General features: G+C 42.2%; 2 protein-coding genes and 1 long non-coding RNA gene across 6 annotated transcripts; 2 read left to right on the forward strand and 1 right to left on the reverse strand.

The window, feature by feature from the left end:
* Nucleotides 1–9735: 9735 nt before the first annotated feature.
* On the reverse strand, nucleotides 9736–12892 carry LOC120725485. Its single transcript, XR_005694118.1, has 4 exons — nucleotides 11914–12892; nucleotides 10203–10273; nucleotides 10047–10084; nucleotides 9736–9964 (listed from the first exon to the last, which is right to left on the reverse strand). It is a non-coding gene; the product is annotated as an uncharacterized LOC120725485 (long non-coding RNA).
* Nucleotides 12893–34852: 21960 nt separating this feature from the next.
* Nucleotides 34853–36366, forward strand: LOC120725427 (C-reactive protein-like). The gene is made up of 3 exons (XM_040018322.1): nucleotides 34853–34946; nucleotides 35074–35217; nucleotides 35591–36366. The coding sequence occupies exons 2-3, from the start codon at nucleotides 35154–35156 to the stop codon at nucleotides 36223–36225; spliced, it is 699 nt and encodes a 232-aa protein (XP_039874256.1). The 5' UTR covers nucleotides 34853–34946; nucleotides 35074–35153; the 3' UTR covers nucleotides 36226–36366.
* A 5187-nt stretch (nucleotides 36367–41553) lies between these two features.
* On the forward strand, nucleotides 41554–60692 carry LOC120725209 (NLR family CARD domain-containing protein 3-like). 4 transcript variants are annotated; one of them, XM_040017969.1, is made up of 12 exons: nucleotides 41554–42049; nucleotides 43443–43533; nucleotides 43666–43800; nucleotides 43925–43954; nucleotides 50081–50173; nucleotides 54040–54118; nucleotides 54290–54518; nucleotides 54727–56530; nucleotides 56601–56774; nucleotides 56905–57060; nucleotides 57595–57641; nucleotides 59416–60692. In XM_040017969.1, the coding sequence occupies exons 2-12, from the start codon at nucleotides 43457–43459 to the stop codon at nucleotides 60021–60023; spliced, it is 3432 nt and encodes a 1143-aa protein (XP_039873903.1). In that variant the 5' UTR covers nucleotides 41554–42049; nucleotides 43443–43456; the 3' UTR covers nucleotides 60024–60692. The 4 variants fall into 4 exon arrangements, with proteins under 4 accessions (XP_039873903.1, XP_039873902.1, XP_039873904.1 ...); XM_040017968.1 differs by having other exon boundaries at nucleotides 41555–42036; XM_040017970.1 differs by lacking the exon at nucleotides 50081–50173 and having other exon boundaries at nucleotides 41555–42036.
* The last annotated feature ends 2820 nt before the right edge of the window (nucleotides 60693–63512 follow it).

The raw sequence follows: 63512 nt of genomic DNA on the forward strand, positions 1-63512 counted from the left end.
CCTTCTCACCGTCTCTTCTCCCCTTTGGTTTTCTTTCTCTCCCTCTCTTTCTTTCATTCTTTCTCCCTGTCCTATCCCCCAATCATGTCTGTCCCATTTGTAGCAACTGAAAATAAAATAAATTCATAATTATAATAATGGTCAATCAAATGGACCAATATGGCAAAGCCATGATGATCCACTTGGTAAAATAAATCCGCTTGGCATCTTTCTTGGCCTTAAGACAACAATTCTGATGGCTAAAGATCCAAACGGGACACAAAAAAAAAAAAAAAAAAAGAATTCCAAAGTTGTCATCTTAAACTCAATTCAAATTTTAAGATTCAAAGCAATTTTACCTGTGGCTCCAGTCATTTTTCTCCACGCAACTCACTTTATTCCTCCTACGAATCTAGCTATTGGCCCATTCTCTCCATTTCACTTTAACTTCTCCTACCCTATCCTATACTTGGCTACAGAAAGTGGCAAGCCAGGAGGGTTTGCAGAGTTGTTAGCCCGCCTAAAATTTAATAAAACCTTTAAGAGTGCCCGGAGCTTCAAAATGACTTTTGTTTTTCAACGACTGGTACTTTTACGTGTGCTAACAATGGAAGTTGTGAAAACAGAGAATGTTAAAGTTCAAAATGCTGCTTTGGTCAGTGGTTTAACTAACACAATCATTGATAAAGAAATAATTGAGTTTGTAAAAGCTTTCGGTCCTGTCAGTAGGCAGATTAAGCTACCAACTGGTGGTCAGATTATTGTGGAGTTTCAACATGAGGCTACTGCTAAGGAACTAGAGAAAAGATATCCGGTTGTTAAGTCTGACGTCATTAGCCATGTCTGGACCCAAACTCCGCTGCAGGTCCCTAAGTCAAATGATCACTGCAGCATTACTGAGAGTTAAAAACTGTCTCAATTCTTTCATCTGTAATAAAATGATCAGTGTTGCTGCTCTACCAGGTGTAGCAATTAAATGTAACATTCAGGCATCCAGGAAAACGGAATTTATGACATTTAACAGAGTTAGAAGTTAGCAGGGAGTTAGCTCGCTAGCTTCCATCCAGCATAACATAAACAGTAAAGCTGGAGGACGAACGCTAACGAACTTTCCACTCAATAAAAGTTAATGTGAGGGTTCCCAAAGGTTAGGGGCAAATGCAATCGCATGGCAGGATGCTGTAAACGGACCAAACGTCAGTCAGGAGACCCACCGAGATAATCCCGCCACAAAACGAGGTTAGTCATTAATATACTGCTGCTTGGGCTGCGCTGTAGTTACATCGTAAGGGTTTAAAAACCGAGCTTTAAAATAATTAGCGGTAATAAAAACCAAGAGAAGCCGACAGTGATCATTGACTGATTTTAGGGGCTTGTTGAGATTAAATAGAACAAGATACAAAGCATTAAAACATGTTAAAAATACAACAGCCTTATTAAATGCAGAATACGTTGGGCCCGGAAGCAGGATTAATCACGTCATCACTGAAAGACCGGATTTGCCTTACGACAGACCTTGCACTGTGAAACCAGAAGTTGTCTATCACATTCAAGACCTAGCCAGTGCATATAGAATTGAAACCAACGCACCAGCTACTGTAACCTTTCAGAGCTTAAGGATGTAGCAGCGCGAAGCAACCGATCTTTTAAAGACCTTTTCATGGATGAACTAGCTAAAATTGGGGAGTCATTGGGAGGAGATGTCCACAAAGCTGAGCCTTCCACTGAACAAGAGCCAGTGCCCCACAGTGATGAGGCCCTACCTTCTCCCCCTTTAACACCCAATAGCAACCATGTAAGTGCCTTGAACTATATTCATCCACCTGCAGAGGCCAAATAAAACAAACCCCTCAGATTCCCACCAACCTTTTAAGCACACCTGAAGTGCAACGAGTTATTGTAGAGCACATTGTTAAAAGCCTCATTTTGTGGAGCTACTTCTCCAACTACTAGTGATGGGAATTCCGGCTGTTTTTAGAGAACCGGCTCTTTTGGTTTGGCTCACTAAAAACAGCCAGCTCTTTCGGCTCCCAACCAGCTCTTCAGGTTGTTTTGTTGCTTTAATCAATTTATTATCAACAACAATATAAAACTATGCACAAAAGGAATTACTAAGGTAAAAAAACATGGTTTTGTTTATATATGTTTATATATAAGTATATACGGTGGCCCCTAGAGACAAAGCCGAAAGAGAAAGAAAGCCAATTACAACAACAAGAGACAATATTGTCACATTAGAAAGGTATAGTAATCATCCACAATTATTTTTGGTTGTGGATGATAAATTTAGATTTAGAAAGTTTATTCATGCAGTGAATCCTATGTATGCAATTCCAAGCAGGAAAACACTCTCCCAAAAAATCATCCTAGGCCTATATGACAGAGAATGTGTATCTTCTTTTTGTTTTGCATATTTTAATTTATATATTATTGTGTTGTGGTTTGCAGTGTTTTGTGTTGTTTTACTTTAAATTTGTTTAAAAGGAAAAAGCTGAAAATTTAAATAGTTAAAAGTTGAAATGTAAATAGTTGTTTTTTGTATTTTATGATTCATTTATTACATTTTATGTGGTGTGAATAAATAAAAGTATATTTACGGTGGCCCCTAGAGACAAAACACATACAAACTCCGAAGCATGTACAAACTGCAAAACACGTACAAACTCCGAAGCAGGGCACTGAGCACCTGATGGGTTTGAACTTTTCTTGTCCATCTTCCATTGGTTTTCATTTTGCACTCCAGTATGAACACAAATCCCCCAATTCGAGGATCGCCACAATATAACCTAATAGACCTACACCTTAGTTCACAGATTCACTTTGTCTAAGGTGTATTTCTGGGATTTCACACAACCCAGGATTCAAATCATGAATATATAATGGGATTGGATTTACATCATTATGAATGAAATGTGCTCTATCTGGAAGCAGCCGGCCCCCCTCCCCTGTCGACAGGTTGTGTGTGAGATCATCAAACTGTAAATTATTAATTTTAAATTGTTATTGATCCCTTTACCCCTAGTCCTAAAATGTGTATTTATTTTCTTACTCTTCTTATATTTGTTGTTCGTTTACTTTCACTGCTGTAAGCGGAGCCTTGTCTCGTCTCTCTATATACTGGACTGTATATAGCGGAGATGACAATAAAGTTTACTTTGACTTCAGCAGCAAGCACCGAGGGCTCTCGCGCTCACTTTTCGCGTGAATTTTGAAAAAACATCGGTGCAAATTATAAGTCTGTATCATAATGGCTCGTGTTTTCGTGTTTGTTGGGTTTTTTTTTTTATTGTTTTATTTTGCGAGTTGGTTATTAGATGCTGCTCCAGCCAGCCAGAGAATCCCCCACCGTCCCGCCCTCTCCTCCCTGCGCCGCAAGCAGCAGGCACACCTCGCAAACGGAGGGCGCCCTCACTCCCAGCAAATGGGCGATAGAAAACCGATCGGTGCCTATGACATTCCCATTATGCGCTGGCTGATGTCGGGGCAGCATGAGTACGAGCAATTTTTTTTGTTTGTTTTTTTGCCGATGCCCGTGAATCCGCCCCCCACCACATGCTCTCATGGTAGGAACGATTATGAGCATGAAATGGATAACAATTCTCCTGACCTCCAGAAGCAAATTGCTGACCTCAGGTCTCAAATCGCACAGCTCAGACCTGACAAAACAGAGAAAAGATCAAAGAAACCTCAAAAGGAAGCAAAAAAGAACACAAGTACCAAAACTCATGAAAAGCCGGAACAGATACCACAAATTGCTGCAGTGTAAGCCAAACCCAAACCTGGATACGGTTTCAAGTGTGGGGAAGATGGTCATATGGCTTACAACTGTAGTAATGAGGCCAACCCAGCATTAGTAGCCGCTAAAAGGAATGCCCTCAGACAAAAGCAGTGAAAATGGGAAATATCCAGACCAGTCGATGAGTCCTTTAATTTAAACAAGAAGGAGCCCCTGTTGCAGGACAGATGGGTGCTAAATCTGAACCAAGTCCCACCAAGGAAAAGACAATGAAAGCCCAGTGTGAAACAGCTAACGTTCACTCAGTGCCTAAACTCCCCAAAAGACTTGTGGGTAGAAAATGCACAGCCAGAATGGTTATCAATGGCGTTGAATGTAGTTGCTTGCTCGACTCAGGGTCTTAAGTAACCACTATTGCCCAATCCTTCTATCAAGAACACTTACCTGATCATCCTATAAAACCCATCAGTGATCTCCTAGAGGTTGAAGGTGCGAATGGTCAGACAGTACTTGGGATACATTGGGACGGGAATCATGTTCCCCAAAGATCTCGATCAGTCAGAACTTGAACTATCTACTCTCGCCTTAGTTGTCCCTGACATTTGTTCAAACTCAGACACAACTCTACTAATTGGCACAAATACACTTGACCCCTTATATGAGCATCTTTGTGAGAGCACCTTACCTGACTTTAAAGTAATCCCTTATGGGTACCAACAAGTGCTAAAGACATTAGCACTGAGAAAAAGACAAACTGACAGTGGCAAGATTGGCTTGGTAAAACTTTGAAGTAGAACCCAAGAAGTCCTTCCTGCAAATCAAAAGCTACTACTGGAAGGTTTTATGCATGCTAGCCACGCTAAGCCTGAACAGTGCGCAATTATTGCATAGCTCTCTACCTGGTGGTGTGTTTGTAGATTGTTGCCTTATATCTCTGCCAAAGCATGGTCCTTATAAAGTCCCTGTGTTGCTGAGAAACGGGACTAACCATGACATTACATTGCCCACTAACTGTGTAATTGCTGAGTTAGTTGCCCCTGACTGTGTCATGGCATGTCCTGAGCCTGAGAAAGGTGACCAAAAGGTGTCTGCTACGTGTAACTCTCAGCAGCAGACCTCAAACTCAAGACCCCTTCTCAGTTTCGACAGTGGTGAATCACCACTATCTGAAGAGTGGAAAGACAAGCTAACTGAAAAGCTAAACACTTTCTCCGATGTTTTCTCACACAATGATCTTGATTTTGGACACGCCACACATATAAAACATCACATCAACTTAAAAGACGAAACCCCCTCCAAACAGAGACCTCGCCCAATTCGTCCCCATGATTACGAGGCAGTTAAAAAGCATTTACAAGCCCTCTTAGATGCAGGCATAATCAGAGAATCTGAATCTCTATTCTCATCACCGATAGTGGTGGTCCGCAAAAAAATGGTGATCTGCGTTTATGCATTGATTTTAGGAAGCTTAACTTGCAGACCATCCGCGATAACACATGCCCTGCCAAACTTAAAGGAGTCATTTTCTGGTCTTGCGGGATCTCAGTGGTTCTCTGTGATGGACCTAAAGTCAGGGTACTATCAAATCGAGATGTGTGAAAAGGATAAGCCAAAGACAGCCTTCGTGTGCCCCTTTGGGTTCTATGAATTTAATCGTATGGCCCTGAGCACTTTCCGAAGGCTTATGAAAAAGTGTATGAAAGACATCAATCTGAAAGAAGTGTTAGTCTTTTTGGATGATTTGATAGTCTTTTCCAGTTCCCTTGAAGATCATGAGACCCGACTCATTCATGTTCTTGAGCGACTCAGAGAGTACGGGCTGAAACTCTCGCCCGACAAATGTCGTTTCTTCCAAACATACCCTAGCCCTAACCCCGAAAAAACTGAAGCACTCAAAACTTGGCCGAGACCCCAAACCTTAAAAGAACTCTGATCGTTTTTAGGTTTTACCGGTTATTACAGGAGATTTGTCAAAGATTACTCAAAAATTGTCAAGCCCCTCACCTCCCTCACAGCTGGCTATCCTCCGAGACGAAAACATTGTAAAAACCCACCCAGTGATCCACATTATCTGAATCCCAAAGAGCCCTTTGGTGATCGTTGGGGACCAGAGTGCCAGAAATCGTTTCAAACTATTATTGAAAAACTCACCACCTCACCAGTCCTTGGGTATGCTGATGCAAAGCTACCTTACCTGGTACACACAGATGCCAGTACAACCGGACTTGGGGCAGCTCTTTATCAAGTGCAGAATGGAACCACACAGGTTATAGCCTATGCAAGTCGTGGTCTATCCCGTAGTGAAGCTAAGTACTCCGCTCCTAGCTTTAAAGTGGACCATAACTGACAAGTTTCATGACTATTTATATGGGAACACATTCACAGTCATCACCGACAATAACCCATTGACTTACCTTCTGACCACAGCAAAGCTTGATGCCACGAGTTATCGTTGGTTGGCTGCATTGTCCACCTATAACTTTGACATTAAGTACAGAGCTGGGAGAAAAAAATCTTGATGCAGCTGGACTAGCTAGGAAACCACATGACAAACCTGAAGACGATCCAGTTTTTATTGAGGAATGTCAACGCATTGATAAGTTCAGATCCCATCTCTTGTCCTCAGTCAAAGATGTCGAGCTCCAACTTCAATCTGATACCGTGATGGCAGCCTGTCAAAGACACATGGCCATGGATCAGACTGAACCCTCTTGTTCAGTTGCCATTCCAGACATGCTTCAAGAAGAAGGCAATGATAACAATCTCCTAGCCTTACCCAGATACACCCATGTTAGATACCTAACAACCAGTTAGTCCTTCCTGATTCCTTACGCCCTACAGTTATGCTTAATCTTCATGACAACATGGGGCATTTAGGGGTCGAACGCACACTGGAACTCATTCGGTCACGTTTCTACTGGCCAAAAATGGCAATTGATGTTGAAAAGAAAGTGAAAGCTTGCGAGAGATGTGTCCGTAGAAAAGCCCTGCCAGATAAGGCTGCTCCTCTGGTAAATATTAAAACTTCCAGGCCCATGGAGCTAGTCTGCATGGACTTCCTCTCAATAGAACCCGACAGTAAAAATACTAAAGATGTCCTAGTGATCACGGATCATTTTACAAAGTATGCTGTGTCCATTCCAACCAAAGACCAGAAAGCCATCACCGTTGCAAAGAACTTATGGGAGAACTTCCTAGTTTATTATGGCTTTCCAGAGCGACTTCATAGCGATCAAGGGAGAGACTTTGAATTGCGTACAATCAAAGAACTGTGCTCTCTGCTCGGTATCCGCAAAGTCCGAACAAGTCCTTATGATCCTCGTGGCAACCCTGTTGAGCGACACAATTGCACGTTACTCAGTATGCTTGGTACCTTGAAAGACACCGAGAAACATCACTGGCGTGACTTCGTAAAACCACTTACTCACGCTTATAACTGTACAAAAAATGATGTGACAGGCTATTCGCCTTATGAGTTAATGTTTGGTAGACAGCCTCGCTTGCCCATTGATATTGCCTTTGGCTTGCCACAACCAAACAAGCCACAGTTGACTCACTCTCAATACGTCAAGCAGTTGAAAAGCTACCTCGAACAGAGCTACGAAATAGCCATCAAAAACTCCCAGAAAGTAGCAGACAAAAACAAGAAACGGTTTGACAAAATCATCCGTGAATCCACACTACATGTGGGAGACCGAGTCTTGGTTCGAAATCTCCGCCTGAGAGAGAAGCACAAATTAGCGGACAAATGGGAGCAAACAGTGTATATTGTTACCAAACAAATGGAAAACTTACCAGTATATACACTGTAAAACCTGACAAGTTAAGTTAACTCAAATGATTTGGGGAAACCGATTGCACCAATTGATTCAAGTTTTATAACTTAAACAGTTTGGGGTTATTTAAGTACTTTATTAGAGTCCCAAGAACCCAAAGCAAATATGATAATGTAACTCAAATGCATTATGTTTATTTACTCATTGTATTTAGTATGTTTTAACTTAAACCATTAAATTTCTTGTACTAAGATGCTGCATTTATTCAAACTTATTTAAAGTGTTACATGCTCATATTCAAATTAAGTTCAATTAACTTAAATAGTTGTATTTAAACAACTTAATCCAATTGGGGAAACCGATTGCACCAAATGGTTCAAGTACTATTAACACAAAACCAAGCTATTATTCTTTCCATTCAGTCTTTATTAACTTTAACCGCAGAGAAAATACAGAATGAATACAACCATACTTTCAGTCATAAACTATGACTGCTAAAGCCATTATCAAATAACAAATAATTAGGCATTTTAAAACTTGCGCTTTTAGGGAATTTTGAATGTTTTTTGTAGCATTTTGAAAATCGATTAAATGTACAAAACACAAATTTAGTAATGTAGACCTGATACATAGGTGTACATCATAAAAAACAATAGTCTAGAGGCAATTAGAGCCATAACAATCACAATTTTAAGTAACATTTAGTATAACAATGAAATCACATGCACTACAGCAATGCAACTATAGAAAACAGCTGAACTAAGGATGTCACTAACAAAAAGTATTCTCAAAGGTATTTGTGGCTTCGCAACAGTTTTGCCCAGACCTCGAATCAAGTGAACTGGCACTCATCACTCAATTAAAAAATAAAGCATGAAAGTATACTGTACATATTGACTAATTATCAGTTATCTCGCAAAAGATTTCCATGTAACTAAAATATATTCTTAGAAATAAGCTTAAGATTACACACTATGTGAAGATTTTTTTTCAATCACAAACAAAATGTCAAATATGGATTGTCTCCTTATTCTTAGCTTTCTCCACATTGCCTTTTAGAAATCTAATTACCCTGAACAAATAAAACTATTGAAGCCATTCACAGATAACTGAAATAGCACGAATATACTGACCAGTGAAAAACAAACATCATCTACACAAGCTCATTTTTTAGTCTCTGCAATTTTGGTTTTAGTTGCTTTCTCTCATCGTCTAGCTTCAGCAACACTACTTGAATGAACTCAAAAAAGCCAGTATACTTCCTAGGATAGCTCAGATGCAGAGCATAGATTAGCCCAAACAAAGACACCAGGGCATCAGTCCATGAGTGATGAGTCATAACAACCTGATCTTCAATTTCTATGAACACTTGGCGTGGTGAGAAAGGAACTCCTCCAGGCACCTCCTCTTCATCGACATCAGCAACCAGAGCAATTGTGGCTTCATAGAACTCAATTTCACCCTAAGATATAATACACAGTGCACAATTATTCATCTGTAATATCTCTGTTAAAAGCATAAATACAAATGGTCAGGCACCTTTCTTCAGTTTTTCAAATTCTATATATCATAACATGTTTTAAATTGACAGTGAAGGTTCATTTTTCATTCATCCAGGTAGTCAAATCAAGGATGAAAGAAGTTTATAAGTCATTCAACTTCACGTCTTCAACTTTCAACCCAAGTCCAGATGACTTATAAACTCCTTTCAACCTTTTTTAAATTCAAATGTGCAAATTATTGTAATACCAAAGTACCTTGCATGTTTTGAAAATCTCTGAAGAATCCTCCTTGAGGTACATTGGTAGGCCGGCCAGAACTGCTGTTCTAGTTGCATAGATGCCGTTTGTCGTTTGTGTCCTAAAAAATAAATAAATAAATAAATATATATATATAAGGGCTCAGAGAAGAGCTCGAGAGGATGTGGAGGGTGAAGGTAACGGTGGTCCCCGTGGTAATCGGAGCACTAGGTGCGGTGACTCCCAAGCTAGGCGAGTGGCTCCAGCAGTTCCCGGGAACAACATCGGAGATCTCTGTCCAGTAGAGCGCAGTCCTGGGAACAGCTAAGATACTGCGCAGGACCCTCAAGCTCCCAGGCCTCTGGTAGAGGACCCGAGCTTGAAGGATAAACCGCCCGCAGGGGCGTGCTGGGTGTTTTTATATATATATATATATATATACACACACACACACACACACACACACACACATATATATATATACATATATATATACATATATATATATATATATAAACATAACAATGGCAACTGCCAAGCAAGCAGAATAATAATTAGTATTTTTTAAATACCTGTTTTCCATATGCCAACAAAAGCTGCTCCATCCTTTCACCGACCCGTCCAGTTTTCCTCTTTTTGTAAAGTCCAGTCAGTTCAGGAGCATAATCATCCAGCGCAGCATAAAACACATGTGGCAGATTCTGATTGGTGATCCGATGAAATTCAAAGTAGAGCTGAAGAGAATTCCAAAAATATTATAAGCAAAACACAGCATACTATATGAGCAGCCAATGTTATATACATAGTTGTACTTACCTGTGTCTCATGAAAGAGTGCTGGCCATGGTCCCTCGCCTGGCAAAATTTGAGGTTATTGGATGAGGGCGATTAACTTTGTCAGAATGTTGGTATGGAAAGCGCAGAATTGCTCTGTTTAAGTCTTCTAAGTTAAAATATCTCTTAGAAATCAAACCTTTAAACAATGTGCCAACTCCACTGAAATGACACCTTCAAACAGGTCGTGTAGGAAGTCAGGTGGGAAGCCTGTGACAGGATGAAAGAAAGAGAGATGGTTAGAAGGAACACAGGTGTTTTTAACACCATAGTTTTCCTTAATGTCATCATTCTGAAGCTCTTGCACAATAATTATCATGAGCATCTTTTGTTCTCATTACATAATTCCCTGTAACAGCATTTTCTGTTTGCATTTCTGTTTGGGTGGCATGACAAAACCTACAGAAATATGTAGACCTGAAACTCTCATTAAAACCAGCAAGTCCATGGGCAGAAGGTTGTCTGCCACAACAGAGTAGACAGTGCCTTTAAGACATTCACCAAGAGTCTCAATGTAGGCACCTACTTCTTCAAGAGTTTTCAGATCATTTAAGAGTGGTGACAACATTTCCTTACACCCAAACTGGCGTACATCATTGGAATTGCACAGCAGAGCAAGCTGAGTGCAGTGTAGAGCAGAACGAGATTTAACTGGAAAGTTTTCCAGTGTCCAATAAACTGCAAAGACTTTATGTATTTTCTTTGAGGTACCAAGTGGGTTTGTGATCAAAATCATCCACATAAAGTATCATTGACAATTTCTGTCCCTCTTGTGACAGTAGAACATTTTCCTGGTAGTAGGATCCATCACAAAATGACATGAAATGTCCAGGAATCTGTGTGGGTGCTTGTTTAATTTCTTCAAGCACATCATTTTTTTTCAACAACAATTGCAAAGATGTGAGAATAGGCACATACATATAAGTGTGCTTTGACGATTCAATTAAATACTCCACAGGTTTGACATATGGAAAATTTTCTTCATAATATGATTTCCTCCTCTTTGCTGTAGATAGTGGTCCTTCAGATGTGACACATTTATGTAAAACATTACTATCAGAAACTGCCTGACAAATCTCATCCACCAGTTTGTCCGTATATGTACAGTTGTGCTTTTTCAGTATATCTACAACTGATTTTCTAACCAAAGGTTGTGATAACAAAAACAACTGATCAATATGCTCAATAATCTCCTGTGTTGCTCTCTGGGACACATGGAGAAGGGTCTGCATTTTCAAGAAAAATCCAGCCAGATTGTATTGCAACTGCTCTTCTAAACCCTCAATTCCACTGATTTCACTGGTGGATGCCACTTGATTGTCATCTGATGACTCTATTGAATCAAGCTGCATGTCATCTTTTTGTTCTACATTTATAACACTTTGCACAATGCCTTCATCGTAACTTGTTGAATTTTGGTGGTCTCTGCATTTGTGGGCATTGAAGGTTGAGTAGACATTGGTTTTAAAATTGCAGTTCTTGGAAGGACATGGAACAGTTTCTTTTCGTTTTAAATGCCCCCTCAGATGGATAAACATTTGGCTTTCAATAAATGGCTGCTTAAAATTACACATAGAGCAACAAAATCCATAATTATTCAAATCTAGATAAGAACCGTCTTTTCATTGCGTGGGAGTGTGCATTGTTGACATGTGTATCTTTAATGAATTAAATGTATTAAATGCACACATGCATGTGTTGTAGAGACAGGGTAAGGGTGAAATTGTGGAGTACTGACCATGGTTGAGCCGATAATGCTTCAACAACATGACTTTTATGGCAGTAGAAAAACTAGACAAACTACACAACTTGCAATTCCACATTTTGATACCAAATCGTTTTAAAATCACCTTTACTGGTTGTCTTTAGTGCAGTGCTGGATGATCTCTCGGCATGCTACTGCTCCTTCAATCGTCAGATTGTAATAACACAAAAGCCATGAGGATAGAAAGCTAGCAGAACAGTTTTTACTTTTAGACTTTTACTTCACTTAAAAACAGTCAATCTGAATAACACAAGCTTGGAAAACAGTAAGATTTATTCTTGCACTACAGTTCATTTTCAATTCAGGTTGGTCAACTACTCTATACGTCATAAAATAATAAAGCAATTTTACACAAGTGAAGTACACAATAGGCTAACCCTTGGAAAGTACAGAGTCAGAAACGTTTAGGTTTGGTGCAGTGCAGCTTTGAAAAGGTAAATTATTTCACGACTAAAATGCCACTAACCATCATATTCAAAGTTTGTGAAGGCGAACTTGTCCGTTAAACTCTTAAAATTAACACTAAATAAATTTTCTACTATTTTCACTGTGTCAAAAGTAGGCTACATTTGAACTTGATAAAGGTCAGAGTCAGAAAAGCCTAAACACTGATTTTACCAAAGGTTTTGTGGCATGCAGTTTGCAAAAATTAGACTACTTACCAACTATTGATTGAAACAAGCCACCAACCGTTAATTTTTTAAATTGTGAAGGCAGACTCCATACAGCGCTAGGCGGGAATTGTGTGCTGGCAAGCTAAGTTACGAGCTACTACAACAAAGTAGTCTGATAAATTACAACGAAGTACAACTAAAACAAAGCAGTCTGTTAAATGTACGTTTTGTATGCTAGAAGTAAGCATTAACAAAAAAACATAAAAATAACTTTATCTTGTACTTTTCACTCTCTTGACGAGGCTCCTGTCTCATGGCCGACAAGTCCAGGCAAAACACTGGGGGCGGGGCTGTGGATGATGACTAATACAAATGAATTAGCACAACTTAAACAGTTTAAAGCAACAGTACTTAAAACGTTACAAAAACATAATGTGTACTTATTACAACAAAGTTATTATATCATATGTATACTTTTTGGTCTACCTAACACACTTCATGAAAGTTACTTTAACTATTTTTCAGAACTGAGTAAGAACAACTTACTTCTTTTAGTAAGATGCACTGTTGGGTTTTACAGTGTACTGTAAAACCGGTTAAGTTAAGTTAAGTTAAGATACCTTTATTAGTCCCACGAGTGGGAAATTTCATGTTAAGGCTGCCGACCAATTGCACGCAATGGCAGTGCCATCTTACCCTCTGACCATACATACATTACACAAAAACATCACATGGGGAAGACAGGTCAGAGAGGTATAACAATGGAAAATGCACAACATGAGGAAAGATAAGGAGAAAAAAAATAACTCCCCCCAGACTGAGCTCCAACAGGGAGATCAGTTTGAGAACAGAAAAAAACACCTCTGCACATAGCACATGAAAAAACTCTTAATACAACAAAGAAACACATGACAAGCAACAGGGATGGGTAAAGGGTGAGAGACAGCCAGTGTAGACAGTGCATCCGGGCCTGCAGCATATGCGCTGGTCTCCTTGATCCACCGTCAGCATCGGAACGGAATAAGCGTCGAAGGCGTTTGGAGGGGGAGGGGGGATGAGGTATATCTGCAAGTTTATATATATGTCTGTGTGTGTGTGTGTCCAGAGTTCAACTGAGACAGTGTCCTTCGCCCTGCCAAGCTAAGTAAACAGTCTTCTAGCCAACCAAGATGGCCTTGCGTAGGATAGGAAGAACAGTCAAAGCACAGTCTGTGAACATGACACAAGCCTACAAAACAACACACCAAGTGAGTCTGAAACAGACACTCGAAAAGACAAAAATGTTTTGTCGACCAGTTTGTCAGATTCACCGTTGTCAGAGAACTCAACTCATCAACCTTCACCTGAAAGACAAGTTGAAAACGATGATGAACCTGAAACCTTGCAAACAGAAACACAGATCAGAAGATCTGAAAGAATTCGCCAACCATCCCAAAGACTCACTTATCCTCAGCTAGGTAGCCCACTAGTAACAGTGGTTAAATCACTCTTTCAAGGACTGAACAAAGCTTTCATCGACTCCCTTGCTCATGATGTTGCCTATTTCACTAGAGCCGTGCATGAGATTTAAGAGGGGAGGATGTAACCAAGTGAGTTTTACAACACTCAGTAATGCACTACAACATTGTTATTGTTAATTGTGATTCACCATTAATCTGTTCATCACTGTGTTGAGCTAAAGTAAATCCATAATAAAAGATAAATAATATAAATATAAGAATAAAACCCCAAAGAGTAAATTTAAGACCCCTACTGGTTAAGAAGGAACAGGCCCCGCCTTCCCCTGCTCTGTACCGTCACATGTGCTCAGACACAGAGAGAGACGGATGTGCTCGACACCATTGCTGATTTTCACCGCTGAGCTAATTGCTGGAAAACAACTATAAACTTGATAAATTGAGCAAATATCCATACTGGAGATCTACAAGGACCTTGGAGAAACGGACCTGATTTGTTGTGAACATTTTGGACTTTGGAACAATCCACCACCGTGGGTCAGAAGCTGTTAAGCTAACCTTGAAGCTAAAAAGCTAACAAGAAGTTAACGGGGAATATAATAGCCCAATATCAATGTTGTAGATCTGCACGGATGCGGATGAAGCGGACAAGATCCTCTCTGAGAGTTGAACATTACAAGCGTGCTGGTGAGTTAAACTGGGAATGGGCGAATCAGGCTAATTGAAAAACTAACTAGCCTAATGCTCATAGCTGTAGCTGGAGTCGACGTTTTAACTGTGGGAGAACACACAGGGTTTCTCACAGAGTTCAGCTACTCTGAGCACTCAGCTTGTGTGCTGATGATGTTTTAGTATTACATGTTGAATATTAAATGCACTAAAATAAGATGATGGGATAAGTTAATTTTGATCTTAAAGTTAATGAATCTATTTTATTTGATATATGATGACATTTGATGCTTGAGCGGCACTGTATTGATGTCTCTGCATATTCTTATTGTGCCAATGCCTTACCACACACTGTAAAACTACAGCCTGTGGGCTTTTGTATATTTTTTTGGTGATTTTATTTTTTACATTGAATTAACATATTGCTTCATTGCTATGCAGTGCAAAGCAATGCTCCTGTAATTCAGTTAAAGGGGCAGTACTGTCAAAAAAATAATCTACCATAGTTAATGGTTTATTTATGTTTTCTGATAGAAATGTGCAACTTAATGATGAAATAAGCTGATTGTGATTTAACCCTTTAAGACCTACCATAGAACCAAGTCCGCCAGAGCTTATATTATATTTTTACATGCTGTGGAGCCATTTTTGGGAGCATTTCAAGTTGCTATACATCAATACAACCATTATAGCCCAGATTTTAATAATATGTATTCATTAAGTGCATAGTAATTACATATATTGCAAAAAAGTGCAATAAACTACAAAAAAATTGAAAATCGTTTTTGCTTTTTTAACATATATTTCTAGTTAGAGAAATTTAAGAGGCTTATCCCTCAAAACTGTAAATACAAAAAAGTTGCACAAAATAGTTTCCCACCACAGGAAATTTATTTTGAGTGTCTTCATAGTTTTATTTTTGAAATACACCAATTTTTATACACTGCAGGAAAAACGAAAATAAATATTATACTGCAAATTTGCAAAAAAGCAGCATATGCATCAAAATAAACTATTTCCAGCAGTGCAATATGAGTCCTAAGCATCCCAGAAACGACACAGAAAGTCATAAAGTCAAAGATAACTTTTAAAAAGACGAGTATAGGCCCTGAGGCCCTGATAGTAAAAAAGACTACATTTCCGCGAAAATGACGTCACTTCCGGTTTCGGGCAGGTAATGGCGGAAATGCAAAAGTTCGCGCTGATGTCTATTCCAACGTAGGAAGTGTTATGAACAGCTGATCGGATCGGTAAAGCGTGTTTCTGGAATATTATGTTTTTGTTCCTGCAAGCGCTTTTTATGCAGTTTTTGCAAAGCTATATGTGGAAGGAAACCGTGACCTAGGACAAGCTGATGGCATAAGATGTAAGTACAACTCCTCCGGTTTCATATGCAAAAAAAATTTTTGCGCTAGCTTACGTGGTTGCAGTGCTACCGGGATTTAAAAATAGTTACGCAAAACAGAGCGTGCCCGCTCCGATAGGCACTAAAGGGTTAAAGATTACATCCATGGTTAAGATGCACTGTAAAAACTATGATTAGAAATGAGACTTAATGTTTTGTGCTTGTCCTTGTTATAGCAACTGCATTATTTACATATGGCCATATATACCACTATAGAGTGTGAACTGAATTAGTAATAGCCCTGTTGTTTACAGGCTAGTTTTTTTTGTGGGATCGTGAGACCTGGATTTCTTCCTGATAAGGAAGATGGCGAGCCTTTCCCTTTGAACCGAACCATAGCCATTCCGAGTTGGCGCAGAAGGGCAGGTTTCTCTTCTCTCACGAGCAATTGCAACAATGCGGTAGGATGAAATCGCACTAATCACAGATTTTTGACCTTTTGGATTTGACGTGACTGAACACTGACTATTAAGCCAGCAAGACTGACATATCTGAGCTCAGATCGGATTCTGGGGTGTTATTATTGCTATTATTGTATTTTATTTTTATGTTTTCATTCCTGTTTATGAAGGGCTGTTTAATTGTTGCTACATAGTTCAATAAAATTCAAAGCAACTTTACCTGTGGCTCCAGTCATTTTTCTCCATGCAACTCACTTTATTCCTTGTACGAATCTAGCTATTGGCCCATTCTCTCCATTTTACTTTAACTTCAAAACTAACTTCAACTTCAAATTAGGCTAATTCAAATTCAGTTTTAAAGAGCATTTATTCAAGTTAGAAACTCAGATTCAATGCAAGCAATTCAAATTTGAATTTAACTTATTCAAATTCCATTTCCGATGGCACAAAGTTCTGCCCATAGAGGGCCTCAGTTCCTGCCTACGTCGTTAATAAAACCAGCCTCTCAGTCTGTAGTTTGATCTGAGGTTCAACAAATATTTTTCTGCTTTGCTTTTGATTCCCAGATGAATTCTGAGGATCATGTGACATAGCAGCTTCTTTTTAATTTCAGTTTGGGGATTTACTTTTGTGTCAGAATGTTTTAAATTATAATTTGGAGGTTTTATCAGGGGAAAGACTTTTGACTCAGAGCACGGCAGAAGCCTTGTGTAACTGCAGAGCTGCATGCAGAGCAAGTGACACCTGAACCAATGAGCACAAAGGAAACAGAGGCTCGAGGCGGTGCTCAGTCGTGATGTCACAGAGTCACTAAGCCTTGAGCTGTGATAGGTTGCCCAAGGTCGCAGGCTAATACGAGCTCACAGACGCACAGCAACGTCAGATCACTCACACGTTACAGCTTTTATCAGAGAATCAACTTCCTGACAGACCTGTCAAAGAGAATTGAACAAACATTCACACTCTGCACCACAAACAGCTCGAATCTGCATTTAAAGGGGACATGAAACACTGAACTGTCATGGCTAGACGGTCCTCACCGATCGTCTTGCCAATTTGTTGTGGTGTTTGTGTGTACTGTGTCGTGTTCTCCTCTCCATCCTGTGCATGTGTTTTTCTGCTGGAACATGTACTTCCGGAAGCCGTGGCACGGAACGGCAGTTGACCGGAGGGGAGTGTCCTGAGCTAGAATCATCGCACCTGTGCGGAATTACCTTGCCAGCGCAGACCTATTTAACGGGGCGGTTGAGTCACAACCAACGCTGGAACGTTGAACTAAACCGGGTAGCGTAGTCGTGATTAGCATACCCGGTTTGTGAAGGAGAAGGACGTTTTCGTTATTGTGCGTGTGTTTTTTCTCATCTGCCTCCAGGGTTCAGGGATTGGAGGAGGAGCCGGCACCAGGAGTTGTTGTGGATTATTACTGCACTGTCACCGTGAGGAGAGGTCACCGTATCACTGCACTGCCCTTTTTGGATTATACACTCGAACTGTTAACTCACCTTTTCACTGTAAATAAATCCACTGTCATTCTGCAAGGAGTCTCGCACTTGAGTCCTTTAATCCAATTCATCATGACATGAACACATAAAAGCTCATTTACCCCAGCATCACAGACACTCACACAGACGTAACTCAGTCTGTGACGCTGGCTTTAAGAAACAAGAGCTTAAAGTTAAAGTTTAAAACCATGTTTAGCACCATCTTCTGTCAGTACGAAGCGTGACGTCATGTGGTTGGCTAACAGACTCAGATTAGTTTATATTAGCTAAGCTAGCTCAGAGTTAAATAAACAGAGTAAGGGGATCACTATAGTGCTGCGGCAGTGAGTTTATGTTAAAGCAGGATATACTGTCAACTTTACTGTCTGTGTCTGTAGCAGGAATCTTAGCTTACACAGCACAGTCTGAGACAGGACAGCTGTCTCAGACCGGTGGGAGGACCCAGAAGAGAATGCCCAGTCTAAACCACAGCATCTCCCCATCAACAGCCAATCACAAATATTTCATGTTGTCATGGATCTGATACAGGAGTGCCAAACTTACGGTGTGTTCACACCGAACGCGATGGACGTGAATAAAACGCCCCAAACGCCCCTAATTTGATGCGTGCACATTCGCGTCTCAACGCGTGTCCAAGAAAAATCCATCGCGCGTCAAAATATGATATTTTGACGCGCGTGAACCGGAAATGTGGGAGGAATGTGGGAGGAAGTTGTGCCAGACCGGTATCTTTGCAAGATGGCAGCTGTCGAGCTAGCGCTTGAAGAGAGAGTCTCCCTTCTCTATGTACAGTGGAGAGCAGAGCAGCGGCGTAAAAGACGTCCTCGCTGTACCTGGGTCCATCAGGTCCTCCAGAGGCATGAGCAGTTTGGTGAGTTTCACCATTTGCTCCAGGAGCTGCGCCTGGATGACGGCCGATTCCAGCGCTATCACCTTCGGCCAGTTTGAGGACCTGCTTTCCCTCGTCGGTCCCAGCATCGCCCGCCTAGACACCAATTACAGGCGCTCAGTCCCACCTGCAGAGCGCCTGTCCGTCTGCCTGAGGTTAGTAAAAGTATTTAATACGGTAGTCCTTTATTGATACCTGTGCTAATATGCTAAACCATCCAGTTATACACTGCTAACATGGATGTGCTATGCTAACAGTGAATGCTGTCGGTGTTTACTGAAAGCAAACTGTGGTATGGAGACTGTTTATAATATTTCTAGTGATACTCAGAAGGTCTCATCAAGTCCCGATTTAATTCGATTTATGCTGTTATCAGTGTTTGCAATGATAGCATGGCTGTGGTGTCACATCAATGTATGCGCTCAGTGTTTGCTGATATCAAACTGTAGCATTAGGACCACTGAGTTAACCTTTGTAGTGACACTCACTCCTTTTAATTTAGAACTGGTTTAATTCTGGGATAGTTGAATATTTGTATATAATCCCTGCAGCTGTCAGACTCTATAGCAGGGGTCACCAGCCTTTATTAAAACAGAGTTAGATAAAACTGAACAGTTTGGTTCATCTTTAGTTACATGGTTCTATCTTGATAAGCTATGTCTTATCACAGATTAATTTTTCAAAAATATTAATGATTTAAGCAAGGAAAGGGCTACATGTCAACATACAACTCTTTATTTCTATTAATGTCTTACTTCATTCCTACCTGATTGACATGTTTAGGAATTATGAGTGATTGGCACACTGTAGTGGCAAAAGTTGCTACCAATCAAATTATGATATGTTAAAGTTAAAACAAAACACAACTGTTTTAGATATTACCTAATATACATTTTGTAATTATCCTTATAATTACAAAATGTTTTATGTAAGATTTAAGTTTTGTAATTTAAATCTGACATCACAAAAGTATTTTGGAATTTGAATAATGTATTTTGTAACTGCAGTACACATAATACTGATTTTGAACAATTTTGTCCAGGTTCCTTGTCACCGGGGACTCCTTCACGACCAAGCATTCAGTTACAGAGTCGGTGTGTCCACGGTGAGCCAGATCACCCCCAAGGCAGCGACGTCCATCTGGGACTGTCTAGTGGACAACTTCATGGCTGTGCCTTCACCTGGAGACTGGCGGTCCATCACAGAGGGATTCCAGGAGCGCTGGAACTTTCCTCTGTGCTGTGCAGCTCTGGATGGGAAGCACATCCAGACAAAGGCACCGCATATATCATATAGGAGACACACACATTGATATACACTAAATATTTATTTCATTTCTTTTTTGTGGTGCCCAAATTGATGCACCTGCTTGATTTTGTTTAAACAATTATTGCACACTTTCTGTAAATCCAGTAAACTTCTTTTCACTTCTCAAATATCACTGTGTGTGTCTCCTGTATGATATTTAACTGACATTTTTTATTGTAACAACCAACGATTTATACAGGAAAATAATGTCTATTAACAAGGTTGCCCAAACTTTTGCATCCCACTGTATTAGTATATTTTGTCATTAGTATAATATGAAATAAATTCTACATGTGTCAAGTCGTGTGCCAACATTTGCTGTGTAGTAGAACTGAGACATTAGTCATTATAAAAATTTATTTGAAATAATATTAGAATTCTCAAACAGAAAAACATTAAACATGAATATATAAATAAAATATAAGAATTTACAGAGAGACAGGAATAAAAAGGACCAGCTGCTCTCCAGAGCAGGAACATGGCTGAGGAGGAAATGCTCCATTGGAGACTGGTGTGGCCTCTTCAGGGACACCAGGATGGCCAGCTCCACCGCCGATGGACCGTCCTGGGACCCGTCCCTCATCTGCCTCGGAGCCGTCCTCCCCTGTGGGCCTGTAAAACAGCACAAAACACAAAGAAATGAGAAGGCTGCTACTAGATTTTAATTTCAACATCGAAAAAAACAAAAACAGGATATAATCAGATTGGTTGTAGATATTTAGTAAAGGTGATCACAAGGCAATCCCACCGACTAAAAAGGTATCAGTGCTTGCTGTACATATCTGTGGGTGCAGCAGCAGGAGCTCAGGGACTGGGGATGCTCTGCTGCAGAATCAGTTGGTTCTATCAATACAGTATTAAATGTTAACAGGTTGAATATAATAATCGTAGAGTAGACAGTGGTCCCTCATTTATTGCAGCAGGGGTTCTCAGAATAACTAGCCCCTGGTCACGCACTTTATACACTGTTTTCCCCACACACATGAACATTGGTCACAGTTCTCACAATTGATTCTCAAAGTGCAAACCTTTGTAGATTGCAAAACGTAAAAGTATTATTATGCCGCGGTTTGTCTTCATCTGCCTGCCACTTTCGTGCGCCTTTTTCCCTCGCGGTGCAGGTGTCTATTTCCGAATGAGGGTCATAGTTATGGGTGTTTTTGTGCTGTTTTTTCTATTGGACGTGATGGTTATCAAAACCAAACATGATAAATTTGGCAAGCGCAGGAGACACGGCACGGAGCAGATTTGTCAATCAGGCTGCAGAATGCAATGCTGTACTGTGCAATAAAAAATCAGCGAAAAAGCAAAGCAGTGACGGATGAACAGCGGGACCACTGTGTGCTGTTTATTAATAAACAATAAAATATATTCCTAAATGACAACATGCATAAAAGCATAACGGTATTTGTACATCAGTGGGAAAATAGCGGTGGCTTGCTAGCTTTTGTGCGGCTTCCCCGGGTCAGTAAAAACTTTCAAAAGAGAAATGAATGAACATACCAGGTTGCCCGATCTCTTCACATATCTTCCTCCAAGCTCGGTCCTTTTTATTCCTGTCTCGGTACAGAAAGCAGCTGGTGTCGTACAGCTCCGAGTTGTTTGCTACCGCATTGATTAGCCTTCCCCTCCATTGAAGTATGAAAGGCTTTGGCTGGACCTGCCCCTTTGACCTAGGTAACAGCCACGTCACCAGGCTCCTGATTGGTTGTCGTGGCGCGATTTGACGCTGGAGTTCAGATTTTTCCAACTCGAGCGGTAGACGCGAAACGCGAGTATGCACAAAATGCAACCCAAAAACTGACGCGCGTGGTTTTATTCGCGCGTCAAACGCGCCAGACGCGCTACACTGACGCGCGTTTCACGCGTTTTGGCGTTTTCGCGACGCAAATCTGCTTCCGAATTTTCGCGGGACCCGCAATCGCGCGTCATCGCGCCTTTCCATTGACTTTACATGTAAAGCTGACGCTCTATTCGCGTCCATCGCGTTTCGGTGTGAACACACCGTTAGAGGAGCTGTGGGCCACTGCTGGCACCGCCGTGTCATTGGAGGGCTACTTTAGTGTTCAAGTAGTACAAAATAAACAAACAAGAAAACACCCACAAATATTTCCTACAATGTAGTGTTTGTTTGTTTTGTTTTTTTAATTTCAAATATTGTACAACAAGACAATTTTTTTTTCACTCTTAGCTAACTGAAGCCTTTCATTGAACTACCAAATAAACACACTGGTCCTCTCTTTCTCTACATGGCAGCACTTCTATCATTTTGTGCGTATTTAACAAAATAAAAATGCAGACATTAATTTTTGACTCTCTCACTGAACTAACACAGCCAGTCCCTCAGCAAGTTTGTATGTAGACCCCTGGTCTAATATATACTTTGAATTATGAATCGTACTTCACTTCTCTGTGTGTGTGCACACTCCCTGACACAGTCCACAGCTGTGTGAGCCAAATCTTTACCTGCCTGATAGTACAATAGTGTCAACTACACTGTCTCCTGAACTCCACATTAGCCGTAATGTTCTCGTTAGTAAAGCACTCTAGGACTGTTTGGAGGAGAGCCTGTTTGAGTCAGGTGACAGGTGGTTACCAGGAAGGAAGTGATTTTTCCTCCTCTGGCCGAGAGCAACGAGCGGTGCATGATGTGATCAGTGCTATTTTATCCAATAAAATAATCTTTCTGTTCCCAAACACATCATGTTATGTTTACAACATAACAGTTTACAAGCCAAAGTGTTTGGACTCAAACAGGCTCTGCTAGTAAAGTGCTTTACTAACCCCAAAGATTACAGCTAACAGCCCCCTACTGCTTAGCCTTCATATGTGTAGTGTTTCATGTCCTGTTTGAGGCTCTGCTGCAGGAAGCTCTCTGTGTGCGAGTGCTGGAGCAGGACAGACGTGTTCTCCAGCAGCTCATGGACTTTTCAATGAACCAGGGCTTTTCCTGCAGGCTGAGGTTAAGCTGCCCCTTGCCCACAGTCACACCCAAACTTCCTCTTGTTCTTCCTGTTTGTGAAATTATCTGTCACAATAATATGATAAACTTTTCAGATTGGAGTGGTAAAGGAATCAAATATTTAGAACATATACTAGAAGGAACAGAATTTATTTCATTTGATGGACTAGTTACACAATATGGGATCAACAAGAAAAGATTTTTGGAATATCAACAAATTAAATCCATAGTAAAAAAGAAATTTAAACCGGGTCAAGTTGAACTACAAACACCACCAAGTGTGGTTCAATTTCTTACTCTTAAAGCCCCTAAATTACTATCCAAAATATACAGAATGTTTTATAAAACAGATGAATCAATATCACTTCCTAATGCAAAATGGGAAGCGGATTTATCAGTTAACTTAGACCTAAACTTCTGGTCTCAGACTTGCTTAAAAACCTTTCATCTAATCAGAAATCCCAGTCTTCAATTAATTCAATACAAAATATGTGGGACGTGGGTTACTGACCTGGTAGCCTGGCTGCCCCTGGGTGGGTCCGGGATGGGCGTGAGGTTCTGGGGGCGCTCCGTCTCTGGGCTGGGGCCCTGGCCGGGCCTCGGGGGCTTGGGTCCTGGTTGGTGTGTTGCCGGGGTTGTGGGCGGATGGGTGCATGGGGGCCCAGCCCTGGCGCAGGGTGCCGCCGGTGCATCGAGCCACCTGGGGGGCTCTTCAACTGGTGAGGGAGGTTGTCACATCTTGCAGGAGCTTTCCTCTCTTCAGGAACTCTCTCTGCAGGAGGGGGAGATACAGGAGAGGTGGAGGAAGATCTCAGCCTGGGCGTCTATTGTCTTATGTAGTCTGGAAGATGAGTGGATGGTGGGGTGGGTGCAGTTTTCTCTGTGGTGGGGTTGGGTGGACTGTCCCGGGCTCTGTGGGGCCGGGCGGCGCTGCTGCACTGGGCCCCGGTCTGGATGGGCCTGGGCCCCCTTTCCCTGGCGGGTCGCGGAGTATGGTGGTGCCTACTGGGGTCAGCGGGGGAGCTGGCCCCAGGGAGGGGTCACTTGCCCCTCCCTTCCTTCCCTCCCCATCTCCAGCTGCCTCCCTCTTCCCGCTCCACCACAACCACCCACACATGCAGGGCCTTGGAGTAGGGGTGTGTCACCAGGGTGCAGAGGAGGCTACCCGCCCCCCCTTCTGGCTGCCTCTGCCTCAATTTTATCCCACAACTTAGACATTCACATTACTCACACTCTCATTACACATACATATAGGATCTTGGGGGTGGGCACGCTACACGGATTCCAAAAGACCATCAGGGTGTACACCTCACCCCTGGCGTCGTTGCCCACCTCTCAATTTTAAATACACGTAGACATTGAGGGCTAGCAGGAGGGACTATGCGCTTACCTGCTGCTCTCTGGCAGGTAGCTCCATGCCCTCCTGGGTTTTAAATGCACCTTAGAGCACACATGCATCAACACTACAATGAGCGGGTGGAGGGAGATTTGGAGTCTTCTCTCACCCCCATTCTCTGCGGCCTGCTGGAGCGGGGGGGCTAGAAGGAGGAGTTGGCTGTCCGACTGCGGTCTGGAGTGTGGGGCCTCCCTGCTGCTGCGGAGTCGGGGCGGTCTGCCCACCGCAGGGAAAAGGGTAACACCACCTGGGTCTGGGTGCAGTTCCCCCCTCCAGGGGCAAGGGTACCTAGACCCGGTTCGTAGAGTACGCTTGGGGAGTGTGATCGTGTGTACAACGTCTCTTTATGTTTGTCTCCACGTTGGTTGAGTGTGGAGTAAGTGCATATGAGAGCATGAGGGTGGGAATGGATGTTTGTATCTGTGTGTGCCTGTATGTCTGTGTCTATATGTCAGGTTGGGTATCAGACGCCACCTCTCTGGGGACATCTCAGGCCCTCCAAGGTTTGGAGGCCTATCTCCCCCCACCACCACTTCCCCTGCCAGTGGCGGACTCCCTCAGACATCGGTGCGTTGGTGGTTCTTTGTGTCTGGGGGTGGGCGTCCAGGTACACACCGGCTCACTCCTTGGCAGCCGCTTATCGGGGCCTGGAACCTGGGGCTCGCTCGGGCCACTTTGGAGGTGGGGTGCCCCCGGCCTCTCGGCCTGGGGCTCGGTCATTCAGGCACAGCGGGCTGCCGGCGGAGCTCATGGGCGCGTCACTGCAACTCCCCCTGGCTTCTGCTCCGCGGCTGCTGAGTGAGCCCTCATCTGGGACTCTCCTCAGCTCTTACTGGGACAGTGGCGCGGCTGCCCCTCTGTTGGTCTTCCTTGGTCTCTTGTGTTCTGGGGGCCTCTGGATGTCTGGAGTTTTGATCTCCTCCATACCTGCTTCATGCCCTGGAGTATGGGGCAGTGGCTCCCCCACACCCTCTAGCAGATCATTACATGAAGGAACCTTTTTAAAAAAAAACAAGCGCGTCCATGCTCACAGGGGTACACACGGGTGATCACACCCACAAACTACACCCTTTTTGGCTCCTACCTCAAAGCACACTGTGTTCTGTTGATCTTATGTGCTGCACAATAATGTTTAATATTTAGTATTTACTGTCATATTCCCACATATCATTGTGATGTTGTTTATTCTATTACTCTTGTTCTCTTCTCTGTCAGACCTTGTCTCAGCTGATCAGAGCGGTGGTAAAGCTGAACTCATTACAGGTTCAGACTGAGCCGAGTAAAGTGACCGGTTGTTATACACTCAAAGCCTCATTCACTCAGGCACTTTCTTCTATGTGCAGTCACACACAATCAGCAACTCGGGATTAGTATTTTGCCTGAGGCATGTAGACTGGAGTAGACGGGGAGTGAACCACCGCAGTTCTAATTACTATGTGAGCTGCTCTTCCTCCCGAGCTACACTCTAAATCAGCGGTCCCCAATCTTTTTTCCGCCACGGACCGGTTTGTGACCGACAATATTTTCACGGACCGGCCTTTAAGGTGTCGCGGATAAATACAACACAATAAAACTAGTACCGGTACCGAAAAAAAGAAGATTTATTCATAACACACGTGAAAAGACCCAGGAAAACCGAGTTAACGAAAAAAAACGATAACAAACTAACGCTAAAAACCGATAAAAACCCTGAAAACCATACATTTCACACCCGAGTCTCACTCTCGCAGCCCGGTACCAAATGACTCACGGACCGGTACTGGTCCGTGGCCCGGGGGTTGGGGACCGCTGCTCTAAATGACCAACACGATCAGAGGTTTAAATGAAGACATGCAGCACACACAGTGTGAGAGAAACTACGTGCATCACAATCACATTCAGAAAGTTTAGTTTGACCATTAAAGGATCATTCTGCTGTATTTCTTTCATGGACCTGGGTCTCTGATGTCAGGTTTCTGTTTGGACTGTTTGAATCTAGTTGAAATGATATTCTACATTGGATTAGATCCTCTGAGGGGTTTATGTTTGGTTTTCTTGTGCTTATAAGTTCTTTTTAGATCGTTTAGTTTCTGTTTAGTTTCTAAACAAATGTATGCTATACCTTCTAATGATACCGCCTAAGGGAAGCATGTATAATGTAAACAGAATTGGTTCTAGCACTGAACCCTGTGGAACTCCATAATTAACCTTAGTGTGTGAAGAGGACTCTCCATTTAAATGAACAAATAGGACTTTATTAGATAGATATTATACAAAACACTGCACCACAGTATCTGTAATATTTACAGCATGCTCTATCACTCTAATAGAATATTATGGTCAACAGTATCGAACGCTGCACTGAGGTCCAGCGGGATAAGCACAGAGATGAGTCCAATGTCAGTGGCCATAAGAAGTAGCGATGGGATTCCCGGCTCTTTTTAGAGAACCGGCTCTTTTTAGAGAACCGGCTCTTTCGGCTCCAAAACCGTCTCTTCAGGTTGTTTTGTTGCTTTAATTAATTTATTATTAACAATAATATAAAATTCTGGACAAAAGGAATTACTAATGTAAAAAAAAAGTGGGTTTATTTATATATGTTTATTAGGGGTGCAACGATACACAAAATTCACGGTTCGGTTCGGTTCGATACTTTGGTCTCACGGTTCGATATTTTTTTGATACAAAAAAAATGTTCATGCCTTTTTAATTTGTCATTTAATAAAATTATAAATATATATTTTAACTCAAAAGTACAGTTAAATTTTATGTTGCTGAAACAAAAAAGTAATAAAAAAAATAAATATATCTCAGAGCTCGCAAAATTTCAAAATCCCTGGTAGCCCTTCGGGCAGGGACTCTTCAGTTTTTGGTAGCCCAAAATAAATTTAAGTAGCCCGAATAAAAAAGAGAGCAATTTTTTGATTGATGTTTTGTTTCCTGTTTTGTTTCCTTTACAATATATATTACATTAAAGTATAATATTGTATAATTATATAATATTAACTTCTTATCTTGTGTGCGTTTTTTATTTTGACAGCGAATGCGCACCTGCGGACCACTTATGTGCACCCCTGGTTATATAGCTCGTCATATTGCAGCCACAGAAATTCTTTTGTCCATGAAACCATAAAGCTGCACTTTCTTTTTGCCTTATAGTCTGATTTGTCATAACTTTTCCGTTTTGTGGTAAGCTTTTCTTTGGCTGTCACTTCTTCACCCTGACCTGTCTTATTTGGCTCAGCAGAACTAAAATATATATCCTGCTGCTTTTACACACGCACTCACATAACGCTCAGCGATTCTCTGCGCGATCAACCTCTCACATGTTTAAGCTTGCTGCGGGAGATTTCACTTGTCATGTTTGCATAGTAAGCTAACGATTGATAAGACAATGTCAGAGGAATTGGTGCGCAAATTATCGTCACTCACCAATCAGTGCTGACGCTCTCTATACACAGTTCGTGCGATTGCAAAGTGAAAGCAAAAAACAAGCGCAAATTCAAACGCGATTTAAATATGTCACATATTGACAGTGGCTCACCCATGCCAATGACATAATTACCCAGCTACATTTCCGAAAGAATGCAAAAGCATTGACATATATTTTTCCTTCCTACGATAGCCCGACGGGCAGGGCAGAGATGGATTTTGGTAGCCCGACTGGAAAAATCGCTAGCCCCGGGACGTCGGGCTAGCGATTTTGCGAGCCCTGTATCTGATTGAGGAATCACTCATCTTTGGAAAAGGGAGTTTATTACAGAGAAATGGCTCTTTCCAAAATAAAAGCTATACTATACACTTCTTCTGGGCTATATTCTCAGCAGCATATTAAACATATCAGGTCCCCATAAGGAGAATCATGTGCTAACGGCTGTCTAAATGACTCGGGTAAAGTTTGTAGCATGCGTGCTTGTTGTTTTTGTCTGCTTCCACTTGTCTTTGCACGAGGATGATGTCGGAGTAAATGTGCAGTCATATTCGTTGTGTTCCCACTAGTGCTGTCAGCGTTAATCTCGTTGAAATGACGTTAACGCCACAACACGGCAAATCTCCGTTAACGAGCTACCGCGGATCGCCCCGTGCGTGGGGCTGGATGGCCAACACGTTAACGAGCTAACTGCGCTAACACACTAGTTCCCACCAATGTAATTGAGCATTGCGTGGCACATCCAACATACTGTTTTACTTTAGTCCATGACGCGCTTACCTTCAGGGTCATACGTCACATGAAAACCAAAATAGTTCCAAACGCCAGATCTGAATGAGGGTGGGGGAGGTTCAGTTTGCCATGTTGCAAGGAGAGCTTAACTTCTGTCTCGCTAGCTTGCCCTGCGCGCAGTGAATCTGCGTTCGACTACTCCGCCTAGGCTGCACTGTCGAGCGCAGATCCTCTGAGCACTCAGTTGATAAAATAAATTTAAAATTTTGTATTGTTCGATACATATGCGTACCGAACCGAAAGCACTGTATCAAACGGTTCAATATCGATACGAGTATTGTTGCACCCCTAATGTTTATATATAAATCTATGCGGTGGCCCCTAGACACAAAGCACGTACAAATTCCAAAACACATTTCTAGCTTTAACTGAATTTCCAAAACAGCTACCTAGATCACTTAAATTACACAATTGAAAGCATGAAAGCATATGTGTATTGTTTGTATATTTATACACAAGCACTCATATATATTCAAATAATTTTAAAAAAAAGTTCATTTACCTGTTACTACGACACACCAAATCCGGTCGTTGGTACTTGCTGGCTTGTGTAGCCACTAGGTAACAAAAGCTCAACACTGCGCCTAGCATTCTGGAGCACTTCTGTTGTGTTTTGTACGTGTTTTGAGTTTTTATGTGCTTTTGAGTTTTTACGTGCTTTGGAGTTTGTACGTGTTTTGGAGTTTGTACGTGTTTTGGAGTTTGTAGTGTTTGTACGTGCTTTGTCTCCAGGGGCCACCGTAAATATACTTTTATTTATTCACTCCACATAAAATGTAATAAATAAATCTGTTACGTCCCTCTGCAGCTTCTAATCGTCTCAGTGTTTTCAGCTGGTGCTAATTGGCCACACCTAGTCAGGTGTGGATAAAAGCATACCTGAGGCAAGCTTCCCGGCAGTGCACTAGTCTTTGCCTTGGTGGCACCAGCCATTTTAGCCAACCTGGTTTTCCATTTTAGGATGAAACCTCTTCTCACCCACACTCTGTTATTCATCTCTGTTTTTATGTTGCGGCTTTTGAGCCGGGTCGTAACATAAGTGGTGGCTCGTCCGGGATCTTTGGACATTTTAGTGGAGACTGAATATCAGTCTTTTGTTTTGCTTTTAAGTGGGTGAGTGATGGTGTTCAGTGTAATTGTGCAAACTCCCTTTAGTAAGTGTGTTTCAGCTGGGTGACTGTGCTGCCCTTCCATCGAAGCACTTGTTTGTTGTTTTGCTTTATTGTTTTAGTTTATTGTGTTTGGTGGCTATCCTGGGTGGGGGTACGCTTCAGAGTTTGGTAGAAGACTATATCTCTGGTCTGCTGCCTGCTCTCGAGTTCGCGTTTTAAAGTTGCCTCGAGCCTGGTACACCACTGAAGACTAGGGTAGGGAAAGTAAGGGTTTTGTTGTTTTTAGTGTTTTAGGCTGGGAGTTGCACATAGTAAATCAGTGGCACCAAACTTGGTAGGAGGTTTGAGACTATTCATGATTATGGTCTGTAGCTGAGGCAGGTAGCCTGTTTTTAAGTTGGCATTGTGTGTACACCATGTGTGTGCATATGTCAGTGTTGATAGATGCTAATGAGATCCTTGTGAGGTGAGCGTTTTGTGATGTGACCTTTAGTGTTGTGGGGAATATGGCTATTTTGTTGGATCACTTGTGAGTGTTGTTGGCCAGGTGATGGCAATAACACTGTGGGGTGCTGAGCCACCCTTGATGTGATCATTGTGTGGCCATAGCTCTCTATTTTGTGGTTGGTCACTAGTGTGCTTGATTTGCTGAACTTTTTGGATTAGAGTAACTTGTTGTGGTATAGGGCCACTTGTATGTGACTGTGTGGTGGAGACAACAGATCACTTGTGATTATTTGTTTGCTACTTTTGGTTTTGTGTTGTAGCAGGTCAGGTAATCATTTTGGGTTTGACTGTTGTGCTCCTTTGTGTTGGTCACATGTTACTTTTTGTGTGTTCAGTGTGGCAACTTCAGATCCTCATGTAGGGGCATCCATGCTTAAAGATGCCAACTTACTTTTGAGGGATCAAGGCTTCAGAGGGACTTTTAATTTGTTTAGGGGTCCTAGAGGAACCCTTTTAAGGGAGGAGGTGTTACGTCCCTCTGCAGCTTCTAATCGTCTCAGTGTTTTCAGCTGGTGCTAATTGGCCACACCTAGTCAGGTGTGGATAAAAGCATACCTGAGGCAAGCTTCCCGGCAGTGCACTAGTCTTTGCCTTGGTGGCACCAGCCATTTTAGCCAACCTGGTTTTCCATTTTAGGATGAAACCTCTTCTCACCCACACTCTGTTATTCATCTCTGTTTTTATGTTGCGGCTTTTGAGCTGGGTCGTAACAAAATCATATAATACAAAAACCAACTAGTCACACTTCAACTTTTAACTGTTTAAATTTTCAGCTTTTTCCTTTTAAACAAATTTAAAATGAAACAACACAAAACACTGCAAACCACAACACAATTAAATATAAATTAAAATATGAAAACAAAAAGAAGATGCATATTCTCTGTCATATGGGCCTGCATGAATAAACTTTCTGAATCCTTTATCATCTGCAACTGAAAATAGTTGTGGATGATTACTATACCTTTCTAATAGTGATGGCCCGCTTGAAGCTGACGCTCCGGAGCGTGTGCCGAAAAAAACAACACTGGTTCAGAAGCACTGTGTCGAGGCTTGCTTCGTTTGGCAAAAGTCACGTGACCAGTGACGTCCGAAGCTTCATTACGCACGTAACTGCTTCGGTACCTGATTCAAACGGATATAAGGAAGTGAATCATCCACGGGATTCGTGGAGTGTGTTGATGGTGACAGATAGCGACGAGGTGATCATTCCACTGACAGATATGGAGCCAGCGAGGAAGAGAGGACGTTCTGGCGTGTGGGAATATTTTGAGTTGATTTTGCTCAATTCATTTTATCTGCCGAAGTGAAAAACTTGAAATGTCCAAAATCACGTTTTCATAATGTAAATATCATTACAGCATATGACTTTAGGAACACTTCCATGTGAATTAAAGCTAATGAAGACTACAACAATGTATTTGACACTATACGTACATTACATTGCTACACAGTTTAGAAAATCATTTTGTTTATTGTTTTTAGGTGATAGTCTGCAGGACCCAGGAATACCTGCATATCTACCAGCTTGCAGTGTGGTTCCTGCACTCCACAGCCTCTTCTGTTCCATGCAAGTGGATTTTCTCCAGGGCAGGAGAAACTATTTCTAAGAAAAGAAACAGACTCAGCCAGCGCACAGTAACACTAATCCTCTTTTTAAATGTAAATAACAAAAGGGCTACCTTACATTGATCATGTTTTTACTTTGCAAGTTCTTGATTAGGGGTGGGTTTTGATTATCGCTTTTCTGATTACAATCCATGCTAAATTGAATAAAGTGATATTGATTCATTAAAATCCCGTGTCGATTTGTAAATTAACGTTATTATGCCTGAAACGCCAGCATCTCAGGTTAAACCTCACAACATGTCGTCAAACACCATACAGCTAAAACAGTAACTGGGAGCAGGTTTACGGATTCTGCATACAAACGTAAACACAGAGCGCGGACCCGACACGTCAGAATCAGATTTTGATGTGTCGGCGGGTCCGCGCTGTGTTTGCCTCTTTTTTTTTCGCTGGCTTCTGCAGCTGCAGGTTTCATAACTCTCTGTTTACATCTCTAATTAAGTCTCACATGTGTCAGCTTTCTTTTAATAGATACGAAATTATGGATATATACTGTTAAATGATCAGAATTGTAATATTTCTGACTGAGGCAAAACTTTCCAGATTCCAATCAAATTGAATCGGATCCTGTATCGAATCAAAATGATTCTACAAATCAGTGACGATGCAGCCGTACTCAGCTCCCTAAGCATTTTCCCTTTCCAGTTCACAATCAATCCCACCCCTAGGTCAAAAATATGTATAGGACAATTGGCCTAATCTAATATTTTGTATGAACCTGTCCAGCTGTCCAGTGATTAAACGACAAGTAGATGGAGGCAGGACTTCACAGCAGGGGCATACTCCATAATGTGCTGTGCATTCTCATATGTATATTATATATATTGCTCACTTATTGTATTTACCAACATCAAGGAGTTATGAGCAAAGAAAGGCCACACCATAGTGCATGTTTAAATAGGGAAAGTTTATTGATTAAAATGTATTACGCAAATACGCATTACATTTTTTTCAGCCCCCCAATCGAGAAAACAAAACCAATTACATGTTCAAAGCAACGGAACGGTGGCCCAATATCAGAGAGAACTCCACTCTTGAGTGAGCAGTGATAATTGAGCAGTCCGTTTTATTTTGCAGATTCAAGCTGCTCTTCAAAATTTTCACCACCAGATGTCACCGGAGAGGACTGTGTTGAAAAGCTTCGAGTAATGAACCGTTTTTCAATACAAGCTTCAGTGCTTCGGAAAGCTTCATTTGGCCATCACTACTTTCTAATGTGACGTTGTTGTCCCTGGCTCTCTTTCTCTGTCTCTCTGTGATGGATGCATACAACCACACAACTGAGATACTTAGTTACCTGACCTCCGCTCCAGTCCTTCCTGGTTTGGCTGAAAGAGGAGGCTGAGGGTGGAGCTGGTTTAAATGCAGAAGCCAATAAAGTGGACTGGACCATCTATTATGATCATGCAGGGGGAATGGGGTTCTTCTTGAATGATGGTTAGCTGTTATCTCTTTAGTTTTCACCTTTGGTGTATATAATGGTTTATTCATTTGCTGTATAACTGGAGCTGTTTCTCATTTGGGCAGGTCAGTTTGTTGAGTTATGTTTTTGTTAAGTGACTTTTGAGTAGCGTTCTGTTAAGTTAACCTCTTTTATGGGCCCACTTGGTTCTTAAAAACTTTATTTTTTGTTATTTTGAATTTTTGTAATCATCTTGTCCTTTTTGGGGGTATAATAAAACCCATTTTTTTGAAGATTACATTTGTGCCTGTGTGTTCCTGGCTGCTTGGATCATGACACTCTCCCTCCTGCTCTGTTCCTGTGCTACTGAGTGTAACTACCGCCCCTCCCCCCTCTTCCCAGTGCAAAGCACAAGGCTCGCATGCGGAGTGAAGCGGAAAAAAAGTGCGAGAGAGAGGGTGAGAGAAAAAAAATAAAATAAATAAAATAAAACACGGCTCGCGATAAGGAGCCAGCTCGCGTCGTTCACGTCAAAGATCCGGCTCTAAGAGCCATTTCGTTCGCGACCGACACATCACTAATAAGAAGATCATTTGTAACCTTCACTAAAGCTGTTTACTGTAAGTGTCGATCCACCGACGCACTGACTGATAGTGTTAAAAACTCCCAATCCTTTTAATCTTTGGGCTGAAGGAAGGACACTACTCGGTGTATAAATGCTCAATCAACAATTCTTTATTCCCATACAATTCAACACTTATGAGCACAAGCCATCATGATGGGGAGAGATGCATGAAGAGGGTCACAGCAAATCTCAAAATGGTGACGGGTTACTCAGCTCCTTATAGCCTCTAGTGGCCCCCACCTAGTCGTAAAAGCCTAAACATTCACATTCTTTGTCTCACACGGCGCCTAAGTTATGACCTCGGCTCCTTATTTTTCTGCTCTCTGTAAAGGTGGGGGTATGGAATGTGGTCTGTCTCTTCTATTATCAGTACAAGGTCCTCTGCACACAAAATTCTCTTCATGATTCAGCAGTATGAAATGTCAAGAAAACAGTGTAACACATTCAACAGTGTCGAATAATACAGGTCAATCCAATAGATCTAATGATTTTTCACACTCTTTTAAGTCAGAAGTATAATGCAAACTAAAACTACATACTGATCACACACTCTATACTAAGAAGTATAATATGACCTACAGCAGTATCCTAATTCAACTACTTCAATTACAGATATAAGATAACATATAATAACAGAATCATCTCACAATAGACAGCCTGCTCTTCCTCCTGAGCAACAGCTCATGTGTTTGTGAGGTTGTCTTTAAAGTATCGGCCTGTAGCATCCTGTATTGTGCTGCACAGATATGAAGAAACAACACAAAAACTGCTGACTCCTCAAACATTTCAGGAAAGTAGTCCAACATTTAGAAATCACAAAAACAGGAAGTCTCACCCTTCTGCTTTCTCCAGAAAAAGTGAAAAAGTTGCTGAGTATGGGAGACTTGTATGGTTGGCTGTGATTGGATGATGAAACAAGGTTAGTTGGTTGGAAACAAAACAACCACACAGGAATAAGAATGAGAATCATCATTTCTCCTGTCAGACTGTTTTTGTTCAAAGGAGACAAGGACAAAGAGAAGCACCATTGCTGCAGTATTCAGTGTGTTATTGTTAATTACGCCTTGTTATTGGATAAAGCACAGACTCTTCAGCTGTCAGAGAAGCAGTGATATCTCTGTAAAAACAGTAACCGCATCATTTAAACGAGCCTTTTATTTTCTAAGCAGGTGTAAAAGACACTGAAACACCATCTTCATACGCCACAGCTCCAGTGGAAGTCCTCTTGTTTCTCATCATCATCATCATCATGGAGTCATCATCGATGCTGCTCTTCATCCTTCTCTGGACTGTCGGAAGGAGTGAGGTTCAAGGTAAGAAACGGCCAAATGACCGTGAGTGACATCATTAAATCATGCTCCTCGATCGTGATCTTTAAAACATGTCTCAGTTTCACTGATCTGAGTTCAGACTGATTTCAGCTCTAACAGACATCTGATTAGTTCACAGCTTCTGCTTGTTGAGTTTATTCCACTCTCTCGTTTCTTTTGAATTCTTTTGTTTGTGTCAGCTTGTGGAGCTGTTTTTTTCCCCACTGAACTGTTTTCATGTATTTATGCTGTTGTTGTTGCTGCTGTTTTACGTTTATTTTAGTGGTAAAGCTCACAAGTTTTTTCATCACAGAGCTGCTCTAGATAACCAGGAGCTCTGTGAGTTCATCCTGTCTCCTTGTCTTTTTTCCTGCAGATCTGTCGGGGAAACAGTTCACATTTCCCAGCGACCCCAAAGGCACAAACCAGCCCCGCGTTGCTCTTCGTGCTAACACCCGCTTGATCACTGTCATGACTGTATGCCTTCGCTTCTTCTCCCAGCTGAACCGGATGCAGGGACTCTTCTCTTTGGCCACCCGAGACCACTCAAATGCTCTGATGCTAAATAAAGACGCTGAGGGGTCCTACAAGGTCCACGCGGGCGACGACACCTACATCTTCACAAAGCTACCCACCAACAGGATGGACTGGAACTCGGTCTGTTGGACCTGGGACTCTCGGACCGGGCTGACCCAGCTCTGGCTGAACGGACTTCGAACCTCACAGAAGTTGGTGGGACAGAACTATCTGGTCAATGGTGATCTGAGCATCATTGTCGGTCAGGAGCAGGATGCGTACAGAGGTGGGTTCGACAGGAATGACTCGTTTGAAGGTGACATTACCGACCTGCACATGTGGGACCGGGTGGTGTCTGCGTGCGACCTCAGGTCCTACATGAATCAGGGCTCCTTCTCTCCGGGAAACCTCCTCAACTGGAACAACCTGAACTTTGATGTGTCAGGGAACGTCTCCATCCAGGATGCAGATTTTGAGGAACCAGTCTGTCAGTAAAGTGTTCTTACTGTGAGCGTCGGGCTTCAAGTTCCAGCTTCAAGCACTTTTTATGAAACAGCAGCCACTCGGTGGATGCTTCATGCTGGCTGATGCTGTGTCATCGTTTCCAGATCAATTAAAGTTCTGATGTCTCATTCTGCTCGGCTTAATTTATTTATTCACAAGATTTACACCAACATAATCCAGTCAGCACGTCACAGGTAGTGGAGGTAAACGAAGTCACTGCTATATGGTCACACCTGCACACTGAAGCCAACACGCAGGTGTAGATTATGCATTTAAAAGCCTCAGGGTTAGCATTTGGCTGCTGCCATTTTAGTGAGAACTAAGCTATGAGCTAATGCCAGCTAGCTTATGATGACGATGAAGCTTTATTTGTCACTTGCAGTTGCCTGCAGCAAAACTGGACCTCTTCTGACCATACATATGTTACACAAACATCACATCAGGGAGACAGGTCAGAACATGTACCGTAAAGAAAAACAATGTACAGCACAGTAGGTGGTGGAGGAGAAGACAACTCTACTCGGACTGAGCTCCTGGTAGGAGTTTGAGGGGAATGTATGTCAGTGTCTGTATATGTGTGTGTGTGTGCATGTGCATATGTTTCCTGTGTTCAACTGAGAGAGTTTTCATTCACCCGGTTTAGCAAAATTAAACAGTCCTGTAGGAAGTAACGGTTTTTGATATGGGCGACACAGGCGGTTGCCCGGGGCGGCATCGTGGTGGGGGGCGGCATCACGGGCATTGGCAAAAAATAATAATAATTTGCTCGTACTCATCCTGCCCCGACGTCAGCCAGCACATTTTGGGAATGTCTATCGCCCATTTGCAGGGAGTAAGGGCACCCTCGTTTGCGAGGTGTGCCTGCTGCTTGCGGCACAGGGAGGAGAGGGCGGGGTTGCGGGGGATTTTCTGGCTGGCTGGAGCAGCATTTAATAACCAACTCACAAAATAAAAGAAAATAAAAACAAACCAACAAACACGAAAACACCAGACATAATGATGCAGACTTAAAATTTGCACTGATGTTTTTTCGAAATTCTGTATGCGAAAAGTGAGCACGAGAGCCCTCGGTGCGCCTGCACTTTATTGTCATCTCCGCTACATACAGTACAGTATATAGAGAGACGAGACGACAGGGCTCCAGTTACAGCAATGCAAGTAAACAAACAATAAATATAAGAAGAGTAAGAAAAAAATATACACTTTAGGACCAGGGGTAAAGGGATCAATAACAATTTAAAATTTAGATTTTACAGTTTTATGATTTAAAGTCTCACACACAACCTGTTGAAAGACGGGGGGGTGGCTGCTTCCAAATAGAGCACATTTCATTCCACTGCAGGGCAACCTGCCACTGCATGTGGCAATTAAAATTTGAACTTGAACTTGAACTTGAACATTTCATTCATAATGTTGTAAATCCAAATCCATTATGTATTCATGATTTGAATCCTGGGTTGTGCGAAATCCCAGAAATAAACCCTAGACAATGCATATCTGTGAACTAAGGTGTAGGCTTATTAGGTTATGTTGTGGTCAACCTCGGGTTAGGGGATGGGTGTTCATACCGGAGTGCAAAATGAAAACCAATGGAAGATGGACAAGAAAAGTTCAAAGCCATCAGGAGCTCCACAGGGAGTGTTCGCCCAGGGCGCCAAACAGGCTAGGACCGCCACTGCCTGTAGCAGTGGCGTGCACAGACATTTTGGGGGGCAAGTGCTCCAGGGGGAAAACAGGGCACTTTTTGCATATGTGGAAAACCAGCCACACATTAGCAGAAAACCACTGTTTCTGGAATGATCTCCCCTCAGTTTTTGGGTAAGGTATATCAGGCTGACATGGGCCCACATTGCAGCACATTGAAACGTATCTGTCATTGCGCTTTATTTTAAATGTATGGATGTGTGTTGGATCTGTTGGGTATTGTAAAGCTGCTAACTTTGACATTATGTGATCGATCTGTTCTTCCTCATTGTGGTCTTCAGAGAGCACTACATCAGTGTCTGTAGGCCTAACTGAACCTGTTGCTGCATTGGTCGCGGCTTCATCTGTTTCTATATCTCCCTCTTCTGCTATGCTGGTAGATGGCATAGAGCTGCTTCCCTGCTGTGACTGACTACAATGGAACAATAATAATAATAGTAGTATTATTATTTATCATAATAATAAGCTTAAACAGATAGTTTTAATAATAACCCATACTGCAAGTCTTGTAACATAGAAATAACTTTCGTAGGTACAAAATAATAGTTAGCTCAATGCCTGCTGATTAAGTTAATTAAAAACTAAGTGTGAACAGCTTTTAAGATTTTCCAATAGAATTAACTGCAAGGAGCAGGTTACATTAAAACATTAAAATAGAACCTGACTCTGCCCTTGACTCTGACCTTTCATCTTCATTTTCCTTTGCTTTCATCCAGGAGAGCAGAGAACTGCTTCCCTGGGCTGCCTGTTGTAGATCCCTTTCTTTCTCCTTTCTCAGCCTCTCTTTCCTAGGCATTATGCTTGCTGAAATTAGTAAATAAATAGACCAAAATGTATGAGAACGAATAAGACTGACTGTGGTCATTACAAGAACAGGGCAGAATGGTCGTTTTCACAGGCAATTGGGAACTGCCTATTTTTCCTTTAGCAAATTAATGTGTTAATGTTGCCAATATGTTACACCAAAAAAAATTAACATGTCTAACCAGTGCTTCTCAAAACTTTTAACATGCACCACCCCCAACACCGTACCCTTCAAACTACCAATAACAACGTCACTGTTCTGTCACAATCAGGTTACAACACAGTGCGTAAATGTCTGCGAGCATCGCTGAGTCACAACCAGTTAGGCTAAAGACTGCATCTTTAGACAGTAGGACGGTGTTCTAACTTTCTCACAGGAGACACCTACTAAAGACAGTCAAAGACATTAATTTCAATCTTACCAAAGTAGGACAGTAGTTGACGTTAGTTATGGAAAGGCTAATCCACAAAAACGGAGAAACGTCCATAATTCTATTATTCATAATCATGTCAAGATTTTAGGTTTTTCTGCAGTTCCATCTCTAAAAAGTGTGATGTCTTCCCGTCACTGACTTCAGTTTGAAAACTTTGTATTTATTCACAGATTTCCGTGAGATCATCCTAAAATTTGTAACGAAAAATGGGCTCAAAAGAGCCCTCTGCCTAACGGCATGTAGCCTATAGCATAACGTGATATTTTCAATAGTGTATGCAAAAAGGTCGGAATTGATGGAGAGTGGGGTTGCCTAAATGGTTTAGGTTACATTTTAAATGTGTCTTTTTTTGTTTATCCATATGGATGGATGGAGGGGGCAAGCTGGCAAAGTTTGTCATGTGCAGTTTCTTACAGGCTCCTTCACAACAAAACAATTGCAGGTTGGTCTTAGAGAGCAAACAGAATAATTTCACTCGATTCATGGGTTACCTGACTGGTTGGGAAGGGAAAGAGCTGCCGTGTTGTCCGCCGTGGCTCCCAGTCGCTATAGTTAGCCTACTATGCCTACTCCAAGTAGTCCTATGTCATGCCGCTGCTACACGCCTCACAACAAATGAACTGCAAGCGTGTTCACGTGACACGGTGACAGTGAAAGAGCGACAGGGTTCGGGTGTCTTTGAAGAAGGGGCACAAATCAAGCCATTATTTTCACACCTTTTTAAATCGCGCAGCTTTAAAAAAAATCACGTCTTTCAAAAGGGCACTTTTTTGGACTGAGGGCAAAAGGACAAGTGCTTCAGCACCACCTCGTCTCTATCTGTGCACGCCAGTGGCCTGTAGGTATAAATCTTATATGTCCTCAATTGACAGTCCTGCCTGGCACACAAATTGTCACTTCTGTCACTCTTCCATTGTGTATCCGGCAGGAAACGTCCCTCCCAATGATGGGAGTAATGGCGTTATAAGTAATGGCGTTATAAGTAATGGCGTTACTAATGGTGTTACTTTTTTCAGTAACCTAACTAATTACTATTTCTATCGCTACAACGCCGTTACCGCCACTAACAAAAAAATGTGGTGCTGTTGCGTTACTATTTTTCAACAAACAGACGGTTGAAGCTGTGTTCAGCTTACCGCACGTTATATCAGTTGTACGGAATTAGCTGTCTACATAAGTAATCTGAGCGCTACAGCTTTAAGTAGCTGCGCGCACTCTCGCGGGTGGCAATCACATTTTGGCACAACACCTGGAGCTAGGGGGCAAAACAATCGCATGAGTGCTGCTGTTTGGCTGAGGAAGAATAAAGTAGTCGTGGTAAACCAATCACATGGTAAATGGCCTGTATTTATATAGTGCTTTACTAGTCCCTAAGGACCCCAAAGCGCTTTACACATCCGGTCATCCACCCATTCACGCACACATTCACACACTGGTGATGGCAAGCTGCATTGTAGCCACAGCCACCCTGGGGCGCACTGACAGAGGTGAGGCTGCCGGACACTGGCGCCACCGGGCCCTCTGACCACCACCAGTAGGCAACGGGTGAAGTGTCTCGCCCAAGGACACAACGACCGAGACTGTCCAAGCCGGGGCTTGAACCAGCAACCTTCCGATTACAAGGCCAACTCTTGAGCCACGATTGCCACTTCAAGATGACAAAGCAACAAGGTGCTATATACCAGTTTTTAAATTGTGTTGATAGGCCACGTAAAACCAGATAAACAATGATAAACAATATATACGTGTGTTTTTTCCTGAATACTTTCGTCACGTTTACTGTCTAAGGACAGCGCAAGCAAGCACTCTCTGCTCATGACCAAAAAATTAAAAAAAACAAAACAAAACAAAAAATACCCCTTTTGTGTTGGTGGAAATATGTACCACGTCGACCAATCAAAAAATGATATGGCAACATGACATTTGGTTGTTTAGGAAGAGGGGGAAGTTTTAGGAGTGTGTGAGAGAGAAAGAAAGAGAGAAAGAAAGAGAGTAGAAAAAAAAGAGAGAGAGTGAGTTCTGAGATGTGAGAGATTTGTGACATTTAGCGTGTTTGGAGTGTGTAGTTTGTGATTGTTACAGTAAAAAATATAACTTTTTCTGCTATGTTTTTTGTCTGATTTTAGATCAGTTGTGTTTATACAGTATGTCAAAATGAAAACATAGGGACCAGTTGATCAAATCCATATTCTCTAGGTTATAGAGAACAATACATGCCTGCTAATCAGTGCTCAGTAACGTCCAATCAAAACCTGTGATTTTCAGTCACAAACGCTGGAGCTCAGACGTCTTGGACAGTCTGTCACAGGGCGAGGTTCACACTTTAGAGGCCCTCATCATGTTAGTCATACAGGGAGACAGAGAGACCTCTAGTGGTGAGTTAGTCCATGACATCTTTCAACTTCATGTCTAAAATGTATTTAATCCAGTCTAGATGCTCACTGGAGCATACACTGGAGAAAGTAAAGAAAAGGAAATGTTGACTGTGGTCCTCACCCTCTCTGACTAGCTGTCACTTTACTCTGATGCTGACTGGCTGTTTCCGCAGAATATTTCTACATGTGAATCCAAACTGCTGCTGCTTCATCAAAACTCATCAGATCATCAGTTAGCTCCATCTGCTGGAGAGACCACTGACTTACATCATCTGATGTGTGTGCTCTCTGACACTGACCGGGTCTTTCCTCACAGGTTAGACTGGTTTTGACATCTGATGTCTCTCTGAGGTTATGAGCATGTGACACTGTGCTAAGATCAAACACTCACAGACTCCAGGACTGACGAGGAGAACAAGCAGCTGCTTCTCCCCTGATGTTTTGTCCACACAGGAAGCTGTGAAGTGCCTGGAAGCTGACCTGAGGTGAGTTCAGCAGGTGAGAATCCTTCCAGAGAAATGTGAACACGTCTGTGGATCACTCTCACTGTACGGCACGAGTGCTTCCTAATGCTGACTGGCTGTGTGGGCTCGTCAGTATTAATCCAGTGAAGAATCTGAATCTGAGAACACTGATTTCAGAATCAGGGGTGTGTATTTTGGTGGTGGTTGTTGTGGACTGTAGTCTGAGTTTGAGTCAGTGGTGAAAAATGCCGGGAATGTCTGAACTGGTTTGACACTTTAGAGCAGCTTAAACTTATTTTCTAAGAATAAATTCTCAGAGTTGAGTTGTCTTATAACAGACTTGGATGCACCGAAGGCCTTTTTGTTCCACATGTTTAACCTGGAAACGACCTGGAAAATAATAATATAAAATATAAAATTTTATTTATATAGCACCTTTCTAGACAGAGTCACAAAGTGCTCCACATAAGATAAAAAGTCATAAAAAAGTAAAACAGACAATATAAAACAGGCAAAAATTAACCAAAAGCCCTTTTAAAAAGGTGAGTTTTGAGTTGTTTTTTAAAAACAGCTACTGAGTCCAGAGTTCTTAAGGTTTGGGGGAGAGAGTTCCACAGTCTAGGGGCCACAGTGGCAAAAGCTCTATCACCCTTAGTTCTCATCTTAGTCTGTTTTATAGCAAGTAAGATCTTGATCAGATGTTATAGGACACAGTGAATGGATTTGTATTAGTATCAGTGAGGGTAACCTCTGTCTGTGCAGCTACCCTTAGAAAAAACCCAGAAACCGCATCTTTATTTATTTCTATACTGGTGTGTCAAAACCTATTATTAAAGGTACAGGGAGGTCATCTCTATGGAAGAAGTTAAAGACAAGACCAGGATTCAGAGGTTTTCATCAGGATTGGATGTGCACCTCTGGCACACACAGTTCAATATCAAACCTGTCGACAGTACAGGTGTATTTTTCACAGACCACAGTTTAGATCCACAGCAGAGTCTCAGTAGCTCTGTAAAGGACGGGTTTCCGAGTTTTAATTAGTCTCTGAAAAGTTCTGACTTTTTCCACTGTGTGTTGTTCTTATACCGCTTTTTCAGATAATGTGGGCAACATGAAAAAATAACCGAAGAACAAAAAAAATAAACACCAAAGTAAACCTACCCGCATTTTTATTTTACAGTATTTGAATTGTGAAATGGTCACATGTTAAATCCTGACTCTGTAAGAAACAGATGCTTGCATGTTTTTGCATCAAACACATTTTGGGGAATTACATGCAATGTGGGGATTATTGTAAATCCATCAACGCTATAAGACATCCAGAATTAAATGATGACTTTGTCCATCCTCTGCAACATTTAAACAGCACACGAATATGACAATGTAAAGGATGTTGTGCTGACTGAGTTTGTTGTGTCTGTGTGAAGGTGGGGCCTCTGTTATGGATCAGTGTGAGCACAGAGAGAAGAGAGCCCCTGCCTCTAAATCCACTCTGTGTGGGGAACATGAGAGCCAGAGGTGAGAGGACCATCTCTGACTGTCAGGACTCTTCTCCAGGTCACAACTCAGTACTCACATCACTGCTCCATCATTATCCGGACTCAAAGCTCTGTCTGTCTGTGTGTGTGTGTGTGTGTGTGTGTATTAAAGTACACAGCAACAGAACAGATCTAAATATCCTGAACCAGAAACAGAAGCTGGACCTGAACCTGGACCAGAAACAAAACCTGGACCCAGGGGTGTATCCCTCGTGAGTGGACACTCTTTGCCTTGGTCTGAAACAGAGTAAGTTTGTCAGTGACCCAAAGATCGTACTCAGACCACAGATAAGAGTTTACTCTGACAAAGCATTAGCTCATTGACAATAATTAATCATTAGCTATTATTAATCTCTGGCTCTCTTCCACAGCGTGTCTTTGTCCTGCCTTTGTCCTTTGAGGTAGGTGTTGTTGTGATTTGGCGCTGTTGTTACGTTCCCCTGAGGGGTCTAGGCGGTGAGGGGGAAGTAACAAAAAGTGTCCAGGTCAGAAAAAGGAGTCAAGGAGGCAAAAGGGTTAAATTAAAGAGTTTTATTAAAGTAGCTCAACTAAAAGAGACGGACAAGCCGCTATCACCATTTAAGAAAAAAAACAAAACTCAGGCGTTGGTTAATAAAGTAAAACGTAAGCCAAAAAAAGAAAGAGCAGCTCACTAGCTGAAAACACTACTGGCACTCTGGCCCAGAGCTCACCTTTCCCTGGTGTTACGTTCCCCTGAGGGGTCTAGGCGGGGAGGGGGAAGTAACAAAAAGTGACCGGGTCAGAAAAAGGAGTCAAGGAGGCAAAAGGGTTAAATTAAAGAGTTTTATTAAAGATTCAATTTATACTAACTAAAAGAGACAGACAAGCCGCTATCACCATTTAAGAAAACAAACAAAACTCAGGCATTGGTCAATAAAGTAAAACGTAAGTCAAAAAGAAAGAGCAGCTCACTAGCTGAAAACACAACAACCACACAGCTCACAAGCTGTAACCACACTACTGGCACTCTGGCCCAGAGCTCACCTTTCCCTGGGCTTAAATACCCTTAATTGCTGATGGGAGTCAGCTGTACAGGAGGGAAAGGTGGCATCTCAGGCAGGGGAGGTAGTGGGACACGCCCACACAGGCACCCTCAGGAGAGAGAGAGAGGCTAGGGCCGTAACACCCCCTCCCATAAATGCAAACCCATGGTTTGTCAAATCACAATAACAAAAAGTGAGTCCATAGCCGTGTCAGGACGAAATGCAGGCTTTCCACCTACCAAACCGCGTAGCAACGGTTAGGCATTGCCCGCGGAAGCTGCCAACCCCATCTCAATGGGTTCAAAATACTTACTGAGGGTGGCCGCAGACCCTCAAAACAATGTATCATGTGATAGCCAGGGCTTTTTTGAGCCATCACATGTGGAGAACACAGCAGGCAGTCAGAAAACCTTACTGCAACAGTTTTCAGACGATTGCTCAGGTCACGGGTACAGGCATGCTTGTTAGTCAGGGGTGCAGGTCTGAGTGGTGGTGTTATACATGATCTGTCCACCTGCAGGTCATTTTGAGGAACTGGGACATTGTCAACCAGCAGCAGCTCAGGGTTAGGTGACCTCTCACACTGACTACATGACACGATTGAGCAATTATGCGCCAAGTGTAGCCTTTTACTAGGCCTGGCAACCTGGTCTGTTTGAGAACCACGACTAGCTTTTCTCAAAGCAGGCACTTTTTGCTTTGAGTCGGCTTTCCGTTTGAGTTTCAATTTCGAACAGTCAGCAATGAGGTGTCCAGGGTTGTGGCAGAAGAAACAAAGCTTTGTTTTGGGTCTCGAAACCACAACTTTTTCAGCCTTGTTAGCTGGCTCCCTCCTAGCTCTCCAAGATGTGTTACCGTGAGAAGGGATGTCATATTCCACCGCGTTTGTTTTATGAGTTAGGGTAAACCCATCCGCCAGTATGGCAGCCTGCTGTAGAGTGGAAACCCTTTGCTCACTTAAATAACAAGAAATAGACTCAGGAACCGAGTTTTTAAAATCTTCCACCAGCATAAGCTCACGTATGGACCCCACGTCGTTAACCTGGCTTGCAGAACACCATCTATCAAAGAGCTTTGCCTTCTCCCTGGCAAAGTCACGGTAGGACTGGCCCTGTGCCAACTCCAAACCTCTAAAGTGCTGCCTATAGGCTTCAGGTACAAGTTCATAGGCTTGGAGGACAGCACTTTTAAGCTTTTCATAAACTAAGCAGTCCTCCATTGACAAAGCAGAACAAACCTCCCGAGCCTTACCTGTCAACTTACATAGTAACATCACGCACCACATGTCCTGAGGCCATTGCAGTGCGGTCGCTATGCGTTCAAAGGCGATAAAGAAGCTATGAACATTGGACTCACAGAAAACTGGAACCAGGTGGATGTTATTGCTCATAAACGAGCCTCTGGACACCTGTTCACCAACAGATGTAGGCCCAGTGCTTGTCAGCTCCAGCTGATTCAACTGGAACGCCATTTCAGCCTGAAGAAAACCACCACACACACCTGTGCCAGTTCTCACAGGCTAGCCAACAATTAATGGTAACCGAACAACTTACTCTTCTTGACCAACTTACCTTTTGCTACACACACACACCCCAGTTCCTAAGCACAACAAACTTTACCTACCTATCTTCTGGAGCGTGCTGGGCTCGAGGCAACTTGAAAGGCAGAACTTCAGCGACCGGGGCCCTGAATTGCCTACCCCCAACAGGGAACTAATCCCCGCCCAGGATTACTCCGAAAATAAAAAAGGCAAAACAACAAAATAGTGCCCGAAGGAAGAACTTACTAAGCTCAGCTGGACACTCACCTAACTTAACTGGGAAGTTGAATCTCTAAAGGTGAACAAAGCAAGATAATCAAAAACCAATCCCAACCCAAAACTCCCTTTTCAAATATCCCGGACGAGCCCCCACTTGTTACGTTCCCCTGAGGGGTCTAGGCGGGGAGGGGGAAGTAACAAAAAGTGACCGGGTCAGAAAAAGGAGTCAAGGAGGCAAAAGGGTTAAATTAAAGAGTTTTATTAAAGATTCAATTTATACTAACTAAAAGAGACAGACAAGCCGCTATCACCATTTAAGAAAACAAACAAAACTCAGGCATTGGTCAATAAAGTAAAACGTAAGTCAAAAAGAAAGAGCAGCTCACTAGCTGAAAATCACCAAAAACACACACAGCTCACTAGCTGAAAACACAACAACCACACAGCTCACCTTTCCCTGGGCTTAAATACCCTTAATTGCTGATGGGAGTCAGCTGTACAGGAGGGAAAGGTGGCATCTCAGGCAGGGGAGGTAGTGGGACACGCCCACACAGGCACCCTCAGGAGAGAGAGAGGCTAGGGCCGTAACACCTGGGCTTAAATACTTTTAATTACTGATGTGAGCCAGCTGTGTAACAGGGAAAGGTGGCACCTCAGGCAGAAGAGGTGGTGGGACACGCCCACACAGGCACCTTCAGGACGAGGCCCTGCTAGGGCCGTAACACCCCCTCCCATAAATACAAACCCGTGGTTTGTCAAATTATTACGATAACCAAAGCAAGTCCATAACCGTTTCATCACCTACTTGCAGGCTTTCCACCTACCAAACCCCATAGCAACGGTTAGGCATTTCCTGTGGAAGCTGCCAACCCCATCTCAGTGGGTTCACAACATTGACAGAGAGTGGCCCCAGACCCTTGAAACAGTGTCCCATGTGATAGCCAGGGCTTGGAACCATCACATGTGGAGAACCCAGCAGGCAGCTAGTGGGCCTTACTGAAACACTTTACAGACGATTCCTCAAGTCACCGGTACAGGCATGTTTGTTAGCCAGGGTTGCGGGTCTTACTGGTGGTTTTATACACAGTCTGTTCCCCTGCAGGTCATTTTGGGGACCTGGGAAATTGTCAACCAGCGGCCGCTCAGGGTTAATTGACCCCTTACACTGACCACAGGAGCCCCTTACACAACTATGCCCCAAGTGTGGTCCTTTGCTGGGCCTGACAACCTTGTTAGTTTGAGAACCATGAGTGACTGTTTTCAAATCAGGCCTTCTTCCCTTTCGATACGCTTTCCGCTTAAGTGCCAGTTTCACACAATCAGCAACCACATGGCCAGGCTTGTGGCAGAAGAAACAGTTTTGCTTTGGAACTTGAAACCACCACTTTTTCAGCCTCGTTAGCTGGCTCCCTCCTAGCTCTCCAAGATGTATTGTAGTGAGAAGGGATGTCACATTCTACAGCATTTGTTTTATGAGTTAGGGTAAACTCATCTGCCAGTATGGCAGCCTGCTGTAAAGTGGAAACCCTCTGTTCACTTAAATAAAGAGCAATACACTCAGGAACAGAGTTTTTAAAATCCTCCACAAGCATGAGCTCACGTAACGACCCCAAACTGTTAACCTGGCTTGCAGAGCACCACCTACCAAAAAGCTTTGCCTTCTCCCGAGCAAAGTCAAGGTAGGACTGACCCTGTGCCAACTCCAAACCTCGAAAATGCTGCCTATAGGCCTCAGGTACAACTTCATAGGCTTTGAGGACGGCACTTTTGATCTTTTCATAAACTAGGCAGTCCTGCCTAGACAGACCAGAACAAGCTTCCTGAGCCTTACCCGTGAATTTACACAGCAACATCACCCCCCACACATCTTCAGGCCACTGTAATGTAGTTGCTATGCTTTCAAACACACTGAAGAAGCTCTCAACACTGGATTCACAGAAAACGGGAACCAGGTGGATGTTATTGCTTACAAACGAGCTTCTAGACACCTGTGCACTGATGGCTGCATCAGCCATTTTGGGGGCCAGAGAAGGGTTAGAAAACACCCTAATTAGGACACTACCACACCCATCTGCCAACTCACTCAGAAATTACACAACTTAGTTTAACTGACCAACTTACCTCTTACAGCATACACAATAAACAAACACAACTTACCCAGTTCCTAAGCACAACAAACTTTACATACCTATCTTCTGGAGCGTGCTGGGCTCGAGGCGACTTGAAAGGCAGAACTTCAGCGACCAGAGCCCTGAATTGCCTACCCCCAACAAGGAACTAATCCCCGCCCAGGATTACTCCGAAAATAAAAAAGGCAAAACAACAAAATAGTGCCCGAAGGAAGAACTTAATAAGCTCAGCTGGACACTCACCTAACTTAACTGGGAAGTTGAATCTCTAAATGTGAAAACAGCAAGATAATCAAAAACCAATTCCAACTCAAAACTCCCCTTTCAACAATCCCGGACGAGCCCCCACTTGTTACGTTCCCCTGAGGGGTCTAGGCGGTGAGGGGGAAGTAACAAAAAGTGTCCAGGTCAGAAAAAGGAGTCAAGGAGGCAAAAGGGTTAAATTAAAGAGTTTTATTAAAGTAGCTCAACTAAAAGAGACGGACAAGCCGCTATCACCATTTAAGAAAACCAAACAAAACTCAGGCATTGGTCAATAAAGTAAAACGTAAGCCAAAAAAGAAAGAGCAGCTCACTAGCTGAAAACCACCAAAACACATCTCACTAGCCGCAAACACACTACTGGCACTCTGGCCCAGAGCTCACCTTTCCCTGGGCTTAAATACTTTTAATTACTGATGTGAGTCAGCTGTGTAACAGGGAAAGGTGGCACCTCAGGCAGAAGAGGTGGTGGGACACGCCCACACAGGCACCTTCAGGAGGAGGCCCTACTAGGGCCGTAACACTGTGTAAATATATTTCAATTGAACCCTAACCCTGTAGAACCAGGGTCTTTTCCATTAGGCAAACTCAGGAGGAAAGAATCAGATTATTAGGGCTGTCCAGCTGATTATGATGATTTGTGAAGGCAGACAGTTAAAGGTCTCTGAGGCCTTACTTGCTAGAGTGGATGGTGATCATGTTGGAGGAGCTGCAGGTGGGCAGCCAGGTCTTTGTTTCCACAGTGTTGAGCTGATTGCAGAGGAGGCACAGGTAATTGACCAGTTTTGAACTGAACTGGGTAACTGGGAAGCAAGTGAGAAGAGAGGATTACATACTGGAAAGACTAAAGTCTGACAGCCGGGGCGCTCCGTCATCTCAGCGTAGAGACGACAAGTCAGGGTTTCATACAGCTCATAAAATCAAAGTGTATGCCGATCTAACAGTGTATGTTGACTGGACAGAACAGGTCCTTCAGTACACAGGCTGAATGACAGGCTACACTGCAGCTGCACGGCTGCAAATCCGGGTCCTCCCTTTAGATGAGCTTACACAAAATACTGAACTAATAACTACCAACTGTCTGAATTAACCTAGATTTACAAGTATCTTTTAAACCTAAGTACCTACTCTTCAAGTTTCTACTTGATGTAATGATTTATTTTGAAATGTCAGTTGTCATCTCTGGCTGTGTGCCAGGTAGACCCACACACAGCCAGAGATGTGTGTGGGTCTACCCACAAAGAGTTGAACTGAAAGACACAGCTTTCTTTTTGCTGGAACAAAAATACTCAACAACTAAAACATACAAAATGCCACAAAACTCAGGATGTGTGACAAATATCTACAGTCTGATTCTGGTTTTGTTTCTGTCAGGCTCCAGCAGCAAACAGCAGTCTCTCCTGTAACCAGCTCAATGTCTGTGCACTCAGCTTTGGCTTTTAATGGCCAAGCATCATCTGGAGAAATGTGAGTTACCTTGTGAGTGTGTAATACACTATGTCCTCTTTATGCTGTATAACTAGAACAATTAAAGTTCAAGTTTAAAAAAAATTACAACAATGTATATAGCTACCTCACCTCCACAGAAATGACGTAAGCTACTCAGTTTACCAAACAACATGTCACAGACAGCCTGTTAGAGAGTTATCTCTGAGATGCTGGTGTGATAGCTCCCTCAGGACAAAGACTCCAGTCAGAGAGTGGGCTCAGGGAGTGCTTTCCAGATACTTTAATGAACATTAACAGCAGGCCAGTAGTACACCAATTGGTATACTCAATGAGAGTATGGGAGTGCGTATGTGTGTGGTTTTAAATAACAAGAAAACAGGGAGAATAACAATCATTGCTTTTCAACATCACACACCAATAATGAATTACAACATAAATGATTAAATAAATGCTCTGGCTTAGGAAAATCTCACAGTGCCATTTTAAACAGGTAGAAAGCAGGACTATCTGCATATCCAAAACAACAGAAAAGGCCTAATATCTCAAAATTAGTAAAGATCAGCAATTAGGTGTTCATCAGAGCCCTCTAGTGGCCAAATAATCTAACTGCTATACACAAATCCGACCAGTATCAAAGGCTACGGTGGTAAGTTACATGCGTCTGTCTACCATTATCAATCAAATCTCCAAACACACTCCATATCATGTACCTGCCTCTGTATTTTTGTTGTTCTGTTGTCTTGTTTTTGTTCTGTTGTCCTAACCTATAATGTCCTACTCCTAATGTAAAACCCTCCCTTGTGTCATCGTTTAAAAAACTTACACTGGTCACCCTAGGGACCCAAAATGGTCCCGCACATAAAAATGTTATATATTAATATTTTTTTCCACTTTAAATGAGTCAGTCTTTTAAAACTACTTCTGCCTAAAATATTCATATCAAGTTTTAATTATATTTCGGGGTTTTTAACCCTTTAAATCCCAGTTTCTTTACATGAGCGCACCATTTTTTTTAGCCGAAAAAAACAAAAGACTTAAGTAATATTTGATTGTTATTATAATTAGGCCTTTAGATGGTCCAAAGATTGGCACCAACATTCATTTTGATTGATCGTTATTTTTTTTGCAGGGGCAAATTTAAAAAAAAAAAAAAACTTACACTGGTCAACCTAGGGACCCAAAACGGTCTGACTCACGTTTGCACAGGAAAGCACACTGCTGGAAAATGCTACTCCCAGGCACTTATGGAAAAATGCCCTTAGGAAAATTTATTGATGTATTAATTACCACTACTGTTATAACAATGCAGCTGAAATATAAGGAGACTTTCTGACACAGCCTGTTCACATCCAGCTCCATGGATGTATCACTGCTCTCAGCGTCTGTGATCAGAGTTTGGATCAGAAGTAGGTGAAAACAAGGGCAGTTGGTCACCTGCCCACAGTGATGCCACCTGGAGGAGCAAACAGCATGCAAACATTGTTCTTCAGCATAATCACATACAGCCATGATATTCGGTGTTGGGTCTGTCTAGCACAGACCCACTGCTGGAACGAGACAATTCTACTACAACAGCAAAAGCAAGACGCAACTCACCAAAGTTCTTTGTCTTACTCATGCACGAGGGAGAGAACTGTGACGAGCGCCGTTCCTTCTCTTGACCCCAGTTGCTCTTGTCTGCCCCCTCGTAACACTGCTCTTTATTACGGTTACATGACTATGCATAAGTTCATTAACATATGAAGTTTTACACAGGCATACATGTGAACAAAGAGTACCTTGTCTGTGTGTATGTATAGGCATGCGCGCGTGTGTGTGTCTGTGAGGGGGGGTCAAGTATGGGCTCAAATTGTGGTCATAAATATTTTGTACTTGTAAGTCAGGATTTGTATGTGTGTAAAAAAGATTTGTGTGTGGACTTCGCCAAAAAATACGTGTGAAACTCTGCACTCAAGTTTCAAGTTACAAGTATGAATTTTGACCCTATTTTTCTTCCTTTCAGCTGATTGGCCAATGTCATGTCAATCACAAATTTAACTATCCAATCAGAGAACAGATGGGTTTGGCTATTGGAGGGGTGCTTTATGGAGCTTCAGGTCCTTGAAGGAAATAAATGCCCTTTTACATGCCAGCCCAGCGTTTTCCTTCATCATCAGGAAGGAAAACAGTCTGTGGTGGTCCGAGTTTTGTGATTTTTGTGTCACAGATTTATGTGCTTAATACAGGGACCTCCAGAGCCTTTTCAACAGCGCTGTGGACCTCGGGGGGGCAGTGTTGTGGAAATGACACAGTCTCCACTAGTGGGGATAGTTACAAAGCTTTCTTCGTTATGAATGAGCATACATGTTTTTATTGAACATTTGAAGAACCAGCAAAAAAACCAGAAACTCTTGTAGAGGACATAAAGTCAAAGATAGAAACGACAAGGAGCAGGTGCATCTAGTACAGATGCCGCAAAACAATTCAGTTTTAAGAAAATTTGTCCTATAGTAAGGTGTTTTTTTTTTAATGTGAAAAATCTAAATGAAGGTGTAGAATCTTAAAGTAAGCAAATAATTCTTGAAAACAGCTTGTTCAAGAAAGCATAATACTCATTTTAGGTACAGATTTTCTAAATATCAAAGTGTCTTTTACTTATAATAAGTCACATTTTCTTCAAATAAGCATACATTTTAGACAATTTTGTCTAGTTAAAAGGCATATGGCAGTTAGATTAATTTGCTAGTTTTAAGAATTCTAGTCAAGCAACTTTTGCTTACCCCATTGGCAGATTTTTTTGCTCAAAACAAGAAAATTTTGTCAGATTTAAGAATATTTGGCTTGTTTCAAGTATAGCTGTTTTTGCAGTGCACATGCTGCGTCCGATGTGAAAGGAGCTTTTATGCTGCGCACTGTGACTCACAGCAATGCTCCTGGGTCAGCCCTGACTTTGTGTTAAACTAATCCTAAAGTAATAATGGTATTTCTAACCACTGATATACCACAACTTTATCCTTTCAACAGCTACTGAAAGTTAGGGGACCTAGCTTCTATCGGATATTTATATAGAGATCCTCCAGCTTCAAACTGTATTACCCTTCAAGGACCTGTGGTTCAAAAAAGCTCCCCTCTGACAGCCAAACCCATCTATTCTCTGATTGGATAGTTAAGTTTGTGATTGACATGACATTGGCCAATCAGCTGAAAGGAAGAAAAATGGGGTCAGAATTCGTACTTGTAACTTGAAACTTGAGTGCAGAGTTTCACACGTATTTTTTGGCGAAGTCCACACACAAATCTTTTTTACATACACACAAGTTCTTTTTACACATAAAAATCTTTTTTACACACACACAAATTCTTTTTACACATACAAATCTTTTTTACACACACACACAAATTCTTTTTACACATACAAATCTTTTTTACACACACACAAATTCTTTTTACACATACAAATCCTGATTTACAAGTACAAAACTGATTTACAAGTACAAAATATTTATGGCCACAATTTGAGCCCATAGTCAAGATGTGACCCTGTGAACGACTCCCCAAAGCTGGTGCTAGGAGCGCAGCAGTCCACCTAAACAAAGGGCTCTTATACTTAAGCAGATACAGAGTAGGTGTCCTCATATAGTATAAATCAGAAAGAGAAGGTATGACCTCTCTCATGACCTTAGGGTGTGTGTGTGCATGCCAGAACACTCTGGAAGGCACACAGAGTCTTTACAGACTGCTAAGGATCAAACCTCTATCAATCTACAAACATTTATATACTTCTAAGCATAAATGATTATAAATTTCTAAGCACAAATGACAATAATAAAACATAAACCCAACATTCACATTAAATACAGAGTGCACCTTTACTGTACACTTCCTAAAGCTGAATGTTCTCACAGGGTTACCCAGCAGAGCTCAGAGGTTCCCAGTGGTCAGTCTGTCGTTCAGCATCAAACAGACCTGGACGCCATATTCATGGTGAGACCAGTTAATGCTGTATCAATGACATGGAAGGATGCATTTCATGTGCTAATTGGACACTAAACAGTTTTAGCAATCAGCTTATAGGTTCTGTGTATTTCGTGTGCTAATTGGACACTAAACAGTTTTAGCAATCAGCTTATAGGTTCTGTGTATTTCCTTTTTCAGTTACTGGAGATAAAAATGGTCAATTTTGTAAAGACCGAGCTGAGGAAGATCCAGAAAGTTTTGAGTGCAGATTACCCAGAATGCTTAGAGAGTCTGAGGGAGAATGATGAGATGTTGGAGAATGAGGACGAAGAGCAAAGGAAGAGTAGCAGAATAGCATTTCTGAAGATCACACTCCACTTCCTGAGGAGAATGAAGCAGAGGAAGCTGGCTGACCATCTTCAGAGCAGTAAGAATCTTTTATTAGCTTTGACATGATGGAAGGTTAAACAATCTCAATGTGGAAATTTGTATTTCAAACCTCAGCTCATCTTTAATATGATGCAAAACATCTGCACCATTTAACTCCTCCTGAGAGGCTGTTTTATTGCTTTATTTTTCATTTATCTGATTGCATTAACTTATTGTAAAAATAACATGATTTTGTGATCCTTCAGGGACCCGTGCTCCAGGGTGCCAACATGAACTCAAGTCTAACCTGAAAAAGAAGTTCCAGTGTGTGTTAGAGGAGATTGCTAAAACAGGAAACCCAACCCTTCTGAATCAGATCTACACAGAGCTCTTCATCACAGATGGAGGGACTGCAGGGGTCAGTGATGAATATGAGGTCAGACAAATTGAAACAGCATCCAGGAAACCAGACAGACCAGAAACTACAATCAGACAAGAAGACATCTTTAAAGCCTCACCTGGAAAAGATGAACCAATCAGAACAGTGCTGACAAAGGGAGTGGCTGGCATTGGGAAAACAGTCTTAACACAGATGTTCACTCTGGACTGGGCTGAAGACAAAGCCAACCAGGACATTCAGTTCATGTTTCCATTCACTTTCAGAGAGCTGAATGTGCTGAAAGAGAAAAAGTTCAGCTTGGTGGAACTTGTTCATCACTTCTTTACTGAAACCAAAGAAGCAGGAATCTGCAGCTTTGAAGACTTCCAGGTTGTGTTCATCTTTGATGGTCTGGATGAGTGTCAACTTCCTCTGGACTTCCACAAAACTACAATTCTGACTGATGTTACAGAGTCCACCTCAGTAGATGTGCTGCTGATAAACCTCATCAGGGGGAAACTCCTTCCATCTGCCCACATCTGGATAACCACACGACCTGCAGCAGTCAATCAGATCCCTCCTGAGTATGTTGGCATGGTGACAGAGCTCAGTGGATTCACTGACCCACAGAAGGAGGACTATTTCAGGAAGAGATTCAAAGATAAGAAGCAGGCCAACAAGATCATTTCCCACATCAAGCTATCTCGAAGCCTCCACATCATGTGCCACATTCCAGTCTTCTGCTGGATCACCGCTATAGTTCTGGAGGATGTGCTGAAAACCAGAGAGGGAGGACCGCTGCCCAAGACCCTGACTGAGATGTACATCTACTTTCTGTTGGTCCAGGCCAAAGTGAAGAAGATCAAATATAATGGAGGCACTGAGACAGATCCATACTGGAGTCCAGAGAGCAAGAAGATGATCAAGTCTCTGGGAAAACTGGCTTTTGATCAGCTGCAGAAAGGAAATCTGATCTTCTATGAATCAGACCTGACAGAGTGTGGCATCAATATCAGAGGAAACTCAGTGTACGCAGGAGTGTTCACACAGATCTTTAAAGAGGAGAGGGGACTGTATCAGGAGAATGTGTTCTGCTTCATCCATCTGAGTGTTCAGGAGTTTTTGGCTGCTCTTCATGTCCATCTGACCTTCATCAACTCTGGAGTAAATCTACTGGAGAAACAGCAAACAATATCTAAGATGTCCAAAGTATTTAAAGACAAACCTAAACTGAAAGATCTCCACCAGAGTGCTGTGGATAAGGCCTTACAGAGTCCAAATGGTCACCTGGACTTGTTCCTCCGCTTCCTCCTGGGTCTTTCACTGCAGACCAATCAGACCACTCTACGAGTCCTTCTGACACAGACAGGAAGTAGTTCACAGTCTAATCATGAAACAGTCCACTACATCAAGAAGAAGCTCAGAAAGAATCTGTCTGCAGAAAAAATGATCAATCTGTTCCACTGTCTGAATGAACTGAATGATCGTTCTCTAGTGGAGGAGATCCAACTGCTCCTCAGTTCAGGAAGTCTCACCACAGATAAACTGTTTCCTACTCAGTGGTCAGCTCTGGTATTTGTCTTGCTTTGTTCAGAAGAAGATCTGGATGTTTTTGACCTGAAGAAATACTCTGCATCAGAGAAGGCTCTTCTGGGGCTGCTGCCTGTGGTCAAAGTCGCCAAGAAAGCCCTGTAAGTGGATTTATGAATAAAACAACAACTTTTTATAGAACAAAGCTGCTCATTTTTAGTTGTTTTTCAGGTTGAGTTGTTGTAACCTGTCAGAGAGAACCTGCAAAGCTCTGTCCTCGGTTCTAAGCTCAGAAACATGTATTCTGGAAGAACTAGACCTGAGTAACAACAACCTGCAAGATTCAGGAGTTAAACTTCTTTCTGCTGGTCTGATGAGTCCAAATTGTAAACTGGAAACTCTGAGGTCAGGATGGCAGTCGTTCAACAGTTACAGACAGTTCTGAGTTCTGTTTGGTTCTTCTATTCTCTAATTGTATGATTGTCTTTTAACGTCTTGAATTTTGTGGCATTTTGTGGCATTTTTCTTCTTCCAGCCTGTCAGGCTGCCTAATCACAGAGGAAGGCTGTACTTCCCTGACGTCAGCTCTGAGCTCAAATCATTCCCACTTGAAAGTGCTTGACCTTCGCTACAATCATCCAGGAAAATTGAAAGTGAGGCAGGGACTCAAGGATCCACACTGGAAACTCAGGTATGGACAGGGCATGGCTACTCATATAGTACTATTTTGGCTAATTGTTTGCTGATTTAATGTGTTTTTGCTCAGAGCATCATCGTAAAGAAGAGCTCATTTTGGGTATTTCTGAATTTTAGCTAGAACAAACCAAAGTTTTAATTTCCAGTGACAATAGTTCACATATTGGAGGGTTTAACTGGTTTGCACACATTCCAGTCTGGGCGGACTTGGATTCTTTTAGCAGCATCCCGGTTTTAGCAGCATTATTGGTGGATAGCTGCTGTCCATATTAAAAAAAAACCTTTTGTGCTCCAGTAGTACAGGCATTACTGAACACTGTCAGTAGTCTTGGCTTACACTGATAATTTTCTTAGATGGTTTAGAACAACAATGTACTTACAAATATTAGATATAAGGAACAAATAAAAGATAACTACCTAATGTAACTGGGTCAAACTTGGAAGAACAGGGAAAACTCTGGTGCTTCATGTGCAACAGTTAGATCTCACGTTGAATAGAAAATCATTGTTACTGTGTTTCTTCCTCCAGGCTCGACCATGGTGGACAGCAGTGGTTAAAACCTGGTTTGAGGAAGTGTAAGTTTGACAAATGATGACAAATCAGCAAAATCCAAATTTTATCGCTGTGCTATAAGTTGATGTGTGCTGTCTGACATCACTAGCCGTGTCTGGGCCTAAACTCTGCTGCAGGTCCATATATCAAATGATCACTGTGGCATTACTGAGAGTTGAAAAACTGTCTAAAGTCTTTCATCTTTAATAAAATGATCAGTGTTCTGCTCTACCAGGTGTAACAACTGCGTTTAACATCCAGGCATCCATGAAAACGGAATTTATGACATTTAATGGAGTTAGAAGTCAGCAGGAAGTTAGCTCGCTAGCTTCCATCTAAATACAATATAGCATGTCCTGACTGCGGCGGTTTGGAAACAAAATTAAAATGTACAGCTCTGTTATCACTTCCAACATAAATGAAGACAGAAAACTAAACAGCAGTGACGTTTGTAGAGTTACTGAAGTTTGGCTAGCTGGTATATAATGATGTGCTACGTGACCGCTAGCGACACAGCTATGTTAGCATAATATAAACAAGCTAACTTTTTTTCCACTCGATAAAAGTTAACGTGAGTGTTCTCAGTGGTCAGAAACAAATGTAATCGCATGGCAGGATGCTGTAAAAGGACCAAACTTCAGCCAGGAGAACAACTGAGATAATCCATCCACAATACGAGGTTAGTCATTCATATACTGCTGCATGGGCTGTGCTGTAGTTACATCGTAAGGTTTTAAAAACTGAGCTTAAATAAATGATTAGTGGTAATAAAAGCCGAGGGAGGTCAACGGTGATCACTGACTTTTTTTAGGAGTTTTTTGAGATTAAATGGAAGAAAATACAAAGCATTAAACATGTTAACAACACAAAAGCCATATTAAATGCAGACTACTTTAGGTCCGGAAGTAGGATTCATCACTTAATAATCGGATTAATCCAGGTAAGGAAATCCCAGAAAGCGGATGCTCGTCACATTACCAGTTAATAGTATAAACCTATGAGCTACAATACCATACCCCAACACAAACCCCTATCCTGATGAGAGCACACAAGCTTTCTTTTAATATTTATGTATGAACACAAAGTAGTCACACACGCTGAGCCTACTGATAGAATACTAGAAAACATAAACACGTAGAATGGAGGCTGCTACCTGTTGAAGTTCAGGCTCTAGTCGCTGAGCTGGTGAGGTGTATGTCTCCTGAATCCAAACTGGAAGCTGGTTCCACAGAAGAGGGGCCTGAAAACTGAAGGCCCTCCCTCCCATCCTACTTTTAAATACTCTAGGAACAACAAGTGAGTCTGCAGTGTGAGAGCGAAGTACTCTAATAGGGTGATATGGTACTATAACCGACCGTGGCTCACCGGGTTAGGAAGCGCATCTGTAACCGGAAGGTCGCCGGCTCTCTGTCCTGGTTATTGTGTCCCTGGGCAAGACACTTTACTGTTGGCCAGAGGGGCCAATGGCACGATATGGCAGCCTTGCTTCTGTCAGTCTGCCCCAGGGCAGCTGTGGCTACAACCGTAGCTTGCCTCCACCAGTGTGTGAATGCGAGAGTGAATGAATAGTGGCATTGTAAAGCGGTTTGGGTGCCTTGAAAAGTGCTATATAAATCCAATCCATTATAACGTCATTAAGATAATATGGGGCCTGATTATTTAAGACCTTGTATGTGCGAGGGATGACAGTGATATTAAGTTTTATATAAATAAAATGACAGAACATAATGAAAGAACAGACACTAGATGTGTCAGATGATAAACTGTATCTCTGCTGTGTGTTTCTCTCTCCATCAGATTTCTGTGAATTAAAAGTGGACATGACTTCAATAAATAAAAAACTCAAACTGTCTGACAACAACATGAAGGTGACCGTTGTGGAGAACAAGCAGCCCTATCCTGATCATCCAGACAGATTTGACTGGTGGAAACAGCTTCTGTGCAAAAATGGGCTGATTGGTCGCTCTTACTGGGAAGTTGAGTGGAAAGGAGGCAGTTTTATATCAGTGAGTTACAAAAGCATCAGAAGGAGAGGAAACAGTGCCGACTGCAAATTTGCGGGAAATGATCAGTCCTGGAGTCTGATGTGTTCTGACGCTTTTGGTTACTCATTCTGGCACAACAATAGAGAAACACCCATCTTCTCCTCCTCCTCCTCAGTCTCTCACAGAGTAGGGGTGTATGTGGACTGTCCTGCTGGCACTCTGTCCTTCTACGGAGTCTCTTCTGACACTCTGATCCACCTCCACACCTTCAGCACCACATTCACTGAACCTCTGTATCCTGGGTTTGGACTGTGGTCCAGTGACTCCTCTGTGTTTCTGAGTCCTTTGTGTACTAACAAGTCTGTAGAGCTAGACTGTTTAGAAGAGGCAGAAACGACAAGTCGGTGGTATGAAAGCTGAATGTGGATGATGTTTCTTTTTTGTTTGCTTTGAATCACATATTCTGGGATTGATATGTTGTGATGTGATTTTGCTTTGCATGATTATCTCTTCGCCACTTTACTTCGAACTCACTGATTGTTAACCTCTAATATAATAATAATGGATTGCATTTATATAGCGCTTTTTGGGACCCCTCAAAGCGCTTTACAATACCACTATTCATTCACGCTCACATTCACACACACTAAAATCCCTAATATCAGCAGTGGGGACATCTTTGCATTTTAAACCCTTTTCTGTTGACATGCTATGTTATCTCAAGATTAACTATTTTTAAAGACTATGAAGTTTGTGAATTAATGGTTACAGTTTTATGAATCTAAGAAACATTTAAAGGTTTTAGTTCAAGTAATGTTAAAAGCTGTTTTACAAACTGCCAAAAATTGTAAATCATTCAGTAATCATTAATAAATCTTAAACATATCAAATGTTCCAGGAGGGCAACAATAAAGTGTTAATGCTTTACTAATAATATTAACATGAGTAAAAGTCTATATGTTGTGTTTATTTTCATATATATGTGTTGTTTGTTTATATTTGTCACCAGCAGTGTGGCTGATTATTTGACTCCAGCTGTTATGGTTAATTACTTTTTCATGATAAATGAATAAATAAACTAGTAGCTGACATGCTAACTTGCCTTGTTTTGCTTTGTAGTTGCTGTTTTAACTGTATTAACAATGACCGTGTTACTTATTAAGCTCTCTCTTCTTTTTTTTTTTCTACTTTCTTTTTATTGTTTTTCTTTAAACATTACACAGATGAGATAAGAGGTAACAACAAAACAAAACAAAAGTAAATAAAATAAGGAAATAAATTAATAAATTAATTTAAAAAGTGAAAAAAGAACATGTTGGGTCACCATGTTTCTATAATTTGATCGTTTTTCATTATCAATGTGATGGTCTTTATCCAGTTTATGTAATCAGTCCATTTCTCCCACTTTCGATGATATTGATCTTCCTGTGTGCTGTCAGTCCGCTGTTTAGCCATTAACTTTGTCATGAGTTCAGGCTCCAGTACTTTCACCCATTCAGTCAGCCACTCATCTTCTTTTTTATTTTTATTTTTTTATTTTTTATTTTTTTTGCCTGTCCCGTTTGGTCCTTTTGCCATCAGAATTATTGTCTAAAGGCGAAGAAAGATGCCCAACGGATTTACTTTACCAAATTGACCATCCCAGCCTTGCCGTAATGGTCTATTTTTTATTCACCTTTTATTGTTTATTTTATTTATTTTTTATTTTCACTTGCTAGATACGGGACAGACTTGAATGAGGAAAAGAAAAGGGAGAAAGGAAGAGGGGGGGGGGGGGGAAACAGCAGAGAAGAGGGACGGGGATAAAGGGCAAAAAACAAAAACCAACAAAATAAGGAGACAAAAAAAAATACATATACAGTGGGGCAAAAAAGTATTTAGTCAGCCACCGATTGTGCAAGTTCCCCCACCTAAAATGATGACAGAGGTCAGTAATTTGCACCAGAGGTACACTTCAACTGTGAGAGACAGAATGTGAAAAAAAAATCCATGAATCCACATGGTAGGATTTGTAAAGAATTTATTCGTAAATCAGGGTGGAAAATAAGTATTTGGTCAATAACAAAAATACAACTCAATACTTTGTAACATAACCTTTGTTGGCAATAACAGAGGTCAAACGTTTACTATAGGCCTTTACCAGGTTTGCACACACAGTAGCTGGTATTTTGGCCCATTCCTCCATGCAGATCTTCTCGAGAGCAGTGATGTTTTGGGGCTGTCGCCGAGCAACACGGACTTTCAACTCCCGCCACAGATTTTCTATGGGGTTGAGGTCTGGAGACTGGCTAGGCCACTCCAGGACTTTCAAATGCTTCTTACGGAGCCACTCCTTTGTTGCCCGGGCGGTGTGTTTTGGATCATTGTCATGTTGGAAGACCCAGCCTCGTTTCATCTTCAAAGTTCCCACTGATGGAAGGAGGTTTTGGCTCAAAATCTCACGATACATGGCCCCATTCATTCTGTCCTTAACACGGATCAGTCGTCCTGTCCCCTTGGCAGAAAAACAGCCCCATAGCATGATGTTTCCACCCCCATGCTTCACAGTAGGTATGGTGTTCTTGGGATGCAACTCAGTATTCTTCTTCCTCCAAACACGACGAGTTGAGTTTATACCAAAAAGTTCTACTTTGGTTTCATCTGACCACATGACATTCTCCCAATCCTCTGCTGTATCATCCATGTGCTCTCTGGCAAACTTCAGACGGGCCTGGACATGCACTGGCTTCAGCAGCGGAACACGTCTGGCACTGCGGGATTTGATTCCCTGCCGTCGTAGTGTGTTACTTTTTTTTTTTTTTTTTTTTTTTTTTGCGCCTGTCCCGTTTGGCTCTTTTGCCATCAGAATTGTTGTCTAAAGGCAAAGAAAGATGCCCAACGTATTTACTTTACCAAATTGACCATCCCAGCCTTGCCGTAATGGTCCATTTGATTCACCTTTTATTGTTTATTTTATTTTCACTTACTGAATACGGGACAGACTTGACTGGGGGAAAGAAGGGGAGAAAGAGAGGGAAAGAGAAACAGCTGAGAAGAGGGACGGGGAGAAGGGCAAAAGACAAAAATCAACAGAATGAGCAGAAATTTTTTTTTTTTTTAAAATGCATATATCGATCACCTGGATCACCTGCTGAGAAAGAAAAAAGAAAACAAGCAGAAGAGAACAAGAGTAACAGAATAAACAACATCACAATGATATATGGGAATATGACAGTAAATACTAAATATTAAATATTATTGTGCAGCACATAAGATCAACAGAACACAGTGTGCTTTGAGGTAGGAGCCAAAAAGGGTGTAGTTTGTGGGTGTGATCACCCGTGTGTACACCTGTGAGCATGGACGCGCTTGTTTTGTTTTGTTTTTTAAAAGGTTCCTTCATGTAATGATCTGCTAGAGGGTGTGGGGGGGCCACAGCCCCGTCCTCCAGGGCATGAAGCAGGTATGGAGGAGATCAAAACTCCAGACATCCAGAGGCCCCCAGAACACAAGAGACCAAGGAAGACCAACAGAGGGGCAGCCGTGCCACTGTCCCAGAAAGAGCTGAGGAGAGTCCCAGATGAGGGCTCACTCAGCAGCCGCGGAGCAGAAGCCAGGGGGAGTTGCAGTGACACGCCCGTGAGCTCCGCCGGCAGCCAGCCATGCCTGAGTGACCGAGCCCCAGGCCGAGAGGCCGGGGGCACCCCACCTCCGAAGTGGCCCGAGCGAGCCCCAGGCTCCAGGCCCCGATAAGCGGCCGCCAAGGAGTGAGCCGGTGTGTACCTGGACGCCCATCCCCGGACACAAAGAACCACCAATGCACCGATGTCTGAGGGAGTCCGCCACTGGTAGGGGAAGTGGTGGTAGGGGGAGATAGGCCTCCAAACCTTGGAGGGCCTAAGATGTCCCCAGAGAGGTGGCGCCTGACAC

This window comes from Simochromis diagramma, unplaced genomic scaffold (assembly GCF_900408965.1).
Source record: "Simochromis diagramma unplaced genomic scaffold, fSimDia1.1 OVJJ01000802.1, whole genome shotgun sequence".
Classification (NCBI taxonomy): domain Eukaryota; kingdom Metazoa; phylum Chordata; class Actinopteri; order Cichliformes; family Cichlidae; genus Simochromis; species Simochromis diagramma.

Bases quoted from the DNA above. Each gene is read 5' to 3' on its own strand.
- LOC120725209 (XM_040017969.1), top strand. From the start codon at position 43,457: ATGGATCAGTGTGAGCACAGAGAGAAGAGAGCCCCTGCCTCTAAATCC. The intron at 43,955-50,080 runs GTAGGTGTTGTT...TGTTTCTGTCAG, and splicing joins TCCTGCCTTTGTCCTTTGAG to GCTCCAGCAGCAAACAGCAG. The intron at 56,775-56,904 runs GTCAGGATGGCA...TTCTTCTTCCAG, and splicing joins TGTAAACTGGAAACTCTGAG to CCTGTCAGGCTGCCTAATCA.
- LOC120725427 (XM_040018322.1), top strand. From the start codon at position 35,154: ATGGAGTCATCATCGATGCTGCTCTTCATCCTTCTCTGGACTGTCGGA. The intron at 35,218-35,590 runs GTAAGAAACGGC...TTTTTCCTGCAG, and splicing joins CGGAAGGAGTGAGGTTCAAG to ATCTGTCGGGGAAACAGTTC.